General features: G+C 40.0%; 6 protein-coding genes across 8 annotated transcripts in view; 1 reads left to right on the top strand and 5 right to left on the bottom strand.

The window, feature by feature from the left end:
• The window catches only part of LOC124124741 (solute carrier family 22 member 15-like), a 5,752-nt gene extending 1,142 nt beyond the window's left edge, over positions 1 to 4,610 (bottom strand). Inside the window, exon 1 of the mRNA XM_048388779.1 lies at positions 4,250 to 4,610. Coding sequence (XP_048244736.1) covers positions 4,250 to 4,610 — 361 coding nt within the window. The remainder of the gene's footprint in view (positions 1 to 4,249) is intronic.
• A 12,726-nt stretch (positions 4,611 to 17,336) lies between these two features.
• On the bottom strand, positions 17,337 to 47,699 carry LOC124152122 (organic cation transporter protein-like). The gene is made up of 10 exons (XM_048388778.1): positions 47,612 to 47,699; positions 43,076 to 43,129; positions 31,723 to 32,023; positions 22,386 to 22,807; positions 21,511 to 21,750; positions 20,906 to 21,040; positions 19,310 to 19,392; positions 18,614 to 18,734; positions 18,355 to 18,427; positions 17,337 to 17,547 (listed from the first exon to the last, which is right to left on the bottom strand). The coding sequence occupies exons 3-10, from the start codon at positions 31,999 to 32,001 to the stop codon at positions 17,359 to 17,361; spliced, it is 1,542 nt and encodes a 513-aa protein (XP_048244735.1). The 5' UTR covers positions 32,002 to 32,023; positions 43,076 to 43,129; positions 47,612 to 47,699; the 3' UTR covers positions 17,337 to 17,358.
• LOC124126110 lies at positions 34,293 to 37,719 on the bottom strand. 3 transcript variants are annotated; one of them, XM_046489528.2, is made up of 4 exons: positions 37,250 to 37,719; positions 35,995 to 36,127; positions 35,541 to 35,688; positions 34,293 to 35,288 (listed from the first exon to the last, which is right to left on the bottom strand). In XM_046489528.2, the coding sequence occupies exons 1-4, from the start codon at positions 37,406 to 37,408 to the stop codon at positions 35,117 to 35,119; spliced, it is 612 nt and encodes a 203-aa protein (XP_046345484.2). In that variant the 5' UTR covers positions 37,409 to 37,719; the 3' UTR covers positions 34,293 to 35,116. The 3 variants fall into 3 exon arrangements, with proteins under 3 accessions (XP_046345484.2, XP_046345485.2, XP_046345486.2); XM_046489529.2 differs by having other exon boundaries at positions 37,253 to 37,719; XM_046489530.2 differs by having other exon boundaries at positions 37,262 to 37,719.
• Positions 38,688 to 40,193, top strand: LOC124124739 (putative nuclease HARBI1). Its single transcript, XM_048388777.1, has 3 exons — positions 38,688 to 38,839; positions 39,313 to 39,421; positions 39,993 to 40,193. Exons 1-3 carry the CDS (start codon positions 38,688 to 38,690, stop codon positions 40,191 to 40,193), a joined length of 462 nt encoding a protein of 153 aa, XP_048244734.1.
• On the bottom strand, positions 40,388 to 44,760 carry LOC125376796. Its single transcript, XM_048388776.1, has 4 exons — positions 44,754 to 44,760; positions 41,846 to 41,977; positions 41,418 to 41,565; positions 40,388 to 40,662 (listed from the first exon to the last, which is right to left on the bottom strand). Exons 1-4 carry the CDS (start codon positions 44,758 to 44,760, stop codon positions 40,464 to 40,466), a joined length of 486 nt encoding a protein of 161 aa, XP_048244733.1. The 3' UTR covers positions 40,388 to 40,463.
• A 7,911-nt stretch (positions 47,700 to 55,610) lies between the features above and the next one.
• On the bottom strand, positions 55,611 to 66,241 carry LOC124124732 (organic cation transporter protein-like). Its single transcript, XM_046487979.2, has 8 exons — positions 65,954 to 66,241; positions 64,917 to 65,338; positions 63,400 to 63,639; positions 60,270 to 60,404; positions 58,842 to 58,924; positions 58,119 to 58,239; positions 57,860 to 57,932; positions 55,611 to 57,056 (listed from the first exon to the last, which is right to left on the bottom strand). The coding sequence occupies exons 1-8, from the start codon at positions 66,230 to 66,232 to the stop codon at positions 56,853 to 56,855; spliced, it is 1,557 nt and encodes a 518-aa protein (XP_046343935.2). The 5' UTR covers positions 66,233 to 66,241; the 3' UTR covers positions 55,611 to 56,852.
• Positions 66,242 to 72,089: the final 5,848 nt, after the last annotated feature.

The following is a 72,089-nucleotide window of genomic DNA, read 5'->3' as shown; positions in this document are numbered from 1 at the left end:
AGCCTTAAGTCGTCCGACACCAAATGATGATTAACATGTTTGACATTTTGGAAACAATGGAAACAAATATATGAAGAAGGATAAATTATAAAGAAACAGGTAAACACTGATCAGAATTGTCGCAACCTGTGGACACATATTTCAAAAATAATTAACAGTAGCAGATAACTATGAGACGCAGTTTTGAAAATCGTGCCAGAAACATTGGGATGCTCTCGAAGGGTGATACTCAACGTCAGGTTTCAGTACATGTTAACATAAATGAGCTTGGGATTTGGTTACGAAAACCCGTGGTACTCCTGCACATACTCAAGGCCCTGGTCCTCCAAAGGATCGTCCACAACGGATAGGCAGGCTGGCTGCATTGTTGACCTTGGCATGCACAACAGGTTTCTAAAGTCTTGTCAGTGTCGCCTCGATTTCAACGTTGATCCATATCAAGGCTGCTTCTCCACTGTGTAGATATAAGTAGTTGTTGTACATTATTGTTGTACATTCAATTGTCACCTGTCAGCGTGGTATGTTTGCCGACTGTAATCACACTTCCATTCATCCTCCTGCTGACACAGTTCCTACAATCTTGCCAAGGATTCCGAATTTCGTGCTTCTTCTGTGTTAGGTGGATCATACAGGTTATGTTCATGATTATTCGCTCATGACTTGTTGCTCAAGTTATTGAATGCCTGTGTTTTCTTTCCATTATATAAGCATTCAATGATATTAGCATCACTGAAACCTATTCGCGGGCTTTTACATGTGATGTCATGCAACAATCGATCACGTATAATGTAAACATTGTGCTAATCGCTATTACAGACTTAATAATTGCACTAATACAGCACGTAAGACCGTGTGAAAAGAATAATACTATGTGTATAAATGTTATCTAGCATAATATAATATTATACCAAAACCACTATTTTATAGATCACTGACCTCGCGCTATATGTGTGACGTCAGTATATTACTTTTAACGAAACTCCATCTCGGACAACGAGAAGCCTGACCCTGCCACATCATTTGAAGGATGACGACTTGACTGCAACCACATCGGTTTTGGAATGCCACAGTGGCATGTTCTTAGATTCAATTTCACCGTCTTTTATAAACATACTGTTTGCCTAGGGGTGTTTAGCACGCGCAGCGCCCTGCCCTTTTTGAGGCCTGCTCTGACTTTTCTTACATTTGCCTTTTGTCCGTTTTCAAATAGGTTACAAGAGCAGAAATGTCCACAAGTGTAACATTTTTTTCCTAAATTATCTTTTGGCTCATGCTGCTTTATTCAAAAGCTTTCCATAAAAAGTTCCTTTTTGAGAAGCAGTTTCATTTGAAGACCAGATTTGTTCGGCAACTGATCCCGAAACCCCTACAGTGTCCGAAAATAGTTGAGATAGTTTTCAAAGGAAAATGCAGGCCACAAATTGACATTTGATTCCAAAAAGGATCTCCTCTCTGAGGATGCTGATGCCTGCTCACATTCAGCCATGCTCAAAACATTGACAAGCCTCAAACAACTGGGTAACTTGTATCAATGAATTGTTAAGCTGCTGAATGTCTTTGCTTCTATCATCCATGTCTACAGTGGAAGAGTGTTCTCAAGAGTGAAGCCAATTGTTACATAACACAGAAACAGACTAAGTGTGAAGAACTGCTACTAGCTCTTGATGATCAGACACTCATGAAGAGCAACCTCAACGTGGTGAGTGCTGGGTATTGCTAATCGCTCTTCCCCCATGATGACCCGGGGTAGAATATGTCCTCAGCACCCCATTGCTTGTCGTACGAGGCGACTAAATTGGGCAACTTGTTTGCCCTTGGTTGCGTCCCTGTTTCGTTGGAGGAAGGGAGTCTGGTAGTTGAGGGCACTGGTTCCAGGAACATCGTTCCTTTGCCCAACACACTACTTTGACCTTTACTTTGCCTAGACGGGTGGTAACATGGGCCCAGTTCTATCAATCAGCTGGTCATGCCAAGCCCTGTGCATTGATTGTATTTGCACAAATTGTAATTTTTACTTGTCTATACATTTTAGGTCTTGGCTAAAATTGTTTATAAAACACCATTTGATTTTGAACTACATGTATCATTTGCATTGCCTACAGTCCTGTGTCCAATCTGGTGGATTGATTAATTTTTAATTAGTCTGCTTGAGTGTACCATCTCAGTATCCTTGGTGCTACCAGCTGAAGATCCACTGGTATTTGGCATTGTCTTTATGATACTCTGTGGGCGGTGAGGAGCTGAGATGGTGAACCTTCTATTATTAACCATGGCTCAACCAAAAAAACACAAAGGAGCATTGCATGAATGTTTGTCCTCTAATGAAGACAATACATCAAACAGATTTTCTCATTGTTTGAGTAGATTTTTGGTGGCATCACTGATGGTGAACCACTAAAACTGAACCCGTTTACAACATTAAATGCAATTTATGATATCAATGGTGATGTGCAAACTGTTAAGAATATTTTGTCTGGCTTACTTCTCATAGAGTGTAAAACAGCAAAGCAATTTGCAATATGCTATTAGCCACAAAACAACTCGTCAATACCAAAGTTTCGGTTTCACCACACAAGTCTCTGAACAGTAGTGAAGGCATCATTAGATACAGGGACCATTGGCTCTCTGATATGAGTGTAACGAAAGTCAAACGTTTTACATCAAAGAGAAATGGTGAAACTGTAAAAACAAATACCGACTTACTTTCTTTTCCACAGCCCCAACACCCTTAATCAATCAAAGCTCGATATCGAAGTGGAACAATATATTCCTAATCCACATCACTGTTTCAAAACGTTTGGCCATGGTGCCCAGTCTTGTAGAAATCATACGACATGCTTTCGATGTGGTGCAGCTGCCCACGACGGTACGGATTGCATGACATCTCTAAAATGTGTCAATTGGTTTGGAGAGCATATGTGTACAACGACGTCCCATCTGGAAGCATGATTATGAGATTGCCAAACTCAAACTTCAACGCACTATAACATATCATGAAGCAAAACTTGTAGTAAAAGCAACCTCCCATCCAACAGCCGGTATGTCATACTCTGCAGTTGTTTCTTGCCCTTTAACCAAATCAGTAAAATCTGTTACATGTCAGAACGATATCACCTGAGTAAGTACAGAGACAGTAAATGCCTGTCAGAAAGTTGATTACTTGAAACAATCTGATCGAGTCCCCAAGGGTTTACGTGACCCTGTGCAGCTATACAATAAATTCCAGTTACTGGAAGACATGGATGTTTCCCCTCATCCCTGTGCGCACAACAGACACCTCGGACAGGGAAATCCCCTGTACTTCCACTTCCTATAACATGTATTATGCTGACTACCTAATTCATTGGAATTGCAGGGGTCTATGGATCAATCTTACTGAAATTCAATTATTGGTACAAGATTTTAAACCATCAGAAATTTGTCTTCAGGAGACATATCTAAAACAATCAATACATTTTACGTCCGTCAGTATAGTTTATATCATTCATATTCTCCTAAGGGTGTTAAAGCCACCGAAGGATCTTCCATCCTGGTGCGACATGATGTGATTCACAGTATTGTGTCTCTTAATACCAATCTCCAAGCTATTGCAGTACGACTCACTTTGCACGTTGCATTTACTCTGTGCTCTCTATATGAGTGAGTAGTAGTAGTCCTGGGTATGCCAATGGCTTAGACTATTTCCATGTAAATTGTTACAACAAACTTGTTATATTTTTTGCATTAAAGTTTTGTGAACTTTATTTTGTTGTGTCATTGCTTGGTCACAATAATATAATTTTCCGTAAATAAAACATAGGCCTGTTTACTGGCGGCGCTGTAAACGTTTTCAAGATGCTGCTGTGGTGCAATTTGGTGGCATTGACTTGTGCCATATATTCTAGTGTTTTCCCTGTGTTGTCTTGCCTTGCATGTGTTTGTAACGAGTGCCACCTGTAGTGCAAACATCTGGTGTCTTCCCTGTTTGATAGTGATTAATATACGCATGTTCATGAAGTATTCCGAGTTTGTGCAACGGACTTTGCTTTTTGCAGAGATATCATATGTATATGGGAGGAGTTTTGTCACTTTTATTTGCACAAGGGACTGAATCTCTGTTGGTAACCATTAGATAATTGCCTTTACTATATTATCAATATTTATGTTGCAAGACCTAAGAGAAACTTTAAGAATTTAAATATTGGCAATCACTATGTAAATGTTATTCTTTGAATTTCTCAGGCTTAATTTTGGGATACTTACAACCAACCCGAAAAGAAGGGCAGATGAAGGGCAGCCGCTATGATGTGTTGACGAGACCAGTCAGGCCTCAACCAGCTGGACAGGGCAAATGCACATACACCTGTTCCAAAGACAGGCAATGATGAGGCAATTGGTCGCCATTTTCTTCCTACGAACTCAATGAAATACGGGTAGTTTACCACCGTCAGAGAGCCAATCATCATCCCGATGAGAAAACGCAACGCTGTAAACATCTGCCAGTTGACGGAGAACGCTGCCATCAGGTTGAACCCACCATGTAGGACCAGACAGACGAAGTAAGTCCGCTTCCGACCGAGGACATCAGAAGCCTGTCCGCCTGTCAATGCCCCGAAAAACACTCCGGCCATTTGCACTGATGTGATAATGTTCTTGATATAATATTCTGGTCACATGTGAGATCCCACTGCAAGAGATAATTTGGAATTGTTGTAATTTGTAATGAGGATAATATGGCAGTTTTTAGTTGTTCAACTGTACCAAGGTACAAGCACCTATTTCGTTGTCATGTGTATCTTTGTGGTATACATTTACATAAACAGATGGTGTAAAGTTCATTTGATTATGTTGCTAGGCTGAGTATGGACGGGTGTACGCATTAGAACTAAATTGGCGGCCATAAGATATGAATGTCATCACTCAAAATGTAACAGTTATATCAGGCTGTTTATATTTGGTATGATAACCAATGGTACAAAACAATGATACGATAAACAAGACGAAAAGACGGGGCCGTACTTCAACTCTTCACAAGAGTCTCATGGTAACGGTTTGTCGGCTCACCCGATGACCCAACACATTTTCAAATGGTGACGTCAGGAAGTGATTACGGAGATGCAGTGATCTCAGATATAGGTCGTCATGGGGCGTTAGGACACACAGACTACTCATTCCTGTGGCAACAAGGTGCGGGGTACACAAGTGTGGGTTGCTCCCACGCCTTAGATGTTACACGGTTGCAATAAGTAAATTAAAAGGGACTGAATTATGGTTACCTACCTCGCTGACGACAGTGTTTTTATCCTGGCTGTACACAACCTGACAGGTTATGTTGTCCGAGGTGGGACAAAATTTGAATGTGACGTTGTTCATGTCAGAGGTCTCATCAACAGAGGGCGCTGTTGCCGGGACACACCACCGCAAACGACATCATCAACATCCCCCACGCCACCAACATCTTTGGACCGAATATGAAGACAACCATGAGAATCTGGAAGCGGGACATGCCCCCGACGGCCTCGATGATGTCGTCCGTGTGCATCCTTGTCACCGTAGCGTCTACACTGTTTGCAAAGGAACAACGGGGTAGTCATGTGTTGATTGAAAAAGGCGCAGCACGAGGTTAATGGTGTTGTAAAACCTTTACGTGCATTATTAGGTCAAATACGTTTTGGGAATTCAGAAACAATTTTGCAGTATTTTCGAAGCAATAAAAACAAATATTACTCACCTTTATACAACACACGGAGAAAATATACAGTTTTGTTAACAGTGAACCTCCAATCTGCAATCAAAACGTCAGAATAAGCCTTGAATCAAGAAATCATAACAAGATCAACAGGTTTTGTGTTGGACAAGCATAGTCAGAGTGAATCGTGATCACGTGTCTCCATCGCATACATACCTTAAAACTAATTTAACAACTGTCATAACCGTTTGCAACAGAGGCTAAAAATGACACAAATCTTGAAACGTGCTTGGCAATATGAGCTAATAGCTGTGCTCTTAACCTTCATTCAGACCTGCTGCGGTGTGTGAGAAGGTCAGCGTGTCATGATGACAGTGTTCTCTTGAGGCCCCCAAAGGATCAGATGTCCTTTATACATCGCTTTGAATTTAACAGTGTGTGCGTTGTCAAGACGGTTCTATCCACAGACAGACAGACAGAGGTGAAATAGGGTTTAACGTCGCGTTTATTGCACTTATATAGCGACGTGCATGTCAATAACTACTGCCTCTAGATTCTTAAATACAGCAATACCACTCACTTCATTGTACATTATGTTGTGATAGTGTTATAATATACTTGACCGCAAAAGAAACGTCACCATGGATAGATACATTAGAAACCTTATTTGTCCAAACACTGTAAACATACTTTGAGACATATTAAAAAGATGAAACTGATCATCAAGGTTGAAATTAAAGTGTGTGATGTTCTTAAAGTTAAACACTTAACTAATCTCTGAGAAAATGGCGTCACAAATCAGTTTCTCGTGTGTCCGCCATGTGCACCGATGAGTGAGTGAGTGAGTTAAGATTTACAGTCACATCGGCAGTATTTCAGCCACATCGTGACTACAACAATTTAAACATACATACGAAATATGTGTAAACTTTCTAAAATACCTTACAGCAAAGGACAGTAAAATAACTAAAGTGTCACAGACATATTTAAAACAAGTATGGGACGATAAAATGATATTACGATACATAACAATACATGATAAAAACGAGCTTGAGATCGCCAGCATCCAAAGGTAGGCCACCATACTAGGGACCGTGGGGACTTACAATACTTCTGCTTCCTTCACGGCTTCCCAGCAGGATTTACACCATGCCTTCAGCCACTGGCGAGTATAGTCAACTGTAGCTATCAATTAAAAATAACAAATATTCTACGATTAAAAATGGGGTAAACCCAAATGTACTTTGAATGATGTGGAACTTACGTACTCTTTCGGGGGGACAATGATTTTATGTGCACTGATGACTGCCGTGCAACGTCGATACACGGAATGGATGAGGCTGTTGATGAAGGCCAGAGGCACATGAGCCGACACTCTGAGGAACGCCTTGCGCAGTTCAGCTGCAGTTGTCGGCCTTGGTCGGAGGTCATTCAACCGTCTTTGAATCTCGTCCCACAGGTGCTCAATGGGATTTAAATCGGCGCTGAGGGCAGGCCACTGCATGGTTCTGATGCCATTCTGCAAGAGAAAGTCTCTTGTTGATCTCACAGTGTGGGCACGGGCGTTATCATGCTGAAACTCGTGGTTGCGGCGACGTGCCAGATGAGGTATGGTGTGTGGTCTCAAGACTTGATCAATGTACTGAGCTGCTGTGACACCATTGCCTCTCCCTAGACCGATGTTCTGGAAGACCACAGAGCCGACCCTCTGTCCAAGACCAATTCCACCCCACACAATGATGCTCGGATCAGCCCACGAGTCTCTCTCAACGACACAAGCATCCGAATAACGTTCCCCACGGCTTCGCCAGACTCTCTCTCTCTCTGCCATCTGCTGTTGAGATACTCGTCTGAGAAGAGGACTCTTCCCCACTGCTGGTGGCGTCAATGCTGGTGCTGTGATGCCCACTGAAGACGGTCCCGGCGATGACGTTGTGTCAGAATGGGTCCTCGGTGTGGCCTGTGACAGTGGAGGTGTCTGCTCGTCAATCGTCGACTTACGGTGTCCGCACTAATGTGTCGCTGGTATGTCCCCATGGTCTGTCGAGTGGTTTTGCAGCAGTAACAAAGCGATCTTGAAGATGCTGTCGCACAATCTGACGATCCTGACGTCGCGTGATTACCCTTGGTCTTCCACTACGTGGTCGGTCATCTGTAGTGCTGGTGGTCTGGTACCGTTGCTGGAGCCTTTATATGGTCCTTACGTGGACTTGAAATGCATTGGCTACTTGCCGGGTGGTTTGTCCAGCTTGCAATAGTCCAAGGGCTTGGTGTCGCTGATTTCTTGTCAGTCTTGGCATGTGGTAGCAATTCAATAACGAATAAATGTTATCCGATCTGGGTGGATTTTTATAAGGGCAAGAAATGGGGGAATGCATGTGCATTTCAACGGAACTCACGTACATCTGGTTACCATGGCCGTTGCCGTGATGCGTACTTTGTTTTCTAACATGAAATTTCATGTTTCCGGACAAGGAAATGTTAAATTTTAGAAACTTGGACAAAAAATGCCCGGCTATCTAAATGACAACTTTTCATGCAATGTTACTTGGGGTGACGTTTCTTTTGCAGCACAGTATATTTACAGTATATTACAGTCCTACCTACTTAGTTTGATTGAAGTGCATTTGATAATGTGTACAAGCAACATTGATCAATATCGAATGCACCCTATTATATTCCTAAATTATGGTAGCGTACAAACTGTGTACACGTCATAGTCATTGTATAGTTGAGGAAATACAAAATGTCAGATATGTGCATGCACCGCAAGAAACAGGTTGTTCTGGCTACTTTTTGCCATGCTACAGCTTTAATAATGTTCAATCATGCGAACAATAACATTTCATTTCACGTAATTCAGTTTACAGACAATGCATGTCTTCCAGGAAAAATGCCCTCTTTTGCACTTTGCGATTTGCAAAGGACATCAAGTAATGGCTATAACCCGTAACACGATGCTGGCATCATTAATCTTAATAAATTCCCTGTGTGTGTCACATCGTCTTGTGCAGCACTGTGATCACCCGGTGCCACGGGCCAAGATGGAGGAGCACTACCATGTAAGGGATTAGTAGAGAGTACAGATGATTGGTCAGTGTGATCAGAAGCAGGAGAAGGCACAGCTGTAGGAGCACGTGGTGAGTGGGGTATGTAAGAGCTGAATTATTAGTCAGTGAACATTAAACATTGTCAAGAACATTGCTGACACAGAACCATGACACACACAGAGATGCTTTCATTCAAGTAGGTTTCGCCCATTTTCGCCATCACTGAATCATGCAACGTTCAAGTGTTGGTTTTACCCCTCAACAGCCTTTTTCCTATGTCAAAATGGAATGACAGTCACCTGGTGACGGAGCTGAGTATCATTCATATCATTCCAAATTAAAAAAGCCTGAATACCAATTGTCATTTCAGTTCATCAACACCATATAAATAGAACTACTAGATCTTACGCAAAACAAAATGTCACTTTCATAACTAGACTCGGAAGAGTGACTTCTGCTTACAACAGTATTCCAGTTATATGACAACGCTTAATGTAGGAGGAAACCCCGAGGTGATGCAGGTCTGAGTCGTTTACCACAAGTTGACGAACCTAGAAAAATAATAGGGGCAAACCATGTTTCAAACCTAGGATCTTAAGTTCCTGGCGTGTCCAAGGAACACAACTCTGCACAACGAATTGCGTTTTTTGCCCCTTCTGTACGAAGGAGGTTATAGTTGATAAGAATGTCCGACGTCTTAGTCAGTAAATAGCCTCACGGAAGTGGTTCAAAGGACTTCATTGAACAATGGACATACCCCTGCAAATATGTATGGAGCGATCATGCCGCTAACTCGGGCTGCCGTATTAGCTGCTCTGTAACCCAAATTTCTGTAGAAAATGTAAACAAAACATTGAAAATACATTATCACAATTTTGGCAATTATCAAGGGCTGTATGATAGCTGAACTTTACCGTTACAAATCAACACCTGTTTTCGAAAAAATTGCAACACCAAAATCTGCGGAAGAGGCTACAGCAAATATACCAGCAGCTGTCCATTTTCTACCAAATCTAAAAAAACATAAGCATCAAGGTTGATGAGTGATCAAGAAACAGTTTTATCTTGTGATGATACCCATGGGAATTTAGATTTAGGTGTGTGAGAGAGTCGGGTTTAACACCACTTTGAACAGTATTCCAGTTATATCACGGCGTGTCAGCTTGATGTTGAAGGAAAGTCTGAATTGATGCATGTCTCATACGTTTACAATTTACTGAAACCCACAAACACAGAGAGGGTGCTGACAAACAACGAAAAATATCCAGGGCGAAACGGGATTCGAACCCATGATCATAGGGTTCTGGCGTGCCCAGGGGACGCAACTCTGCACAGCGAATTGTTGTGCCTTACACGACTGGAAACCCGTTGCTACGAGTCAGGTTCAGAATACATTGCCAACAATTTGTGTTTGTTTGACAAAGCGACTCATGGATCGGGTGGTCAGGCTCCTTAACTTGGTTAACAGGAAGTCTTCGCACCCGACCGTGTGGACCAAGTTCCATAATATCAGTCACTGAGTAATCTGGGCCAGGATCGATGTACCGGCCATATAGCTGGAATAAACTGAATATGGCGTTAAATAACATGGAAACAAATAAACCTGTAGATGAGATTACTTGTTGTTTGTGAAGAAAGACAACACAGTAGTTGGCACTTCCACCACTGCCAGAAGGAAGACGTTCAGATACAAGTGCACCGAACGATATCCCATAAACACAAGCGACAGTCACGCCCTGAAAAATATTTTAAAATTTTCACAACACTCAAGTTTAATGAATATGGTTTTCGTTAATCAAGACATGTCTACTTTTTATGAAGAGGATACACACACCTTGAATATTGAAAGTGTACTATCGAATGAATATACTGGTACTTATTGGGCCAAGTCTGTCACTGATGATATATCTAATGCCCCTATCAGCAGTGAGGAAATACAAGAGAAGATTCGTTGAAATGTAATAAAGCAGCTGGAACAGATTATATAATTAGAGAAATGTTTCAATTTTCAGATAATATTCTTATTCCATATTTACTTGTATTGTGCAATTCTCTACATGATAAAGGTTTTTACCTTCGAAATGGTCAAAAACAATCATTGTTCCATTGCATAAAAAGGGTGATAAGGATAATGTTGGGGGATATCTGTACTGAGCTGATTTGGAAAATTATATACCATGGTTCTTAATTGCAGATTAACGTTTTGGTCAGATGCAATGGGAAACATTTATGGTGAACAGGCAGGATTTAGAGCTGGATATTACACAATGGACAATATTTTCATTTTACAAGCTATAATTACAAAATATCTCACAGTAGGGGAGGAAAGTTATATGCATGTTTTGTGGATATTTGGTAAACATGGCTGGGCATCAAAGATTGAAAAATCATTCACAGCCATTTACAAATCAGTTAAAGCCCGTACGAACCAATAGCAATAACTTTAAAAGTATTTTTGATTGCCCTTTTGGAGTGCGTCAGGGTTGTGTACTTAGCCCATTCTTGTTCTCTTTTTTCATAAATGTACTTGTTCATGAAATTAACTCAAAATCTAAAAATGGCATCCAGTTTTATCCAGATCTAATAGAATTATTCCTTATACTTTTGGCTGACGATGGTGTCCATTTCTCTGATTCAGTAACTGGTCTTCAACATCAAATCAATATTTTGGAAACAAATTGTGACAAGTGGTCACTGTCTGTCAATCTAAATAAAAGTTCTTGTTTCTAAAAGCGGTGGGAAATTATCTTATATTGAGGTAGTTTCATCTTATACTTACCTTGGAATATTGTTTACTGGGACTTTGAGTTGGACTGTTAAAGCTAAGAAAGTTTTGATGTCGATCCTACAAAGATTGTTAAAATATGATAGTCTGCCCTGTAATTTATACTTTCAACTTTTTGATCCTGCATCCCAAATGTAATTTATACTTTCAATTTTTTTATCCTCCACCCCAAATGGTATATTGTACTTGGTGAATGTGGCAGATTCCAATTGTATAAATTTTCACTTAAGCGCTGTATAAATTATTGGTTAAAACTACCGACTCTTCCATCCACGCTATACCAGGTAAACGCATATAGCTATAACATGCCACTCTATCTCGATCAAAATGCCAGTCACTCACGCAGCAAAAATAGTTGGGCAACAAATATCAAAATCACACTTTGATATGCATGGATGGACCAGCGTGTTGGAAATGTCAAGATGTTGATGTCATTATTAATCCAGAGAGCTAAAGATTGTTTTGAGCAAATGTGAATAGAAAAAGAAAGAAATAGAAAATGTCAGACAGACTGACAAATTTCTTCGGTACTTCAGGCCTACGGAACATAATACAATGGAAATATACTGTATATATTTTGCATGCTGAGTAGATTTAATAATGATTCACCGTTTAACACTGTGTTTCAGTTCAATGTTCATGACTTGGGAGAGAAATTTACCGAAGCCTTTAACAATTTGTTCATTTTCAGCTGACATAAGTCTTATAAAATTCTCAATAGAGGGAGGGGTAACGAGACGCTGGGGAAAAGAGTTTCTTCTTGCTCTAGAATACTGGTCACAAATCATAAGAACATGGAATTCATCTTCTACATGGTTATGTCCCTTTGAAAAACAGAAAGTGCAGACACGTTCATTATATGGGGCGTTGTTGTGACGCCCAAGTTCAACAGCAAGTCTGAAATTATTACACCGGAACATGGCTATAAGTCAACGTTGGTAAGAAGTAATATCACAAGTAACATATGACTCCACATTTAGTAATGAGTTTAACTGTGACTAGTAATTGGATTTCCGTTGATGATGTCAGGGAAAAGTGCCAATATTTAGTGAGGCAGTCGTAAAATCTTCGTTTAAAATCTGTCATAAAATGTTGAATATTTCCAATGTCTTGGCTTAGCCAAACAAAACCAAATCCAAACTGGAAAAAAATCGTTCTAATATGTGATGCCCATGTAATGTTACCATTATCATCAAGATATTTTAGCCAAAATATAATTTTATAAATCTAGTTGGAGAACTGTAATTCCTATGTTGAAAATTAACAAACAACATATCTAATGCCCTTCTCGCGCCATCTTAAAACTAACAATCGATTATCCAGAAATCAGAGTTGCCCAAATTTTCTGAGTATTGTCCCTTTGTTGTGGCAGGATCTGTGGACCTGAGCTTCTATATCCAGATTAACTCTATTTACGGCCCTGGGTTTGTCAGCAACAAACCAACTAACTATACTAACCATACGAACTGTATGATGAGAGACTTCCAGCAGATGCTCCAGCCCCTGTAAATGTCAAGGTACATGTACTTGCTGCCAGACGCCCTCAGTTTCTGCTCCTCTTCTGCCACTTGTTTCAGCAGCTGCAGTGTGTTTGTGAGCTTCCCTCTTTTGTTGTATCCACTCATCTGATCCACGATCTTCTCAGCCTCATCAGTCCGCCCTTTTACAGCCAACAAGCGCAGACTCTCTGGGACAAAGCTGGCAGTGTCCAATAGTTAGGGAATAGGGATGTGAAAAGCATTAACAATGGCTTTGTATTTTATTTCCAAATTCGCTAATTTTGATGAACTTGAGATACCCCTAATTCAACAATGAAACACAGAGGGGCCCTTACAGGCTATGTTTATGAATGTGGTTTAGTTGCGTTCAAGGTTATTATACTTATACGGTGACATGCATGCACTAATTAATGGGCTTTTGGTGAGATTGTGACACCTTCACCTCTTCGGATGCCTCTTACAAGTAACATTAGCCTTTCACAGACGTGCAAGTGAAATATTAAAGAAAGAAGACAACTTCGTGCGTACGTGTGTTTTCGTGCGTGCCTGCGTGCATGTATGTGTGGCTGCTTGTTCAGGTCCAAACTAATGTTTTATCGTCCTAGTCCCCTAGCCCAATGCAGTGAGATACAATGCCAATGTTCAACATAGTTACTCCACTGAGGCAAATTATGCAAACTCCGAGCCGACTGATCCTTGTTTGTATCCCCTTTATGCTGAGCGCCAGGCAGGGTAACAACAACTACCATCGTTTAACTTCTTATGCTATGACGCTGCAGGCAGCTAATGACCTTCCGCTCTCTGTGTAGAAGCTCTATCCACTAGACCATGAAAGCGATCTAAACGGACTGCTCAAGAACTGCTTTGTGTAGCCTAGTTGTCATCATTTACTGGCCATTGTCATATAGGTGGTATTTTGCTGAATGTGGCTTTAAATGATCGGACTATATTGGTATGTCCTGAAGGTAGCATAGTCAGTTCAAAAAGTGTAAGCTCATGCAAAAATTCATTTGTTTTATAGTGTAGGACTATCATGTTGACATATTTGGATAATAATGATGAAACATTTCATGAAAGGCTTAGCAGTCAACCTTTCGTGGGTTGGATGGAGGCTCTGACAATTTCTCACTCTCGATTTGAGATACTAACAACCATCCCGTGAAGAAGCGCAGATGAAGGGCAGTCAATATGATGTGTTGATGAGACCAGTCAGGCCTCAACCAGCTCGACAGGGCAAATGCACATACACCTGTTAGCCAGACTGGAATTGCCGATGCAAGTGGTCGAAATTTTCTTCCAACGAACTCAAGGAGGTACGGGTAGCTTACAACCAGAAGAGAGCCAATCATCATTCCGATGAATAAACGCAACACTGTAAACATCTGCCAGTTGACGGAGAACGCTGCCACCAGTTTGAACCCACTTTGAAGGACCAGACAGACGAAGTTAGTCCACTTCCGACCGAGGACGTCAGCAGACTGTCCGCCAAGCAATGCCCCAACAAAGACTCCACCCATTTGTACTGATGTGACGAGAGGATTGAGCATTTTGCGGTTACAAATGAAACCCCACTGAAAGAAGAAATCATTGCATATCTGTTAGTTTAAGGTCGCACTCCACTCCAGGTTCAAACACGCCAGTCTTTAAATAATCGAGTATGGACGAGAAAAACCAGTGATAGCAATAGAGCATACTTCATGCGTTTTCATACAAAACACATTAAATACCAATTTTAAAATACCATTCTATGCAATCGGAACGAGCGACAGTCATTCCCAGATGCCGGATAAGAGAAGGCCCCTAGTCCACCCATGCTTGTCGAAACTGTGAATGGACGCCGTTTCAACAGTATCTTTGTTATATCATGGTGTGTCAGCTTTAAGTTGGAGGAAAGACCGAAGTGATGCTGGTCTCAGACATTTACCATTTGGTTAAATCCACAAACTTGTCAGAAAAGAGGTCGTAATCATTTGGTCATCATACTCTGTGACTCAGTTGATTTGTCATGTCATCGTACAAGGGCTGTGTGGGGCGTTGCTAATAATATCAATCATAATGCTGAGAGATGGCAAACGTAACTGTGATCTGAAGGATCTATATATAACTGAACATGCCTGAGGTTTTGATTACATAAATATTTCACTGTGGACACAACAATCCAATTGTCGAGACAGCCGAAGGTAGTTTGACATTGGTTTTCAGCATTGTTGTGTACCTCACGCCTTAAAATGTCTTTCCCTTTCATATTAAACTTTGACGTCCCTTATTAGGACAAATAAGTTTTAGGAATGCAGAATTCACACTTGTAATATTCTCCATGGCAAACTTTACTTAGGGATTAATATACAACTGTACATGCCTGACGTATTTATGGCATTGATTTATAACTGTGTGCACAGTCATTTGTGTAAATATAAACGTCTGCACCAGAGATCAACCAGTCTCGAATAACCGTCGAAAAATATTCGGTCTTAAAAGGCAAAATAGCTGAGGAAACTATTTGACACCAGGTGTTCGCGAAAAGGGTAAGCATTTTCGCCCTGGCGGTAGCATCCGCCGTTCACTCAATGTGCGTGAAGAAATATGCGTCAGAGGCGACACAGAAGAACTCCAACCAGCGGCCTGTAAAATTCTATCAAAATAAGAATTGATATTACGTCTAACTAAATACGGTACAGTTTACATTAATGGTAATATGTGCGTCTAAATAGCACCAACATGAAATACAAAGATCATGATCGCATTTATTTAGCCTTTGTGTAAACCGTATGTCCTTTATTAAGCGTCGGGCTGGTTATGGAAGTTTTGCAATAATGAAAGAAGCGGCAGGCCTTTTATTATGTAGGGGCCGGTTCAAAACACAAGTCCCCAATAAGAACCAACCAACGATAAGCCTTGGATCAAGCGATCAGAACAACAGCTGAATCTAAATCCATGGTTTTCGTGTTGGACAATCCCTATCTCTATCACTATCCCTCTAATGTCATGACACAAACTGTAAAAACATACTCCGTAATATCAGCTTATAGTTACCCTCTCAACTTTCACCTACCTGTTGTCAGACCTGCTGTGGTGTGTGAGAAGGTCAGCGTGCCTTGTCAACAGCGTTCTTCTCTGTCACTCCCTTCCCTGTCTCAAAGGGCTCACATACATAGCTTTGAATGTAACACAACAGTGTGTGTCAAAACGGTTCTATTTAGGTTAGATCGTTCAGCTGATGTTATGGGTGTTATGTGGCTCAAACTTCATATATACTAGTATAAGCATTATCAAGAACCCTTATCTGATTTGAATGGAGATTACATGTAGGTATTTTTTTTCAGCTACATTTGCATAACCAGATACTGTGTTTCTAATTATAACTATGAGCCTAAATATAAACACTTTGCAACAATGGTCTTTTTGTGACAGATTATCTTATTTTCTTTCAACAGTCTGAAGCATGAATATTTTATTAAAGCATTTTCTTGGGACAATGTATTTTTTCACTGAAATTCGAGGCTCATTCCGGAATATCAAACGGTCGGTCCCTAACATGCAAATGTTTATCTCATGTTTACAGTATCTGGCTCATATGTACTTATTCATGTTTCTTGTGGTTGTCCATCAATCGATATCACAGAGACAACACACCAATGATACCTGGCTAACATGTCACCGATGCGAATTATGAAAAAAACCAGATGTTTAATATTGCGGGAAACGACACACACCCTTGACGTACGATGACAAGTACAATCAAGATAGGCATCGAACCCATAAGCGACAAACATAAGATGCTGCAGCTGGGGACCAATGACCCCCTCCCCCGATATCAATGATATCAAATAAAAGCGACAAGACTCTTTCCATATTCATAAGATATCTCTGCTGAAAGAAGAGTAAATTGTACGATTCTGACTATTTCAGCTGCGTTAAGCACAAAAGATGGGACTTCAGTCTGGTCGTTCTGAAGATACTATGTCTCTGAACATGCACGTTAATGATATATGCCAATACCCCAAGAAACAGATTGTTCTGACAATGCATGTCTTCCAGGATAAATGCTCTGAAAACGGTTGGCGATTTGCAAAGGACATCAAGTAATGGCTTTAACCCGTATCACGATACTGGCACTGTTAACGCACAAGGATTTTTTATAAATCTCTGGTTTGTGTCACATCGTCTTGTTAAGCACTGTGATGACCAAACACGTGGCAAAGATCAAGTCGGTTTCACACATTTTTGTCATCGCTGAATCATGAAAAGTTCAAGTTTTAACCCTAAAACAAGATGTATTTTGCCATCAACAGATACACACACGAATAAATCTCCCCAGGCTTCAACGCCTGGCTTAATTTATTCAAGTCAAACTGGCTAAAGCTTGGTGTTTTCTATGTCCTCTGGGATCGCCACCATCATCACATCCCCGCGTGTGTTCACCTGACCCCCCATGGTGTCAGCCAGGGGCTGGTCCTTCGTGTCCTTCATTACGACAGATAACACTCCACAGACGGCCATGGTCGAACCAACAATGACGAAAGGCACCACGAGGTCACCATCTCCCTGTAAAAATTAAATTGAAGGTTTTCATCTGCAGTGGTGTTATGTTATGTCAAAATCTAACACACTAGTCGTTGATGATTTTTTTCATAATGTACCAGGCAATATTTGCATATTACATTAATGTCTCAAATTTAGTTGTGTTATGTCTAATAGACGGTGAGTGGACACATATTTGGAAGCGTATTGAATGCTCTAGTGGGATGTATGACAAATCAATGCAAAATTCTTTTTTTTGTTACGTTTTGTCCACACTGCTCTATGTGATAATAACTATATCCGTTGGCAAAGTTGAATGACAGTCACCTGATGACGGAGCTGAGTATCATTCATGTCATTCATAAAATAAAAAAAGCCTGAATACCAATAGTTATTTCAGTATCATCAACGCTATATGAATATAACAATTAGATCTTACACAAAACAAAATGTCACTTTCATAACTAGACTCGGGGGAGTGACTTCTGCTTACAACAGTATTCCAGTTATATCACAATGTGTCAGCTTAATATGGGAGGAATGCCCGAGGTGATGCAGGTGTTAGACGTTTACCACAAGTTGACTAACCTAGAAACATAATCGGGGCAAACCGAGATTAAAACCAAGGATCTTAGGTTCCTGGCGTGTCCAAGGGACACAACTCTGCACAGCGAATTGCGACACCTTAGAGTTATTTACCATCCATGCCACTTTTGCACAAAGGAAGATATTTCTATACAGTTGAAAAGAATGTCCGACATCTTACAGTCAGCAAATATCCCCACGGCATCGGCTCAATGAACTTTACTGAACAATAAACAATAAACATACCCCTGCAAAGACGTATGGAGCGATCATGCCACCAACTCGGGCTGCTGAATTAGCTGCTCCGTAACCCAAATTTCTGTAGGAAATGTAAACAAAACATTGAAAATACATTACCACAATTTTGGCAAATATTAAGGGCTGTATGATAGCTGAACGTTATTGGTTGTCACGTCAAAGTCCAATTATGTACTTCGTGAATAACGCTATTTATCAGCCACATACGATAGAGACATCATGTCCTGAATTATAACGTGTACTGTACCTTATGACAGTAGGGTACGTCTCACTTGCCAACAACCCGTAGGCAGCCCAAGCTCCACCAACACCGAGTTTGGTCACCAGAGCCAAGAGGTTAATGATGACTCCCTGTTCGTCTTTTGAGACTGAAACATACGTACGGTATTGATTAATTTGACAGAAAAGCTAATTCGAAAATTACCTCATAATCACAGTACTGATTCATGTGATAATACAGCTAAATTGAGCACCACTTCATATTCACGGTATTGATTAATTTGAGAGCACACAGCTAAATCGAAAATTACCTCATAATCACGGTACTGATAAATGTGACAGCACAGCTAACTGGCGCACCACTTCATATTCACGGTACTGCTGAATGATAGAGCACAGCTAAATCGCACATCACTATAAATTCACAGTATCAATCATGTTGAGAGCACAGCTAAATCAAGCACGACTGTTGATAACAAAGATAAATCAATTACCACTTCTTACTGAATTGTAGAGAAAGTACGTCATGAATGATGTTACAAATAAGGCGACAGTTAATAGTTCCAGTATGACGTCTACTGAAGTCAACAATGCACTGATGTGTAGGACTCAAAAGGTGAACTGCAGATCCTAAAATATATTTCACTGGCACATATCAATTTGTCATGCAGTTCAATTCATGACAGTAGGACGGACAAATGAACTTTGCCATTACAAACCGCACCTGTTTTCGCAATGATTGCAACACCAAAAGCAGCGGAAGTGGCAACAGCAAAGAAACCAATCCCTGTCCATTTTCTACCAAATCTACGAAACATAAGCAATGAGGTTGATGAGTGAACGAGTTCAAACGTAACGTCTTATCAACAATATTTCAAGCATGAGAAATGGGGTTAACCAAACAAACGGACATGATGTTAGTATTGTACGTGTACATGTATATGAATATATGAGCTGGATTCATTACAAAACATATAAGAATAGCCATACTGTCTGGAAGTAATATGAAGCACAAAACCACCGGCAGCACTGTTTACACAACTTTTGTCGTACACAATTGGGAGTAGAAGCTGCTAGAATGGGTGAAGACTGAAAAGAAACCCACATTCTTCTTTGAAAATGTGGATGTGGAGAGCAGGACATGCCTACCCTTTTCGCGGGACACCTGATGTCATAACTGATTTTCAGTTATCTATTCATATGATTTCGCCATTACATTGCCTTTTACTCCCAAAGGTATCTCTTTCGGTATCTATTCTAGACTAGTTATTCCCTGGCGTGCATGTACACTAAGGGACAACTCACTACTTCAGATAGATGCCGTTGTTGTTTCTTTCTAAACTCGACTTTGAAACCTTCTTTAAATATGATAGATGCGGTCATCTTCAGTTATGAAGATGTCATCATCTGGAAGCTTCAGAGGATGATACAGACAGTCGATTGATAACAAAGGTATTTACACCTGGAGTTGCATTTGAGTAACATGAGAAAACAAAATTGTTATTTTTTACTTTATGAATCCAACAGTACCAGGGTGTTGTCGATGTTTTTTTCAGACATACAAGTAGGACACGAGTAACACATTTTGACCTTCTTTACCCTACGTATTGGCTTAAGAAAATTAACCTGTGATTTCAAGCGGCCTTGTCCACGAGCTGAATTTAATTCTAATGCCACAACATGTGTCAATGCTATTGTCTTGAGACCAGGCCAACGATTTATAAAAACAATAAAAAGTACCCGCTGATCTCCTATTCACACAACATTGGGAGAAACAGTTTTATCTTGTGATGATACCCGTTGGAAGCCGGAGTGAGTGAGTGAGTTGGGTTTAATACTTCTTTGAACACTATTCAAGTTATATCACGGCGTGTCAGCTTGATGTAGAAGGAAAGCCTGCAGTGATGCAGGTCTCAGACGTTTATCACTTCGGTGAAACCCATCAGCACGGAGGTGGTGCTGACAAACCCAGAATATATCCAGAGCAAAACGGGATTCGAACCCACGATCATAGGTTTCTGGCGTGCCCAGGGGACGCAACTCTGCACAGCGATTGGCAGTGCCTTAGAAGACTTGGCTACCCATGGCCTCGAGTGAGCTTTAGAACACATTGCCAACAACAAAGCGACTCATGGATCGGCTGGTCAGTCTCCTTGACTTGGTTAAGAGGGTGTCTTCGCACCCAACAGTGTGGACCATTGTCCATAATATCAGTCACTGAATCATCCGGGCCAGGATCGATGTGCAGAGCATTGCCTGGAATAATACTGAATATGCGGTTAAATAACATGCGAACAAATACACCTAGAGATGAGATTACTTGTTGTTTGTGAAGAAAGTCAACACAGTAGTTGGCACTTCCACCACTGCCAGAAGGAAGATGTTCAGATACAGGTTGCCTGCGAGTCTCACTGCACCGAACGATATCCCATAGTACACCAGCGACATGCACATCCTGCAGGACAAATTATTGTGTAATTTCCTTTATAAAATGTCACCAACAAAACGACACCAGTTTGTCGATTTTTCAGAGATAAAATGCAGATCACAATCGGAAAGAAAGGCATTCCTCTTCATTTTTGAGTAATTTAACACATCTGTGAACAATATTTCCGTGATATTACGAGCGTCAGCTTTTTACGAGAGGAAAATTGCCCTCATCTTTGATGCTTATAGGCAAGGCATGTCGAAATTATTCGACTCATTGGCTTTTTCCATATCCTTCCCCTGTAAATAAACTGGTCTAACATAGAACCGCTTGGGTATTTTGTACAACAATGTGTCACACCATGCCAAGTATTTGTAAATTTTGGCATCTTTTCTTCACTTAACACATGTATTCCGTTTCATCGCTCCATCTCCATATACCAAGGTACACAGAATAGTATCTACCCCCTCTCATACCCGATCCACTTCTGTACTCACCAGATGAACTGTATGACGAGAGACTTCCAGCAGATGCTCCAGCCCCTGTAGATGTCAAGGTAGGTGTACCTGCTGCCAGACGCTCTCAGTTTCTGCTCTTCTTCTGCCACTTGTTTCAGCAGCTGCAGTGTGTTGGTGGGCTTCTGTCTTTTGTTGTATCGACTCATCTGATCCACGACTTTCTCAGCTTCATCAGTCCGCCCTTTTACAGCCAACCAGCGCATACTCTCTGGGACAAAGCTGGCAGCGTCGGTGGAATTAAATCAGTAAAACTAAAAAATGGTTGGTTAAAGCATTAGCTATATTTTCAAGATCTTATTTTGAACGAATATGGTTGAGAATGGTAGAGCGAAATCCTTCCTTTTCGAAAACCAAAAATGAAAATACCCAACCTTTAAGTCTAACACTAATGATGAATAATAATGGAAAAAAAATATATGAAGAAGGAAAACTGATATAGAAAAGAAATTGATGCATGAGTGACGAAAAGGATGTTCGATGACATTCCCAATTTTGACTTGTATCATATGTTCTCGTGTTTTACCCCATGTTTACTTCACATGCGTGTGCTTTTGATGAGAGCCACCGGTAGGGCAGGATCCCTTTATCTTTAAATGAACACATTGTGTCATTACTTTGTGATAGGGATTCAGGATGTATTCAGAGTCGTGGAATGTGGGAGGAGATGTATCCCGTTTATTTGCACGAGGAACCGAATCTCCTTTGGTGACTATTAGATAGTTGAACATATTTTGAATAATGCAGAACGTAAATGACACTTTTTGAATTTGAACATTGGCAATCACTATATATCGCCAATCATAATTTGAGTTCCAACTTTCTCAGGCTTAATTTCGGGATACCGGGATACTTACAACCATCCGGCGAAGAAGGGGAGATGAAGGGCAGCCAATATGATGTGTTGATGAGACCAGTCAGGCCTCAACCAGCTCGACAGGGCAAAGACACATACACCCGTTACCCAGACTGGCATTGCCGATGCAATTGGTCGCCATTTCCTTCCAATGAACTCCATGAAATACGGGTAGCTTACAACCAGAAGAGAGCCAATCGTCATCCCGATGAGAAAACGCAACACTGTAAACATCTGCCAGTTGACGGAGAATGCTGCCACCAGATTGAATCCACTTTGAAGGACCAGGCTGATGAAGTAAGTCCACTTCCGACCGAGGACGTCAGCAGACTGTCCGCCAAACAGTGCCCCAAAGAACACTCCGGCCATTTGAACTGATGTGATAATGGACTTGAGAATATTCTGGTCACATATGAGATCCCACTGCAAGAAAAAAAAGACATTTGATTTGTTGAAATGTTGATGAGATAAGATGAGATAGGATGGCAGTTATGAGTTGATCAACTGAACCTAGGTAATGTGTGGCTTTGTAGTATACATTTACATAAACATAAATTGTTAAGTTCATTTGATTATGCAGCTAGGCTTCAATAGCAATCAAATACTAGTAGCCAATTCCCTTCCACTGATTTACACGTCTGAATTAAATAAGGAGACCAGTGAGACCGCCTCATATGTTTCATATTTAGATCTATGCATAAAGATACAGAACTTTTGAGATACAATCGAGCATGCTTCTTCGACCAAGATTTCAAAGAGCTCATACGACTCTTGCTTAGAACTTCTTTGATCATGTTACAACAAAAGTTGTATGGTAGGCATGCGGACAACGTTTCCAAATTTCACACATCAGTGCCAACAATGATGTCCAATGCAATTCCCTATTTAGACTTGTACCATATTTTCCCATGTTTTGGGTTTGTTTTTTCAGGTGATCAATTGACTTGCCTTTGTATGTGTTTGTAACAGGTGCCAACAGTGGGGAAGGATACACTCGCCTTTTGAGATCACCTGATATCATCACTATTTGATTGTGATTCATAAACACACGCTCACGATAAGATCGGAATTGTACAATTCCTTTGCTTTATTCAGATATATCTATTGCATATGGAAAGGGTTTTGTCGCTTTATTGGTATAGGCAGCTGTACGGCTGATTTGACGGCTAGCTCAAAAGGCGAGAGTTATATCAGACAAAAAAACACAGAAAAAGGTTACACATGTCGTGTATATCCTCCAAGTGCCTTGGATGCAAACACTGCCTGTTGTGATCGAAGTCGAACACGTCGATCTAGAGCATCTACAAATATTTCACTTGGAACGATGAGTTATATACAATATGTTCTGTGTTATGACACTGGAATAGGGTACCCTGTTTCTATTCCTGTATGATCAACAAGATACTAAGTACTTCATCTCTGCAGTAGAGTATCTTAGTAACAGTTTCTCGTTTCTCCCGATGACCCAACGCATTTTTCGATGGTAATGTCAGGAAGTGAATACTGAGATGCAGTGTTCAAAGGTTTCCCCCTCGCCACACGGACGTGGGTTGCTCCAATCCATATCATTCAGTGGCTCGCTACACGAGTGTGGGTTGCATCCATAGCATACTATGGCTCGCTACACGAGTGTAGGTTGCTTCCATAGCATACTATGGCTCGCTACACGAATGTGGTTTGCATCCATATCATACTATGGCTCGCTACACGAGTGTGGGTTGCATCCATATCATACTATGGCTCGCTACACGAGTGTGAGTTGCATCCATATCATACTATGGCTCGCTACACGAGTGTGGGTTGCATCCATATCATACTATGGCTCGCTTTATGAGTGTGGGTTGCGTCCATATCATACTATGGCTCGCTACACAAATGTGGGTTGCACCCATACATATCTGAGTGCTGTCTGTCTCCAATTTACTGTCATTGGCCGAACCAGGCTGGCAGAAAAATTAAGTGAGTGAGTGAGTGAGTGAGTACTGTTTTACGCCGCTTTTAGCAATATGCCAACAATATTCCAGCAATATCACGGTGGGGGACACCAGTAATGGGCTTCACACATTGTACCCATGTCGGGAATCGAACCCGGGTCTTCGGCGTGGCGAGCGAACGCTTTAACCACTATGCTACCCAACCTCCCCAGAAGAATTAAGAACACAAGGAGTGATAGCAGTAAATCGTTTCACTATGAAGTCTAGAGACGGTGACATCATCCCGCCCAACACATATCTGTTTACCTTTGCACTTTCAACAATTCCTAAGTCTATTAAAGCTGGTTATCTGAACATTGGAGTGGAGGTGTATGTCCCTAATCCACTCCGGTGGTTCAAGTGCCAAAAGTTTGGTCACGGCTCAAAATATTGTAACCACTCTGTAATATGTCAACGTTGCGGCGGTGGACATGAGAACACAGATTGTGATGCAGAGATAAAATGTGCAAATTGTAAAGGACAACATCTGGCTTCTTCAAGGTTATGTCCTGTGTGGCAAACCCAATCACAAATTCTGAAGGTCAAACATGAAAAAAACATTTCATTTCAAGAGGCAAAGAAACTTGTTGAGAACAAATCTCCTCCAACATCACTAAATAAAACATATTCTGCAGCTGCTGCTCGTACTGTTACACAAACTTCATCAATCTCTATTCAGACAGAATTGTCCTGGGTTAAGTCAGATCAACCTGTCAGCATAACTTCTAAAACATCTTCCACCCAAACTGTGAATCTCTCTGAACCAGACAATACGGTGTCTGCTGCTGAAGTGCTTGTCACTAAAGAATCTAATGCTGTAGAACCAGACATTCAACCTTTGACCAGAAAAGAAAGGAAAAAAGTACTAAAAAACAGATAACCAGGAACTACTCATCTTCAGAGATAGTTGTCCAGAACTCCTTTGATGCTCTGGACATGGATGTAACCCCATCGTCACAGAGCAGTAGTAGAGTAGAGTCCTTCCTCCTCACGTGTACGTGAGTGTTAACCGATTGAGCCACCATGACTCAATCGTACACCTTAATTCAATGGAATTGTAGAGGATTTAGGAATAATTTTAATGATTTACAGCTTTTAATTCAAGATTTTAAACCATCAGCTTTGTGTTTACAAGAAACATATCTTAAGAACACAGATAAATGTGATGTCAGGAAATATAACATGTATAATCTCTTCTCCCCTCCAGGAGCAAAAGCCACTGGAGGTTCTGCAATCTTGGTGAGACAGGACATAATCCATAGAGAAATTCATCTTACCAACAATCTTCAAGCCGTTGCAGTCCGGCTAACATTTCACATCGCCTTCACACTTTGCTCTTTGTATATTCCACTATCTTCTCCCCTTCAGCAGGCTGATCTTCAGCCTTTATTTGACCAACTCCCTCAACCCTGTGTCATTATGGGTGACCTAAATGGACATAACCCTCTGTGGGGAAGTGATGATACCAACGCTAAGGGCACGGTCCTTGAAGATTTTATAACAAACAATAATTTGTGTATATTTAATGATGGTTCAAACTCGTACTTACATCCTGCAACAGGGACTTATTCAGCATTGGATCTGTTACTTACAGATGCCAATTTGCTGAACGAATTTGACTGGTCAGTTCATGATGACCTGTGTGGAAGTGACCATTTTCCCACATTACTAAAAACTATTCTTCCAACTTATGAGCCACCTTCAACAAGGTGGAATTTTAATAGAGCAAATTGGCCCTTATTTCATACTCGTTGTTTTGAAACACTAAAACCAGAAACTTTCCATAACATTCCAGGCCCTATACAGATGTTCTCAGAACAGTTAAAACACATAGCTGATGAAACCATTCCTAAGTCCTCTGTGAACCCGCACATTCCCAAACCATGGTTTAGCGACGATTGCAATCAGGCTTGAAAGCGTAGGAAAAAGGTAGAAAAGTTTTTCCGCCGACACCCTACGGTCCATAATTTGAATATTTTAAAAATAAATAGTGCAAAGGCAAGACGAACATTTAAACAAAATAAACGTCAGTCTTGGAGACATTATGTCTCTAGAATCAATTCCTGCACACCTATATCTAAACTGTGCGATATGATTTAAAGAAATAAAGGCAAGGGTTCTAAATCCAGCTTTAAACATATCAAAGATGGTAATAATATATTAATGGATAAATCCGACATAGCAAATAAATAAGGCGAAACTTTAGCCAAGCAGTCTTCATCATCCATTTATGATCCCAAATTTCAGAAATTTAAGCAACTGGAAAAGACTGCAACTGGAGCTGATAATATTCATTATCAGCTTTTAAACCATTTGCCTGAATCATGTCTCCAGACACGTTTAACTATATTTGATGATATTTGGACATCAGGGATTTTTCCTCCTTCGTGGCATGATGCAATTGTAGTCCCTATACCAAAACCTGGACGGGATCATACAGATCCATCAAATTACCGTCATGGTGGTCTACCTTCAGCTGCTGGCGATCTATAGCCTGTTTTTATCTTGTATTGTTATGTATAGTGCTATTCTCTTTTATATTTCCGTACTAGTTTTATATCTTTTTCTGTGATGAATCTAGTAATGTTACTGTTCTTCGTTGACAGGTTTTTATACAAGTTTCAATATATGTATTATGTTTAAATATTGATAGTCATGATATGGCTGAAATATTGCCGATGTGACTTAAAATTTAACTCACTCACTCATTCACACTAGCTGCGTTTGCAAAACTATGGAGCGTATGGTGAACAATCGATTAGTTTGGTGTTTGAAAAATAGAAGTACCATTGATCATCTTGTGCGTTTAGAATCATTCATACAAAATTCCATTTTAAAAAACCAACATGCTGTATATATCTTTTTCGATTTAGAAAAAAACTTATGATACAACTTGGAAGCATGGCATTTTAAAAGATCTTCATGATTTTGGATTGCGAGGTCGTTTGCCTTAGTTTATATCCAGTTTTTTAACTGACAGACAATGTCAAGTCCGTGTGGGTTCAACCCTGTCTGATCATTACAATCAGGATCAGGGTGTCCCACAAGGCAGTATTTTGTCTGTCACTTTATTCAGCATTAAAATTAACAGTATCTCCAAGGTATTGAAAGACTCCATTGATGGGTCACTCTTTGTAGATGACTTCAACATATCTTGTCGTGGCAAAAACATTCATACAAAAGAAAGGCAACTGCAGATTTGCCTAAATAAAACCCAAAAGTGGTCGCTTGAAAATGGCTTTAGATTTTCTAAAGCAAAGACAAATTGTATCCATTTTTGTCGAAATTATACGGTCCATAATTTGAATATTTTAAAAATAAATAGTGCAAAGGCAAGACGAACATTTAAACAGAATAAACGTCAGTCTTGAAGACATTATGTCTCTAGAATCAATTCCTGCACACCTATATCTAAACTGTGCCATATGATTTAAAGAAATAAAGGCAAGGGTTCTAAATCCAGCTTTAAACATATCAAAGATGGTAATAATATATTAATGGATAAATCCGACATAGCAAATAAATAAGGCGAAACTTTAGCCAAGCAGTCTTCATCATCCATTTATGATCCCAAATTTCAGAAATTTAAGCAACTGGAAAAGACTGCAACTGGAGCTGATAATATTCATTATCAGCTTTTAAACCATTTGCCTGAATCATGTCTCCAGACACGTTTAACTATATTTGATGATATTTGGACATCAGGGATTTTTCCTCCTTCGTGGCATGATGCAATTGTAGTCCCTATACCAAAACCTGGACGGGATCATACAGATCCATCAAATTACCGTCATGGTGGTCTACCTTCAGCTGCTGGCGATCTATAGCCTGTTTTTATCTTGTATTGTTATGTATAGTGCTATTCTCTTTTATATTTCCGTACTAGTTTTATATCTTTTTCTGTGATGAATCTAGTAATTTTACTGTTCTTCGTTGACAGGTTTTTATACAAGTTTCAATATATGTATTATGTTTAAATATTGATAGTCATGATATGGCTGAAATATTGCCGATGTGACTTAAAATTTAACTCACTCACTCATTCACACTAGCTGCGTTTGCAAAACTATGGAGCGTATGGTGAACAATCGATTAGTTTGGTGTTTGAAAAATAGAAGTACCATTGATCATCTTGTGCGTTTAGAATCATTCATACAAAATTCCATTTAAAAAAACCAACATGCTGTATATATCTTTTTCGATTTAGAAAAAAACTTATGATACAACTTGGAAGCATGGCATTTTAAAAGATCTTCATGATTTTGGATTGCGATGTCGTTTGCCTTAGTTTATATCCAGTTTTTTAACTGACAGACAATGTCAAGTCCGTGTGGGTTCAACCCTGTCTGATCATTACAATCAGGATCAGGGTGTCCCACAAGGCAGTATTTTGTCTGTCACTTTATTCAGCATTAAAATTAACAGTATCTCCAAGGTATTGAAAGACTCCATTGATGGGTCACTCTTTGTAGATGACTTCAACATATCTTGTCGTGGCAAAAACATTCATACAAAAGAAAGGCAACTGCAGATTTGCCTAAATAAAACCCAAAAGTGGTTGCTTGAAAATGGCTTTAGATTTTCTAAAGCAAAGACAAATTGTATCCATTTTTGTCGAAATTATAGACCGCATAAAGACACGAAACTATTGTTAAACGGTGCCCCCATCAAGGTTGTTGAGGAGACCAAGTTCTTGGGTCTTATTTATCGCCACTTGACGTTTGTACCTCATATTTAATTGCTTATAACTAAATGCTTGAAGGCTCTTGATCTACTTAATGTTGTTGCAAATACTAAGTGGGGTGGGCATCAGTCAACCTTACTTCGCCTGTACAGATCCCTTATTAGATTTAACCTAGATTATGGTTCAAATGTATATGGTGGAGCTGCTTAAAGTAATTTAGAGAAATTAGATAGCATACATCATCAAAGACTGCGGCTCTGTCTTGGGGCATTTAGAACCTCTCCTGTAGATAGTCTGCATGTGGAGGACGATGAGCCTTCACTTGCACAACGCCGACTAAAATTATCCCTTCAGTATATAACTAAATTGCGTACAAACCCATCAAATCCAGCTTATAACTGCGTCTTCCATCCTCTTAATGAGGATCTGTTTCACAACAAACCAAAACTTGTACCGCCACTTGGCATTTGGATCAAGTCTCACATTGCAGATGCAAATATTGACGTAGACTTAATATCCCCATGCCGTCTTTTGTCTACTCCCCCTTGGCAACTAGTGAGGCCTGAAGTAGACCTGTATCTCACTAATTATAAAAAAAAATCTGAAACAAATCAACTAATGTTATGCAAGAATATGATCAACTACGATCCTCATACAATACCTACAAATCTTTATTTACAGATGGATCCAAGGATGGTGACGCTGTTGCCAGCGCCACTGTCATTGGATCCAGGACTATATCAAACCGAATACCTGATAACTGTTCCATTTTTACGGCCGAAGAAAAGGCCATTTTCACAGCATTAGAATATTTCAATAACCAATCAAAACACAAACAATTCATTATATTTTCAGACTCACTCTCTTGCCTTCAAGCTATTACCAATCTATCTGGTACGCATCCGATTTTAATCACAATTATTGAATTGTATAATGATCTTGCTACTGGCCAATATGACATTGTTTTTTGTTGGTTACCAAGCCATGTTGGAATCATTGGTAACACAATTGCTGATGCCCGATGCAAAAGCAGCTCTCAACAAATCTGTGACACCACTTCTGATACCATACAGTGATTATAAACCTGTTATTAGATGTTACATAAGGGATCTCATGCAGAAGAAGTGGGACACCCAAGTAGGTATAAAAAAATTAAATGAAATTAAACCAATTATCGGTTATACCTACTTGGGCTATCAGTCCAGATTTGAAGAGGTCATTATGCGACGATGTATTGGCCATAGGAGATATACACACGAGTATTTGTTGAAAGGTGACGATCCTCCGTTTTGCAACTCTTGCGATGAAAGAATCACAGTCAAGCATGTCCTGCTTGACTGTATTAATTTTGCCACCACAAGGGATAACTATTTCAAAGTTTCATTCTTCAAGGATCTTTTTAATCTTAGTTCTCATTCAGACATCGTTTTTTTAAAGGAAATTGAATTATTGCATAAAATTTGAATGATATATTCTGTACATAATCAGTGTTTTTTTATAATTGGTTGAATAAAATTAATAACTGAGATTGCTTGTGGCTGTATCCTCAAAGGGAGTTAAAGTAGTGTAAAATTATTGTCCCCCTGAGAGGATATGTAAGACCATGTCTTTCAAAGTATATTCATTTCAGCCGCCTTTTTAATTGCAGTATATATGTTCCTTTAAATCGTGGCTAGATTTGTCAAAAATCGCCAACAGCTGAAAGGACTTGCTTCAAGAGTGTGGGGTGGATCTATGTCATACCGAGGCTCGCTTCATGACTGCGGGTTGCGTCCATATCATACTGTGGCTCGCTACGAAAGTGTGGCTTGTATCTATAGCATACCGAGGCTCGCTATGACTGTGGGTTGCATCTGTATCATACTGTGGCTCGCTACACGAGTGTAGGTTGAATCCATATCGTACTGTCGCTCGCCTCGCTACACGAGTGTAGGTTGCATCTATTTCATACTGTGGCTCGCTACACGAGTTTAGGTTGGATCCATATCCTACTATGGCTCGCTACACGAGTGTAAGTTGGACCCATATCAAACTGTGGCTCGCTCAGAAAGTTTGGGTTGCATCTATATCATACTATGGCTCGCTACATAAGTGTGGGTTTCATCCATATCATACTGTGGCTCGCCTCGCTACACGAGTGTAGGTTGCATCTATATCATACTGTGGCTCGCTACACGAGTGTAGGTTGCATCTATATCATACTGTGGCTCGCTACCACACCTCAAATGATACACGGTTGCAGTTTGACTGAATTAAGGCTACCTACCTCGCTGGCGACAGTATTTATATCCTGGATGTATACATAAGTCTGGGTTGCATCCATATCATACTATGGCTCGCTACATAAGTGTGGGTTGGGTCCATATCATACTATGGCTCGCTACATAAGTGTTGGTTCGATCCATATCATACTATGGCTCGCTACATAAGTGTGGGTTGGTTCCATATCATACTATGGCTCGTTACATAAGTGTTGGTTTGATCCCTATCATACTGTGGCTCGCTACATAAGTGTGGGTTGCATCCATATCATACTGTTGCTCGCTACATAAGTGTGGGTTGCATCCATTTCATACTGTGGCTCGCTATGCAAGTTTGGTTTGCATCCATATCATACTGTGGCTCACAACAACACCTCAGATGTTACACGGTTGCAGTTGGACTGAATTAAGGTTACCTACCTCGCTGGCGACAGTGTTTTTATCCTGGCTGTACACAATCTGACAGGTTATGTTGTCTGAGGTGGGACACAATTTCAATGTGACGTTGTTCATGTAGTCGGTCTCATCAACAGAGGGCGCTGTAGCTGGGACACACCACCAATCTGGAGTAGTCCCCGCAAACGACATCATCAACATCCCCCACGCCATCAGCATTTTTGGACCGAATATGAAGACAACCATGAGGATCTGGAAGCGGGACATGCCCTCGACGGCCTCGATGATGTCGTCCGTGTGCATCCTTGTTATCGTAGCGTCTCCACTGTTTGCAAAGGAACAACGGGGTAGTATTGTATTGATTAAAAAAGGTACATCACGGGGTTAATACTGTTGTCAAACGTTACTGTGATCTTAAGGCTCTAGTTATAACCGAACCTGCATGACGGTTTGGTGACATACATATTTAACTGTGTACACAGCAATCCAATTGTCAGGACAGACGAAGGTAGCTTGATATTGTTTTACTGCGTTGTTGTCTACTTCAAGCTTTGAAATGTCTTTCCCTTTCAAATTGATATTCACATCTATTTTGGAAAGAAAATCACATTTCACGGTAACTTGTGTAAATATATATAACGTCGACGCCAGAGAACAACCAGTCTCGAGTATCAGTGATGACACTAGGTTCGCGACAATGGAAAGTATGCCTAGCCCTACCAGTAGTACCCGTCACTCACACAATCTGCGTGAACACGTAAGTGTATGTTCATATGGCAGAACTCCTGCCATGCGACGGTGTCCTGTAAAACTCTAAATACCGGTACACTTTAGATATTTGGTCATATGTGAATCTAAATAGTCCCAATATCGAACACAAAGATCAGGGGCCGTATTTATCAAACAACTTAAGTCATAAATAAAACTTAAGTCAGTTAAAAAAACTTAGTTTTCTTGTTTTTTTACTTAAGTTTAGTGGAAAAACTTAAGTCATATTTATCAAAAGACTTAGACTTAAGTTTTGTCATTTTCTGACTTAACTATTAAGACTCACCTTGCTAGGCTTAAATCATGTATGTTTGACTTAAGTCATGTAAAATGGCTGCCAGACGCAATTCAAGAATATTTAATGAGAGAAGAGATATACTACATTCATTAGATGACAATGAACTGATACAGCGGTACAGATTTGATAGGAACAGTATTGTTTATATCTGTGATATCCTTGAGCAGGAGTTGAGTCCTATAACACAGCGGAGCTGTGCCGTGTCCTGCGTTACGAAGGTGCTTGTTACTTTGCGTTATCTTGCCACTGGCAAGTTTCAAATGTGTAACGGTGATGACCATGGTCTGAGCCAACCCACTATATCTCGGGTGATTTTCCAAACGCTTGACTCCCTCACAAGTCACCGTATCCTTCGTAGATTTGTTACCTTTCCTGTACAACCCCAAGAAATAAGACGCCATCAACAGCGCTTCTATCAGACTGCCAATTTCCCGGGTATTGTTGGGGTAATTGATGGCACCCACATTCAGATTCAGGCCCCATCAGTCAATGAGAAAGAATTTGTCAACAGGCATAATTACCATAGTGTAAATACACAAATAGTGTTTGACAGCGACGATCATATAATCGACATCGTTGCACGTTGGCCTGGCTCAACACACGACTCCCGCATTTTGACAACAAGTGGGTTATGTCAGATGTTTGAGGGGAACCGGCTACCAGTAAGTTGTCATCTGCTTGGAGACAGTGGCTACCCTTGTTGGAGATGGATCCTAACACCATTTTTGCGTCCTCTCCAAGGACCACAGACAAACTACAACGGGTATAAATATTACTTCGTTCAGTTCACTACGAGCACTCAGCAATAGAGTGACTTCCCCTGGTTAGGTAGAATACTATCTCAAACCTAAAAACGGAATGGAAGAGTTACACATATTTGCTGTAAAGTATTATTCAGTATCATTCCGTTTAATTCCTACTTAAGTGTCGTAAAATTATGTAAGTCGCAAATCAGGTAAAAAATATGTATGATTATGTATTCATCAGTAAGAAATATTAATCATTTTATCTCACTTCTCTTTTATGTATGAAAACATACTAGTATGAAGCATTGATTCTATGAAATATAACCACACACATAACAAGAAACAGCAATATTAAGGGGTTTGCAATATGTTGTCATTATAATGACCAATGGATTGAAAATGTTAGTTTCTATCGCTGAGAACATAGCAAAATGTGTTCTTCTTTTTCTTATACTCCCAATTTAAATTTTATATGATTATCTGCTAATAATGATTATTCATTGCAATTGTCAGATCACATAAGAAAACAAGGAGTTGTGTGGAGAGGGGAATTGGGCAGCTGAAACGTCGGTTTCATGTTTTACATGGGGAAATCAGACTTTCCCCACAGAAGGCGTGCAAGGTATAGAAATTAGAAAATGTTTTCATTTCTTTTTATTCAATTTCAGTAAAAAATGGAGAGTCTTCATAGACTTACACTTTAATGGAATTATTTCTTTTTCACATTATTATTGTCAGGACTAGATATACTGTAGGTTGATAAATAAACAAACACAATACGGTGAACATTAATTTTTTATTCAATGAAGACAGTAACATTTCATCAATATGACATTAAACTCACTCACTCACTCACTCACTGTCATGTGTTATTGTAAAAAAAGTCAACACAATTTCATAATCTGTATCTGTATTGATGTTCAATATTCATTTTCTTTTGACTTATTTTATATCTAGCTTAAGGGAAAAAATTAGGCAAATATATCTGAGATCAAACAGTACATAGTATAACATATTTGAAATACAGACCATACATTTCACTCTTTGTCAAATTCAACACATTCTAGAAATATTTGTCATTAGATTAAGGCCACATCAGTTCATGAAAGGGTATTGAATAGGCTTTTTAAACATTTTTCTAGGTAATAACTGCCTGTGCAGTGCTGCATAACCTCAGCAAAGACAGGAATGTGCCTATGCCAGTTGTACATGGAAACAGCCAATCCGGACAGCTAAGGGCACAGATGCAAGGTCTATCAGCCATTGCACCTGCAGCAACAGGGTTGAGATATCGGGAACAGTTTGCAATCACCTACTTTCCATGTAAGTTATTTCCTGCTACTATTACTATTACTCTAAGTATGCACTTAGTATTAATTTAAATTTTCCTAAGGGACAGCCCATTTGATATTCGGGGGCGGGTGGGAAAAATACATTGTTGCAAGGTGTTTTTCTAAAAACATTTAGCTCATATTTTTAAATAAAGCGATATCTGTGTCTGTAGCTGAAAATCTATCTAATCTTGATACAAAATATAATACTAGCCCCTACCCCCAAGCAAATATCAAATGGTCGGTCCCCACTTGCGTGACATGAGCTTTACAGTCTATTCTTCTACTTTGTAAATTTTCTTTGTTAGATACTCTTTTCTTAATTTTAAACATTCAATTTCTAATACAAGTTTTTCTTTGTTTAATGCTTCCATAGAAGTCTGATTCTGGCACTGGCAAGTCCTCTCTGGCACGTTGAACACATTGGCCATGTCCTCAACTTCACCGCTGAAAGAAATATATATACATTATTTGTGTATTCGGAGCCTTGTGTTTTGCTTTTATACAGAGACTTGTCAATAATTGCAAATTGACTGCCTGTTGCAGACACATTGGGAAAGAACTTTAAAGAAGTATACTTTAAATTTTGATTTCATAAATATATTTTGGGGAGTATGTAACAAAGCTGACAAACATGAAATACTAAGTGATGCAATAATGTTAGTACAATATCAACATCAACATTTATGTCATTTGTACCTCTCTCTTGATGTCATGACATCAAGCAGTTGTAGGGCCGTCGAATCACAGGAGTTGGATATTCCTGTCAAAGACATGTTGTCCCTCCCTATGGCCTCTACAACTGCATCTGTGACAGGACTTACAGGGATGGGAGGTGGACCGCCTCCTGTAAGTGCAAGAAGCAGTATAGGTTATAGTGTGAATGGTGTTATAGTATTTAGAAACATATTATCACAAAACCAACACAATATAGAGACAAGTACTCTTTTGACCTTCAAACATTGAGATAGGTTTGTGTTGGTATAATTATACTCTTAATATACAGCAACAAGTTACAATGTAGGTCTTAATAATAACTGTGAAGGGATGACAATATCCTTTTTCCACTTTCACATTAACTATATCATTTTAGGTCACCTTTTTTATCAAAACTATTTAATAACTAAACTAATGTATCCATAAGTATGTTTACCAGTGGCAATGGTTTGCTGCCTTAAATTAGAAAAGGCTTTCTTTGACTGGCTCTTCAGGTTTTTCCATTTCTTTTCAACCTCCTCCTTGGTCCTCCTGTGCATTAAGCTTGCATTAAGGGTGTCTGTAATCATCTGCAATATAAACATAACAACTCAAATGAAAAACACATCAAATTACATTAATAATTTTTGTCAGTATTAAATCATGCTATATGCACACTGTACATTGTACCCAGTTTTAAGACTTAATTTCTGTCCTTGTGGTATTACACTCAAATTGATTTCTGAAATAAAGTACTGATTGAAAAGAGATATCTTTATTTTTAAACATGAGACCAATTATTCATGATGTTTTAAGCCTTTTAATAGTTTTTATGTCCATTGAAATATAAAAATTGAAGTGAATTATGTATCGTGATACATAGTGTATCATGAACTGAGTATTGCGATATGTATCATATTTTGTATCCAAAGCCCAGTTTTAGCAAAGCTGTTTCGACCAAAAATTATATGGGACTGTGTTACTAAGAAAATAATATTATTCATATTTCAGTATATTGTCATATATGTTTTACATTAATATTGTAAACAAGAGTATATGTGCATTACATAATATAACATTTCATCAAGTTCATAATATGACTATGCAGCACTAGATCGAGGTTGTATGAGATCCATCACAATATATTTATTACTAATTAATGCATAGGAACACATTGATTGGTCTTGATATGGAAATGACATCTTGACCCTGTAATAAGTTATTGTTAAATTAGTTAAACTAACTTAATTGTATGCTTTTGACATGAAAGTGATAGTAATGTAACTTTAGGATACTAACATGAGGCCTAGGACTAATGTATACTTTAGAAGCTAATGCAAATGCCCCAAAAGGAGTACAAAATGACATAGATCTAGGCTACTGGTTTGGGTTCAAAATCACCTAAAATTTTGGGTAAAAGTTGTTAGGGGTACAGACAATAGGCCTACCCCGATGAAGAAACAAACCACAGTGCAACTTGAAAAAGACGAATATAATTGTTTGGGTCTCATTGTGTAAATATGACCAAAATATATCATTCCCGTGGTACTGGACTTACGAAGTGTGATGATGGAAGGTTGGAAAACGTCTTGGTTATTATTCGACCACATGCATTCCTTGATACGCATTACGGCCTTGTCTGCTACATATGTATGTAAAATTAATGATGTAAGCAGCTAAACCTCTCAAAAAAACAGTAAAAAAACACTCACTACCTCACGTACCTGCCACGCCTCCTGTCGCTTCAAGGAGGTGATGCCGGGGCCAAACTTTCCTTCAAGCACCACCTTGTTTGATGCCACCAGCTCTGCTAGTAGTAACGATTCTTCTTTGGTAAAGTTTGGCCGTCTCTTTTTCGCGTCTTCGGTCATGGCGTGGGCCTATCTTGGAGCTCGCAGCGGTGTTTATTATCGTCTGCGCTGTCCGGGAATTCCCCGATGACGTTTTTCTCTCTCTTAGTGAAAAGAGTTCCACTGGTAGGCTAAAAATAGCTGGGATAGTCCTTAGTGATCACGTGTTTGCATTCGGTGAAATCGACTTAGTTTCTCACGGCAGACTTAGCTAAGTTTTTTACTTAGACGCTTCGTGAATACCAACTTAAGTTTTTGACTTGGCTAAGTAATTTTTCAGAAACTTAAGGTTTTTTTAAAGCCAAAACTAAGTTGTTTGATAAATACGGCCCCAGGATCGCAGAGAATTAGCCTTTGAGTATACCGTATTTTCTTTATTAAGAGTCTGGACTAGGTAGCTTTGATTAATGAAATATGCGGCAGGTCATTTAGTCGGTTCAAACACAGCGCATTGTACACATAGACGGAGTCCCTATTAGTACTATCTTAACATGTAGACCTGGGGCGGTATTCATAAAAGAACTTAAGTCTGAAAAAAAACTTAAGTCTTGAAAAAAACAAAGTTTTTTACCTTTTCTGACTTAAGTTTTAAGATTTTACTTAAGTCATATTCATGAAGCGACTTAGGCTTAAGTTTTACCAATTTCTGACTTAAATCTTAAGACTGGGTAGGGATAGGCTTAACTACAAGGTGTTTGACTTAAGTCAGTAAACAAAATGGCTGCCGTACCACTAGGTCGTCGTTCGTTTCATCAAAGAAGACAAAGTCTTGTTGAATACAACGATGAGGAGTTGATACGGCGATACCGTTTAGATGGAAATGGCATTAGGTACGTAGCTAATTTAATAGCAGCTGACGTGGAGCCTGCAACCAACCGTAACCACGCACTTGACGAGATACAAAAGACGCTGATCCCATTAAGGTACTTTGCAACGGGAAAGTTTCAGTTGTGTAATGCAGATGATCAAGGTGTCACCCAGCCCACCATTTCCAGAGTTGTAAATCAGTGTATCACCAGTTTGTCATCTGAAAGGATTGTGAAACAGTTTGTCCGCTTCCCCCTGCAACTCGGGGACATTAGGCGTCACCAAACAAACTTTTATCATATTGCGAACTTTTCCGGAGTTGTCGGGGTGATCGATGGAACCCACGTACAAATCCAGGCACCAACAGTGAAAGGAAATTGAATTCGTAAACCGACATCACTATCACAGCATAAATACGCAGATCGCTTTTGACAGCGACGACAGAGTCATTGACGTTGTTGCTCGGTGGCCGGGATCGACACACGATTCACGCATGTTGACAAACAGCGGGCTCTACCAGCTTTTCGAGCGCAATGTTCTCCCCATCGGATGTCACTTCCTCGGTGACAGTGGTTATCCCTGCAAGAAGTGGCTGCTTACCCCTTTCCTAAGACCATTGCCGGGACCACAAACAAACTACAACAGGTATGTAAAGTTTCGTGTTACGTTGCCGATCGTATTTAACAACTTAGAGTGATGTCCCTTGTATATACCTCGATTACATATTTGCCCATTGCACAAACGCAATATTTGGTCTGGATAATCGAAGCAAATACAAAAACATTCTTAAAAAAATACGGAATATTATTCACACCATAACCATATGTTTTTATTTCAAAATCTATTATTATGTCTTTGTTAGTTGTTCTAAATGTGCAAGTAATTATGTGCTGTTTTGGTAAACATGCTGAATATTTGTGGTAATTAGGAATATTTTTTTTAAACATTACCAGTATGAATTTCCTACATAATCCAAAGTGTAAATTATTGTTTTCACATGATCAAAATTATTTCTTCAACAAGTGACATTTATCAATAAAAAGATAAATATATATTTCTTAAACCCTGTTGAAGATTAATGTTACAGGTTACACTCTGATATGTTATGTTTTTTTCAGGTCACACAAAAGAACCAGGAGCATAGTAGAAAGGGCCATTGGTCAACTGAAACGCAGATTTCCTGTTCTCCATGGGGAAATCAGGTTAAAACCTGAGAAGGCTTGTAAGGTAAAAATTATGATCAACAAATGTTAATTTGTGTGCACTATTTATTTGCCACACAAATAAGTTCAACAGAACAAAAATGTAACAAAGCTAAATGACAATAAATATATAAAATAACAATTCCTAGAGAGGAAAGCAATGATTGAAAAAAGCAACAAGATTTTATTGAGTTACATAATTATTTCAAACATGGTTGTTTGAATTTATGTTAACAAATGCCATTGAGAATATGAAAACAATGCAGTGGCTCATCGTCTATTAAAGTTTGTACATGGACATGAACTTGTTCAGATTGACTTGTATCTAAATCAAGTGAATATATATACAGTTTTATATTTAAGGCAATAACAGGGCAGTTGTAGATTGGTAATAACTAGGAGCAGATAAGGGAAAATTCATAAATATTTGAAGTATAGAATTGTTAATGTGCATGTGGAGATGATCAGGAAATGATGGGGTTGTATGAACTTATTCGTTATTTACATAAACATTTGTATGTTCAACTGAGGCCATGTAAAAGCCTAAATGTTAAGTGTAATGATGTTAATTTATCATTAATGATTTCATATTTTAGGTGATAATAGCATGTGCTGTCCTACACAACATATGCAAGGACAGACATATCCCAGTTTCAACCACTGATGGGCATGATGGACTTGGCAGGCTTGATGGGCAGAATGGAGCTCAAGCAGTGACTGCTCCACCAGTAGCTGCACTCAGATACCGGGAGCACTTTGCCAATACCAACTTTCCATGTAAGATTATTTTATTTTAATTTTCAACATTTCCTCATAATAAATCCAATTTGTATCAGCAGTACATTCTTTGCAAAGTATCTTTAGTTTTTAATCATCTTAATTATCCCTCACCGTCTTAAATATGCAATATTCTAAATGCAATGTACTCTTTCTGAAAAATGTTCCACAATGTTCTTTCTACAGAATCTGTTGTATCATAACATTTGGCTTAGTATGTATTGTGACATTTAATATTCAAATATATAAATAATTCTTTAGTGCCCAAACAACATGTATGATACTTTTAGCTAATTCAGTTTCGTGATTTTCAATTTAAGGTATTCCTTTTTCAAAGTGAGGCATTCAATTTCAAGCTTTAATTTTTGCTTCAACAGAGTTTCCACGGTTGGTGAAGTGAGGGACCCTGTGACATCTGGCTCCTTGGAATACATGTTGGCTCCTTCTGGTTGAGGATGTGGATCTGACATGGCGGTGTCATAAATCTCCCTGAAACAGAAAATATTAAAGTTTTAATTGTAATTTTCACATAAATGTTCTTTTCAATTTCAACAAGCCTGTTGTTTTGTGTTATTATAATGAGAACATTTACATTTATAATCATATCACAATTGTTTAAACAACAATTGACTTAATTTGTGCACAATTGAGGTGTTGATATTATATACAAAAATATACATTTATACTAAGTTTTCAAATAATAATTAGGTCCACAGCAAGTGGTTTTATAAGTTATTCATGGTGTAACATTTATACAAAATTTCATGTGCTTACAGAACAGCAAGTTATACATATTAGGATCCAGGGAAAATGCAAATACCAAATATTAGTAGTTTCAGTTAAAGCTTTTTAGATAGATGCTGGCCTAGCTAAGGTAACATGAACCTATCTCCCAGACATACTATTCAACAAAACAAAAGTTATGTATACATGGTTTTATAGATTTAAAGCTTTTAGATAAAAACTAGCCAAAGGTAACAAGATCCCATCTCCCAGACATAATATCAAATAAGACAAAAGATAGTGTTATAGATTGCCTTGAACTATTTTCTTTAAGCAAATCTCTCATCACCTATACTAGAATAACATTCAGAAAATACTTCAATTTGGACTCATTAAGGATAAGCCATATACAAGCTCGTCTATAGTGATACCATAAGCTCTTTCCAAGCACCCAGTATTTATGTCAGAACAGAACCATGATAATTTTCTAACCCGAAAGGTATCTCATATCATTGATGTACCTGTCAGTAGGTGGCATCAGATCCAGCACCTGCAGCATTGTCGTGTCAATTGAACCTGGCACACCAGTTAGGGTCACGTTGTCCTGGCCTAAGATATCAATGACTGCATTGGTCACTGGGCTGATTGGTGCTGGCGCTGGTCCACCTCCTGTATAAACATTTAATTACAAACTGTAATTTTTTATATCATTTAAAATTTTATTATATATGTTCGTTAATGGAAGGGTTAAGACAATGAAATTTCTAATCATCATCATTATCTAAATGTATTTTGGAAATAATATTCTTCATACAAAAATACACAGAACATTATGATTGATAATTGATCTATTGGTAATACCGTATTTATAATGACCATTGATAGAAGAGTTGTCATGCAATAACCCTGACTTGTATACAGTATGTATGAAGGGAAGAAAAGTACTTGCCAGTTCCTTTTGTCAGTTTCCCAAATTCGGAGTACTTGTGTTTTGCCTGGCTTTTCACGTTCTTCCATTTTTTTCCACCTCTTCCTTTGTTCTCTGGTGTGAACCAGAGGAATTGAGGGTAGCTGTAATAACCTGTAGAGTTAAGGGAAAGTAGTAAGTGTCTTACAATTGTGGAAATATGAAGATAATAAGGGGCCAAGCATTTTGTGAGGGTGCTGAGATTATATTAAAAAAGTAGTCTGATCCCAAATATATATAAAAAATATTTTTCTCAAGTTGATTTATTCAGCCGACAATTAGGATGTTAATATTTTGGATATCACTTCAAGATTTCATATTTAGCCCCAAGTCTGCTGCAAGGGCACTGTCAGTTAAAAAACTCAAATTGGAAATAACAAATGTCCCAGTTTATGATAGTAATAGAATATGTTATGGCTATATCAGAGGTGACTTAAATTCCACTGATAACAGGACCAATCACCAATAGTGATGATTTCATGCTCAGTGGTAGAATGTTGCATTAAATCTACATGCAGTGGTAAATTATGCATTTATAATCGCTTGATTGGCGCACTAATATATCTCGGATAAGTTAAATTAGTAGATGTTCACTGCTAAAATATAACTTTATAAAACTCATGTCTGGTGTAAATACTACATTTGTGTACAACGACTGCCTGAGTGACAGACAACGATATCTGCCTCTGACATGACGTTGGCAATGTGGACAAAGTTTCGCTGTGTGTGTCGTCTGCCGTAAATAGCAACCGGGAAATCCCACCGAAAAAGACGTTCAGACCTTTTTTTTTAAAGAGTTCCACCGGAAGTTTAAAAATAGCTGGGATTCCCCCTAGTGATCACGCGGGTACGTACTACGAAACTGACTTAGTTTTTCTTTTGAGACTTAACTACGTTTCGGACTTAGCATGTTTATGAATATCAAGTTAAGTCTCAGACTTAGCTAAGTCAGATTTCTAAAAATTAAGTTTAGACTTAAGAAAAATCTTAGTTTCTTTATGAATACCGCCCCTGGTCTAAATGTAAAACTAAAGTTGTGAGTGTGCATGATTTTCAGCCGCTTTTAGCAATATTCCTGAAATATCATTTTGAAGGCAATATATGACCATGGACAGATGGAAGGGTTCTTTAACCTTTCCTCATTCAACCAGAATTGTTTGATGAGCAATTTCGCGGTTATTTTATAACGCATTTAAAACAAACATTACTCACCTTTATACAGCACAGGGCATAAACGTCCAGTTTGGTGAAGAGTAAACTTGCAATCTGTAAACAAATGTCTTCTGTAAGGCAGTACCTGATGCAGGTAGCGCGGTTACAGATATTAGAGGGAAAGTAGGGGAGAAAGTTTTCAGTAAATGTTCTTGAAAACGAATAACTTGGACCGATCATCTGCAACACGTCCGAATATAAAAAGCTTTTTTTTTATTTCTGTATTCATCTCAGCAGGTACAGCATACCTATATGTATGCGTGTGTGTCGTGTCAGTAACATTGTTGTACATGGTATTCAAGAAATGTACATCTTTTCATACATATACATTTTAGCCTATAGGGTGAGGTGAAATGGGGTTTAACATCGCGTCCAAGATTATTGCACTTATATAGTGACGTGCATGTACGTGTATGTGTTTGTGTGGCTGCTTGTACTAGTCCGGACTGATGCCTATTTATTGTTCTAGCTCACTGAGATACCATGCTGCAGTTTAACATGAATACCCCACTCAGACACAGTATACTGACTCCGAGCCGACCAGTCCTTGTTTTAGCCCCTCAATCCCGAGCGCCAGACAGGGTATCAACAAGTACCATCTTTTAACGTATTTTGGTATGACGCCGTCAGTGATCGAACCCCGGACCTTCCGCTCTCCGGGCAGACGCTCTACCACTAGACCACGGAAGCGGTCTTAGCCTATAAAGTCAACGTACTGTATCAGTGTGTCTTTATACAGATTCGTTTTTAAACAAAGTATGGAAGGAAGACCAGAACCTGAAACAGTTTGCATGGTTACAATTTGTAAATAACATTACCTTTGCAGCATTGTAATTAACTAAATATCTCATGTTGTATGTGTTCAAAATGTGGCATTAATCTTTACCTACATTGTCTGTATATTACTTGTTTTGTTATTAAAGTTACAATATGCAATGGGTTGTTGTGTTTGCCTTGAAATCCAAACAAAACATTTTCTCTGTTCAAATCAATGGTTCTTTTCACAACGGATATTATCCAAATGTACAGTTTCTCCCAAATCTTTCTTACATGTAAACACTTATATAACCTATGGATTACAGTTTCAGGTTGATTTGTATAGAAAGTAAGCAAAGGAGAGTCAACATATCTAATTTTTTAGAAATATTTGTAAGTTGTAAGAATGTAGTGATTAATCTTAAACTGAAACCATCCAACATCCTCACTTTAAGAACATCTTCCTGCCATCACTAAATGTCTTATTTAGTATACTTTCCCATTTTTCAAAGCCATGAAACTTAACAAACTCCTGTGCTGATAAAGTCTTGTAAATTCTTTACTACCTATATTTTGGTTTGGCAGAGTTGATATACTGAGTGGCATGGTTGGTCGAGGAGATTGACCAATGTTTAAAAGAGATTGGGCTATTTCCTATTTGTATTCTACCATTAAACCATATAGATTGTCTCATAATATCTTGACCAATGTTTAAAAAAGATTGGGCTTTTGGGGATTCAGACATCATTTGTCTTTTCTCTTTATCCTGTTTTCCCTTTAAAATAAATTTAAAACATCTTTTCTGAAAAGTACTAATCACATCTTTTGGCGGGTTGGGTATGGAAGAAAAGACATGATTCAATTTTGACAATAAGAGGCTTTTTAGGACTATATTTCTACCTATTGGAGTCTAATTTCTTACCGCCCATAGGCTCAATTCTCTCTTATTTGGTTCAAACTTTATTTTATAATTATCCTCTACAATATTATCTAAATCAACATCAAAGTTTATTCCTAATAGTTTAAGCTTTGTATTAGTCCAGTCTAGATGCCAATCCTTACATAGTTTATATCTTGATCTCTTTTTTGAACCAATACAAATTAGTTTAGTTTTCTCTGCATTGACCTTAAGACCAGAAAATCTAGCAACTTTGTTCAATTTTTCCTATCTCAATTCCTTTTATTTTAGAATAATTTCTTATCATATTTTTTCCAAAATCTCCGCACATATTATATATATTAGATATATGACGACACTGGGTCACCTTGACGACAGCCTCTTAATATCATAAAAAGGGACTCGCAAATCCATTAACTACTACACAGGATGCTATCCATTTTTGAATTCTTGGTCCAAATTGAAAGAATTTTAGTGCATCAATAATAAAAGTATAATCCACTCAACCATATGTAAGTCTAGTCACCTGTCCAATATATCTCCATAGAACAAATCTCTTTTGGTCCTCATTGATTATAACAGGTAAGACAGTTTTAATTCTATTTTGTATCACTGCTGATGCAAGTTTTTATGATGTATTTAACAACGACATTGGGCGCAAATTCTGGCTTATCTTCTTTTGGTAAGCAAGTAATAAGCCCCTGTTTCTGTGTTATAGATAATGAATAATTTCTGTATCCATAATTTAGTGAATTTATTAAATATTTCCTAAGGTCATTCCAAAAGAATTTCAAACATTCTGTAGTAAATCCATCAGGTCCTGGGCTTTTTCTGTTTTTCAGTTTCTTCGGTTCATCTGAGGTTTCTTTGGCGGTTATTTCCCTTACTAAGCCTAACGGCATTTGGTTAGATAGTCTTGGAATGGCTCAGAAAAAAACTCTTCTAAATTTGATTATTTCACAATCTTCCTCTCTATACAGTCTTTTATAGAACTGTTTAGTTTCTGCAAGCAACTCATCCTGCATTTTATAACAGTTCCAACCTTTCTATTTAATTCTTTAATAAACTTATTTAAAACAAATCGGTATTCTACTGTTAAAGATTAACTTCTATGTTTTCCGCCGTGTTCTATCCATTTTGCCTTTGATCTAATAAAGCCCCCTTTTGTCCTTACGTTGTTTATTTATTTCAATTCATTTTAATCTCATCAATGTTTCCTTTAATTTCGTTCTTTTCTACTTCAATTTGTTTTAGTCTAGATAGGTTTCAAGCTCATAAAGATCTGAGAATAAAGTTTTTTCTTTCGTCTCATTTTTTCGTTTTCTCAGTTGATTAATGATAAATGGATTGTCCTCTTATGGCTAATAATAATATTTCCCATAACAATTGGTCATCAGTTAAATATTTCTTTTCTTCAGTAGACTTATCCTAATATGATGTAATGTGTTTTGTATTGTTTCTTTATTTGTTCCACATAACTCTTATCTCTTATCTGCCATTCACATACCAACACCTCGCACACGTCATGTGCGATATGGCAGTACACAAACGACAAAAGCCGGACACAGCATAGGCATGCGCACAGCAGTCCATATACCTCCACATTCGCATATTGTTTTTGCACTCGACATCAACATGTTGAGGTGCTTATTGTCTACCCGACCGCCTCCGTGGTCTAGTGGTAGAGCGTCCGCCCGGAGAGCGGAAGGTCCGGGGTTTAAAGATGGTACTTGTTGTTATCCTGTCTGGCGCTCGGCATTAAGGGACTAAAACAAGGACTTGTCGGATCGGAGACAGTATGCTGTGTCTGAGTGGGGTATTCATGTTACACTGCAGCATGGTATCTCAGTGGGCTAGCACAATAAATCGGCATCAGTCCGGACTAGTACAAGCAGCCACACACACACACACACACGTGCATGCACGTCGCTATATAAGTCAAATAATCTTGGACGCGACGTTAAACCCAATTTCACCTCACCTATTGTCCACCCGTGTATTGACCCAAATATTCTTGCTAATATACATACTTCTTTGAAAGTCATTTAGAGTACTAAGTAAGGATAAGAATTTATGGATCCTTAAATTCTTATACTTACTTAATATACATACTGCACCTACAGAGAAGGGTTTTATTATAAAATGAACAAACATAAACACTTGACAAATAAAATAGGATGATAATTTGGACTTACATCGCTGTTTTCATCCCTCACAGAACCATCTTTCCTATTTGACATACTGTTATACCAACACCTAGTGGTTAGATAGGTGTGTCAATATTATACATATCAATAAATTGTATACTCAAAGTTGTGTTAAATTTTATGAAACAGTGTGCTGGCGATCATGGCTAGGATTTAATTTCTACTTATCTAATGTGCTGTAATCTCTACAGAAAAATGTTCTTTTACTCCAGTAAAAAATCTATATCACTTTTACCACACAACAAACATAACAGAGCACTAGTATATCACAAGTATGTAGTATCTCACAGCCAGAATAATGGTAATATTCCACCTTATCAATCATCACCGTGAAAGAATACATAAACTCGGTTACATACCAAAGGTCAATGTATGTAAAACTGTTAGTTAAGCTGAACAAAGGGAGGTTGTAGGGGGAGGAAGAGGCAAAACAAGTAGTGGATCAAGCGATCCTTACAAAACCTGTATCTAAATGCCGGGTTTTGTGTTGGACAATCATTATCAGAATGCATCGTAATCTCGTGTCTCTGTGGCATACATACCTTAAGGCTAATTTAAAATCCGTAATGCAACGGTCTCACAACGTTTGCAATTAAACCCAATCTCATTTTAAAACAAATCTTAAAATGTACTCGGCAGTATCAGCTAATAACTGCGCCCTTAGCGTTCACCTACCTGCTGTCAGTGTGTGAGGAGGTCAGTGTGCCATGATAACAGCGATCTCCTCTCTTGTGTACTCCCCAGGCTCGAATGTTCTTTATATATGTACATGGCTTTGAATTTAACAGTGTGTGCGTTGTGTCAACACGGTTCTACCATTACATTGTCCTGCCCTTTCTGGAAGTCTTATTAGGCTTAAACGCTTAAACTAATATATACTCTTCAAAACATGAAACGCACAGATGGTGTGTTGTTCACTGAACCAGACTGCACAAAAAATCCAGTATATAAATTGGATATATGTTAATGGAAAATGTTGGTGGCCTTATATTCGACAAACGGTGCCCCAAAACGCAGCCATTGTCAATTTGCAATGACTCAAACGGCATTGTTTTCACACTTGTTAAACAATGTCATGGATGAATACAGTAATGCATAATGCACGTGCAAGTTATGGCATTCGTAACTCGTGGTAGTGGCTATAAAAAAGGCAGGCATAAGCCAATAATATGTCATTCAATTGTCAACATTTTTCAAGTTAAAAAAAAGCCTAGACTCAGCTCTACCGATCGGAACATCGCCATAGGACGTACCCAAGAGGGGAATCGCTGTCTTCTGTTGCACACCACTTCAACGTCCACCACAGAGCCATTTGCCGCCTTTGAAACCGATACCCACAGTTCAATTCCACTGAAGACCAGCCGACCAAGAGTTACTACCCTGCACAGGATCGCTACATTCGACTGTTCCACCTACTTCATCGTAATGCCACATCTTATGGCTAAGGAGACTGCAGCCGCATCCCCGGTTTGAGGAGGATATCGGACCAGACTGTCAGGAACCATCTTCGCGAATCCGACCAAGAAGACCGGTTGTCCCTGTTTGCAACCGATCCATCGACAGCGACGCTTGCGTTGGTGCCATACCTTACAGGAGAGGAGAGGAGTGTGGTTTAGCGATGAATCACGATTTCGTCTTCACTGGTGAGATGGAAGACAACGTGTTTATTGTCGTAGAAATGAGCGTTTTGCCCCACATTGTGTACGTAAATTCCACAATGTCGGTGGCGGCAGTGTCATGGTGTGGGGTGCCATATACTACACAACGAGATCTGACTTGGTTGTGGTTCAGGGACATTTGACAGCAAATTGCAACATGAATCAAATTCTTCAACCTCACCTCCTTCCAATCATTGACGGCCAGAGAGAGCTGTTTCAACAAGACAACGCTCCACCTCACACAGCTCGTGTCACGGTAAAATACCGCCATAATGCCAACATCAACGACTTGCCCTGGCCGTCGAGATCTCCAGATCTCTACCCAATCGAACACCTCTGGGATGAACTCGATCGACGTGTGCATCAACGTCAGAACATGCAGCAGGCACTCCCATAATTGGCCTACGCTTTACAAGCAGAATTCGTAACTTATCCATTCAGTGCCAAGGAGATGCATAGCCGTGACTGCACCCCGGGGCGGTCACAAGAGATACTGAGTTAAACTTAACCCTGTGGCCTTGTGTGACATGACAATGAACAGTTTTCAATGCCCTTGTACAACGACAACATGTGACTATCAAGCTACAAAATGTCATATTTGTATTTATGATATTAAAATAAATATATAAATATATCGACCTTATTAGGTACAATAAATTTACGCAACTTCTGTCTCCGCGTTACCTTTTTTGAACACACACACACACACACACACACACACACACACACACATACACACACACTGTGTCTCGTCCACACTCGAATGTTAAATAGTCGGTCCGAAAGACACACGCGTGTGGGTGTGCGTGCGTGTGTGTTCATATGTTCATCCTGGTACTAACCAATGCTGGCATACATTGATATCCCAATTGTACACAGGTTCTGTTCATGACCTTCGGTGAGTGGAGTGTAGGTCGGGTATAAATAACGATGGCCGGTTACTAACAATATTGACCAACGGTAACTGAGAAGGCGTGTGAAGGGTCGTGTTTGTTGAGAGGCCATTATACCCTGACCAAACGTACAACTCACAATGGCGGGGTGTCGGGGTGTGTGTGTGTAGGGGGGGGGGGGGGGGGGGGGGGGTCATTGCTCTCCAGCTGCAGCATCCTATGTTTGTCGCTTATGTGGTTCTATACCTAGCTTGATTGTACTTGTCATCGTACGTCAAGGGTGTGTGTCGCTTCTCGCAATATTAAATATCCGTTTTTTTCAGAATTCGCATCTTGATATGTTGGCAAGGTATTAGTGTGGTGCTGTCGCCGTGATATTGGTTGTTGAAAAAACACAAGAAACATGAAAAATTACATATTAGCCAGATACTGTAATCATGAGATAAACATTTGCATCTAAGGGACCGACCATTTGATATTCGGGGACTGGGCCTCGAATTTCAGCGATAAATTACATTGTCCCGAAAATTCTTTAATGAACTTACTATTTAACATTCGATTGGGGACACACTGGGCTGGGATTTTGTATGGAGACGAGATTAAAAACATAGCGCAAAATAAAAACACTCTGCAACAATGTATTTTCAGTCTGTAGCACAATGTTATTGTTTACCAGCACATTTTGGGACAATTTATATTTTTCAATACATTCCCAAGCCCTGCCACCCCGAATATCAAATGATCGGTCCCTTAGATGCAAAATGTTTATCTCATGTATCAAGTATCTGGCTAATATTTTGATGCCCAATGTATATTGAGTGAGTTTATAATGATAAGTTAAACTGCTATGTCGTTATTTTCTATTATTTTCAGAGTTAAACAATGTAGCATACTGTTATGTCTATATGTTGGATTAATTACAGCATCGTTTGGTATTAGCACATCATTAATCATGTTTTTTTGTTTAATTATTCAACATAAATTCATGAAGACCGGTTGTCCCTGTTTGCAACCGATCCATCGACAGCGACGCTTGCGTTGGTGCCATACCTTACAATCTTGGAATTTGAAAACCTGGAGAGGAGTGTGGTTTAGCGATGAATCACGATTTCGTCCTCACCGAGATGGAAGAGATGGAAGACAACGTGTTTATTGTCGTCGAAATGAGCGTTTTGCCCCACATTGTGTACGTAAATTCATGAGTATTTGCCAGAATGCAATCTTCTTCCAGGTTCGCAGCAGATAAGTGCAACTATAACCACTCGGTTATGTATTAATATTATTATAAGGATCTATATTAAGTCAAATAGTCTGTAATACATACGTGTATGATGCATGATGCTATTTATAGTAACTTTGACAAGGCAACAAGGTACGAGAATGTGCAGCAGCGCTTCAATGTCAGCCATCTTGTACATGTTTCGTAAACAATGACAAGCAATCCCACCTCCATCCCCTACTACCGTCTATGCCAATCCTTGTTTTACATTTATTTCATGTTTCTGGGTTCTCTCTGTTGTATTCGACCGCCTCCGTGGTCTACTGATAGAGCGTCCGCCCGGAGAGCGGAAGGTCCGGGGTTCGATCCCCGGCAATGTCATACCAAAAGACGTTTAAAGATGGTACTTGTTGTTACCCTGTCATGCGCTCGGCATTAAGGGGTTAAAGCAAGGACTGGTCGGCTCGGAGTCAGTTTACTGTGTCTGAGTGGGGTATTCATGTTAAACTGCGGCATGGTATCTCAGTGAGCTAGCACTATAAATCGGCATCAGTCCGGCCTAGTACAAGCAGCCACACATACACATACACGTGCATGCACGTCGCTATATAAGTGCAGTAATCTTGGACGCGACGTTAAACCCAATTTAACCTCGCCTCTGTTGTATTCACTTATTTGTATTAGCCGTCAGTATCGGGGAGCCTAGCCAAGTTCAGCCAACACCGTAGCCGATCCATCGCGATATTTCTCATGAGGTCTCAGGATGACAATGGCTTGACGTTCATGTCGACATCACCAGGCATGAACACGCCTATCAAGAAAGTGCAAAGTAGATCGGGACTGATCTGAAAACATGACACGTGACCAGCGACGATTATTCCATATTATTCTTTTGGAATGTAGTCAAATGGGTCCAGAGGGTCTCTGGTATCAAGTTAGGGGAATAATGCTCATAACGATTTAGGGCAAGGTATGAACCCCTAGAGTTGGAAAATGTGTGATAGCATTGCAGCGGTGGCAGCTTTTTAAGGTGTTATCACCCTTTTTTCAAAATGGCCGCCACAATACGCGTTACCACATATAAGTGGCCATATCTAAGCTCATAGAGCAGTTAGGAAGGTCATTCTGGTGTTTATGACTAGGTTTGAGGGGTCCAAGATTTCTTTTCTGCCTTTACCAAAACCATCGGAGCATGTTTTTATGTGAAAATCCAAAATGGCCGCCAGAATGTTTATTACCACATACAAGTGGCCATATCTAAGGTCATAGAGTAGTTAGGACAGTCATTTTGGCGTCTTTGACTTGGTTCGTTTGGTCCATACCTTGCCAAAAATCGCTATGAGCATTATTCCCCTAACTTCATACCAGTGGCCAAAATTTTGGACCGAGGCTGATGGCCTAATATAAAGATTTGTAAGGAGCGACAGAACACGTGGCCGTCGAGCATCGACGCCGTATCGCCAGTTCATACAGAAACACTGAATGAAATGAAGTAAATCACAACCGTAGGATCAGCAGAATCAATAAGATTGACGGAAAGAACGGTCCACAGAGATTAATCGACCTTTCTTTAAAGTGTCAAAATCAGGAATTGCACCCAGCACACGTGTGTTGCGCTGCTGCGTGAAGCACATATATACTATAGGATGTGTTTTTGCTGTTACGTTTTACAGACATAATGCTCTTCCATTATTAGATTGTTTATCGTCAACACCTATCTATGTTCTAGTACTTGGTATTAACATTGATATTTTACGGTCCTCTGCTTTTGTGAAGAGAATAATAAGATCATATTTTTAGGAATATCATCGTAATCGAGCTGCACTCATGTGTGGCCAGCATCTCGGAAACTGCTTTAATAAATGCAGTGATGATGTACATGAATTGTTGTTACCGTACCAATGTTATTACATGCGATGGTAATGTACAGTAATGTTCAAAGAATATGGCACATTGATTGACCATCATACTGACCTCACCGACCAATCCCAGACCCATCCCCCTCCCTCATTGCATGATGGATAATCACAACACACAGCAGTCTAGTCACCTTGATTTTTTTCCGAGTGGGGATTCCTGGTTAGAGTTGATACCCAGCAACCTATGCCTGAACGTCAGGGGCGAAATAATGGATCGAGTGTTCAGGCTTGATGACGTGGTTGGTGGCCTGTCATCGTGTCCCGACGACAAGGATGGTTGCTCATGATATCAATCACTGCATCATCTGGCCCAGACTCGATTATGTACCCACTGTCGTATAGCAGGGATATTTTTGAGTGTGGCGTTTAACAACACACGTTTTGAATTAGCATGGAGAGCAACAGTGGCTTGGTGCTTTTTTATCGCCTAGTTGATGTGATGCCCTGGGGGCGTATAAAGATGTTTTCATTAACCTTGCCAGGTGAATGCGACGTGAGTCATATGCTTCGCAACTCGTACTTCACAAGGGACAGGCTGCATAATGTACACAGACAATGACATAGCGAGAAGGTCATCTTGACCCATGTAATGTTGGACAAGTACATATTTTAAGTTAAGATTATATAATTCTTTAATTAGAAGTTTACACGATATACGGCTTTTCCGCGAAATTGACGTTCATGATTGTTCACGAATATCCTCGCTGCGGCCTATCCTAAACTATCGTAGTATCGACTCGATCCGTTCCTAGGTTGACATTGACCGTCTCCAGCAATCTATGAATTTACCTTCGTGTCTGTTTGACGCATCCTTATCCACCTTTCAATGATCGGCCAGTTGATCAATGATGACTGACACATGTAACCGCCACAGGTTCATTAACAACTTCGGAAATCTCTCCCGTCACGTTTTTCGTGTCGGCCATTTTGACGTCTTGATCTTGATGTAAATGTATCACGATGCGCTGTCATTGTGACTGACTTACTGAGGTAGTTCTTTACACACCTTTGTCATCTAATCAGGATATGATTTGAACACATGTGCTGCGTAAGATGTTTCTGAAGAGCAAGTTGTGCATCCATACGCCCATGTCACCTCTCTTTTTTAGGAACTATTTTACACCGCGATATAGCTGGTTGTTGTATGGATGTCAGTGTTAACATGAAGTCACACGTACTAAATAAAAATTGTGTTTAGATCTTGGCCTACATCCTTTGAGGTAAGAAATTGTGATAAAAAATTATAAGAATTGACTTTCACTTTGTGTGAGTTCATCGCAAGCTCCGACGTTCATACATTTTGGCCCTCACTCTATGAAGGTTGATACTCCAATGAACTCACACAAAGTGAAGGTCAATTCTTAAGTAAATGTCAAATGTCGCTTTTATTTATGTAAAGTGTGTGTGTATAGTGTTAGAGTGCCCGAGACTAGTTCCCATGTAAAGACTCACACTGTAGATACATGCAGGGATACACACTGTGTACGTACATGCAGGGATACACACTGTGTACGTACATAGAGGGTGACACACCGTCTACATACATACAGGACGACACACTGTCGACATTCCTGCATAACAACACACTGTGTACATACATACAGGAAGACACACTGTCGACATTCCTGCATGACGACACACTGTGTACATACATACAGGACGACCCACTGTGTACATACATACAGGACGACACACTGTGTACATACATACAGGACGACACACTGTGTACATACATACAGGACGACACACTGTGTACATACATACAGGAAGACACACTGTCGACATTCCTGCATGACGACACACTTTGTACATACATACAGGACGACACACTGTCGACACTCCTGCATGACGACACACTGTGTACATACATACAGGACGACACACTGTACATACATACAGGACGACACACTGTGTACATACATGCAGGACGACACACTGTGTACATACATACAGGACGACACACTGTCGATATTCCTGCATGACGACACACTGTGTACATACATACAGGACGACACACTGTGTACATACATACAGGACGACACACTGTGTACATACATACAGGACGACACACTGTACATACATAGAGGACGACACACTGTGTACATACATACAGGACGACACATTGTGTACATACATACAGGACGACACACTGTACATACACAGAGGACGACACACTGTACATACATACAGGACGACACATTGTGTACATACATACAGGACGACACACTGTGTACATACTTACAGGACGACACACTGTGTACATACATACAGGACGACACACTGTACATACATAGAGGACGACACACTGTACATACATACATGACGACACACTGTGTACATACATACAGGACGACACACTGTGTACGTACATACAGGACGACACACTGTGTACATACATACAGCACGACACACTGTGTACATACATACAGGATGACACATTGTGTACATACATACAGGACGACACACTGTGTACATACATACAGGATGACACACTGTGTACATACATACAGGACGACACACTGTGTACATACATACAGGACGACACACTGTAGATACATACAGGACGACACATTGTAGATACATACAGGACGACACACTGTAGATACATACAGGACTAGACACTGTGTAGAGGTATGCATGACGATATACAATCGTTCGGTAACAAGTTCCCATCTCGATTTTTTTTGTAGCTCAGGTGGTACGTGCTTGGTGCAAGGGGCCAAGTCGTTCGTGCGATCTTCGTTATAAAACACAACGATCTCACACACTTCATTGTACATGGTGTTATTATAGTGTTCTAATATCTCATCGCCTCATTGAATTAGATTAGGTCGAACCGTCCTACCTTCCTAGCTCGATGTGAGTGCATTCGATAATGTGTACAAGCAACATTGATAAATATCGAATGCACACTATTATACTCACATAAATTGCACAGTTACAGGGTGTGGTGGCGTACAGACTGTGTACGTCATAGGCATTGTATAGACTTGTGTACGTCATAGGCATTGTATAGACTTGTGTACGTCATAGGCATTGTATAGTCTGTGTGTTTATCATAGACATCGTACAGTTACGATGGATGGAATATGAGGAAATACAAAGTGTCAAATATGTGCATGCACCTCCAGACACAGGTTGTTCTGGCAACATGTTGCCATGCTTCAGCTTTAATAATGCTCAATCATGCGAAGCATAACATTTCGATTCACGCAAATCAGTTTACAGACAATGCTAGTCTTCCGGAAAAATCCCTGCTCTTTTGCGTTTAGAACGGTTGGCGACTTGCAAAGGTCATAAAATAATCACTATTACCCGTAACACGATGGTAGCATCATTAACGAATATGGAAATCTTAATAAATCCCCGGTGTGTGTCACATCGTGTTGTGCAGCACTGTGGTGACCCGGTGCCACGGGCCACGATGAAGCACCATTGGGCATCATACAATGTAAGGGCTAAATGTGAGTACTCATGATTAGTCAATACAGTCAGGCGCAGGAGAAGACACAGCTGCAGAAGCACATGGCGAGAGGGGTGTGTCAGGTTGGAGTAGAGAGTACGAATGATTAGTCAGTGTTGTCAGGAGCAGGAGAAGACACATCTGTAGGAGACATGGCGAGAGGGGTGTGTCAGGTTGGAGTAGAGAGTACGAATGATAAGTCGGTGTTGTCAGGAGCAGGAGAAGACACATCTGTAGGAGACATGGCGAGAGGGGTATGTCACGTTGGAGTAGAGAGTACTAATGATTAGTCGGTGTTGTCAGGAGCAGGAGAAGACACAGCTGTAGGAGAACATGGTGAGAGGTGTGTGTCACGTTGGAGAAGAGAGTACTAATGATTAGTCAGTGTGGTCAGGAGCAGGAGAAGACACAGCTACAGGAGACATGGTGAGAGGTGTGTGTCACGTTGGAGAAGAGAGTACTATTGATTAGTCAGTGTGGTCAGGAGCAGGAGAAGACACAGCTACAGGAGGCATGGTGAGAGGGGTGTGTAAGGGCTGAATAGAGTGTACTAATGATAAGTCAGTGTGTCCAGGTACATTACTGACACAGAACGATGACACACAAAGAGATGCTTTCAATCAAGGTTTCGCCTATTTTTGCCATCCTTGAATTAATCATGCAACGTTCCAGTGTTTGTTTTCGCCTCAACAAGATGCCTTGTGCCATCAACAGATACACACACGAATAAGTCTCCACAGCCTTCAACTCCTGGAATTATTCATTCAAGACAAACTGGCTAAAGCTTCCTGAGTTTCTATGTCCATATGGATCGCCACCATGGTCACATCCCCGCGTGTGTTCTTCTGATTCCCCACGGTGTCTGCCAGAGGCTGGTCCTTCGTGTCCTTCATTACGACAGATAACACTCCACAGACGGCCATGGTCGAACCAACGATGACGAAAGGCTCCACGAGGTCACCATCGCCCTGTCAAATGATATTGAACGTTTTCATCTGCAGTGGTGTTATGTTATGTCAAAATCTAACACACTCCTCGTTGATGATTTGATTCATAATGTGCCAAAGTACCTGGCAATATTTGTTTATTACATTACATTAATGTCTCAAATTTAGTTTTTAAGGTCTGATAGACGGTGAGTGGGCACATATATGTAAGCGTATTAAATGCTCCAGTGGTATGTATGACAAATCAATGACGAATTCTTTGTTGTTCTCTTTGTTGTTACATTTTGTCCACACTGCTCTAAGTGGTTATAAATATATCCTATTGCAAAGTTGAATCACCGTCACCTGATGACGGAGCTGAGTATCATTGATATCATTCAAAATTTTAAAAAGCCTGAATACCAATAGTTATTTCAGTATATAAATACGACAACAAGATCTTACATAAAAGTGTCACTTTCGTAATAGACTCGGAGGAGTGACTTCTGCTTACAACAGTATTCCAGTTATATGATAACGTGTCAGCTTAATGTGGGAGGAAAGCCCAAGGAGGTGCAGATCTTAGCTGCTTACCACATGTAGACAAACCTAAAAACATAATCAGGGCAAACCGAGATTCAAACCGAGGACCTTAGGTTCCTGGCATGTCCAGGCAACTCAACTCTGCAGAGCTAATTCCTGCTCCTTAGAGTTATTTACCACCCATGCCACTTTTGCACGAAGGAAGATATTTCTATACAGTTAATAAGAATGTACGACGTCTTACAGTCAGCAAATAGGCTCACGGAAGTGGCTCAATGAACTTCATTGAACAATAAACATACCCCTGCAAAGACGTATGGAGCGATCATGCCGCCAACTCGGGCTGCTGTATTAGCTGCTCCAAAACCCAAATTTCTGTAGAAAATGTAAACAAAACATTGAAAATACATTACCACAATTTTGACAAATATTAAGGGCTGTATGATAGCTGAACGTTCTTGGTTGTCACGTCAAAGTCCAATTATGTACTTCGTGAATGTGGCTATTTATCAGCCACATACGATAGAGACATCATGTGCTTAATTATTACGTGTACTGTACCTTATGACAGTAGGGTACGTCTCATTTGACCACAACCCATAGACAGCCCAAGCTCCACCAACACCGAGTTTGGTCACCAGAGCCAAGACGTTAATGAGGACTCCCTGTTCGTCTTTTGAAACTGAAACATACGTACGGTATTCATTATTTTGACAGCATAGCTAAATAGAGAATTACTTCATAATCACGGTACTGATTAATGTGATAGCACAGCTAAATCGATCACCACTTCATGTTCACGGTATTGATTTATTTGAGAGCACACAGCTAAATCGAACATAACTTCATATTTACGGTATTGAAAAATGTGACAGCACAACTAACTGGCACGCCACTTCATATTCACGAAACTGATTAATGTTCGTGCACAGCTAAATCGTACATCACTTCAAATTCACAGTATTAATCATATTGAGAGCACAGCTAAATCAAACACGACTTCACATTCACGGCATTGACCATGTTGATAACAAAGATAAATCGATTACCACTTCTGACTGAATTGTAGAGAAGAACGTCATGAATGATGTTACAAATAAGGCGACAGTTACTTGTTCCAGTATGACATCTACTGGAGTCAACAATGCACTGATGTGTAGGACTCAAGAGGCGAACTACAGATCCTTTCCTAAATCATATTTCACTAGCACATATTAATTTGTCATGCAGTTCAATTCATGAGAGTAGGACGGACAAATGAACTTTGCCGTTACAAATCCACACCTGTTTTTGCAATGATTGCAACACCAAAAGCAGCGGAAGTGGCAACAGCAAAGAAACCAACCGCTGTCCATTTTCTACCAAATCTACGAAACATAAGCAATGAGGTTAATGAGTGAACGAGTTCAAACGTAACGTCTTATCAACAATATTTCAAGCATGAGAAATGAGGTTTACCTAACAAACGGACATGATGTTAGTATTGTACGTGTACATGTATATGAATATATGAGCTGGATTCATTACAAAACATACAAGAATAGCCATACTGTCTGGAAGTAATGTGAAGCCACCGACAGCACTGTTTACACAACCTTTGTCGTACACAATTTAGAGCCGAAGCTGCCAGAAGGGGAGAAGACTGAAAAGAAACCCACATTCTTCTTTGAAAATGTGGATGTGTTGGGCAGGAAGTGCGTTCCATTTTCGCGGGACACCTGATGTCATAACTGATTTTTAGTTATCTATTCATATAATTTCGCCGTTACATTGCCTTTTACTCCCAAAGGTATCTGTTTCGGTGTTTAATCGTGACAGGTTATTCTCTGGCAATTGCGTTATATATGTACTCTAAGGGACAACTCACTTCTTCAGATAGATGCCGTAAAGATTTGTCGAGAATAAACGTCGTAGTATAAACAATAAGGATGTTACAAACCACACTTTATCTCCTAGAAAATGGTAGCTGATAGAATCATTAAGTCCACTTGTTTCTTTTTCAACTCGACTTTGAAACCTTCTTTAAATATGAAAGATGCGTCCATTTTCAGTTATGAAGATGTCAACATCTGTCCACGAGGTGAATTTAATTCTAATTCCACAACATGTGTCAATGCTATTGTCTTGAGACCAGTCTAACGATTTATAAAAACAATAAAAAGTACCCGCTGATCTCTTATTCGTACAACATGAGATGTTTCAACGTTGGGAGAAACAGTTTTATCTTGTGATTATACCCGTTGGAAGACAGAGTGAGTGAGTGAGTTGTGTTCCACACTGCTTTTAACAGTATGCAAGTTATATCACGGCGTGTCAGCTTGATGTGGAAGCAAAGCCTGCATTGATTCAGGTGTCAGACGTTTATCACTTCGCTGAAACCCACCAGCACGGAGATGGTGCTGACAAACCCAGAAACATATCCAGGGCGAACCGGGATTCGAACCCACGATCATAGGTTTTTGGCGTGCCCAGGGGACGCAACTCTGTACAGCGATTTGCAGTGCTTTAGAAGACTGGGCAACCCATGGCCTCGAGTCAGCTTTAGAACACATTGCCAACAACTTGTGTTTGTCTGACAAAGCGACTCATGGATCTGCTGGTCAGGCTTCTGCTGGTCCTGGGCCAGGATCGATGTACAGGCCATATAGCTGGAATAATACTGAATATGCCGTTAAATAACATGCAAACAAATACACCTAGAGATGAGATTACTTGTTGTTTGTGAAGAAAGTCAACACAGTAGTTGGCACTTCCACCACTCCCAGAAGGAAAATGTTCAGATACAGATTGCCTGCGAGTCTCCCTGCACCGAACGAAATCCCATAGTACATCAGCGACAGACACGCCCTGAAAAACATTATTATTTTCATATCCCTGAAGTTTAATAAATATTGTTTTCGTTAATCAAGACGACCAAAATATGCTTTTGATATGGTCGGAGAACTGTAGTTCCTGTGTTGAGAAATAACAAACAACAAATCGAATGCTTCTTCTCGATCCATCTAAAGAACAATCGTAGCCCTAAAATTAAGGGTGAAGTTATTGTAAGGAAATCGTAGGCTATCGTAGAATATTTTCGAAACTATCGTAGCCCAAAGATATCTTAAGTTAGTTGAAAGTACATGTTGTTGGCTTTTTCCACCTTTATCCAAGATGGCGGCATACTTTGCCTAAGATATTTTTCACACAAATAATCTACTTTCCGTTCAAACCTTGACATTTCATTTTGTGAAAACTGTGTGATTCAAATTGACACTTCGAAAACACGAAGAACGCATCAAAGATTTCAGAAATGTTGTTGATTGTAACAGCAATCCACATAACTATGGAGTCGATAGCTTACAATATATTTCTATCTGAGTCCATGCTGAAGAAGTGTGAAACAACATGCCTTTTGGATAATTTGGGAAGGATAACAATGGAAGGTGTCGGCAGGCTATAGTAATGACCTTGACCTTATTGATAACCCAGGTGCAGCTAATCTTAGTTGATACTCCAACTGAGAGTGGTTTGCCTTTGTATTCGCGACAGTTTTTATAAAGCGCAGAGTTCCGCTTTTATATTTTCTGGACCTTATATGTGACAATGTTATAGTCTTTATTTTCACATTTTATAAAATTATATCAATCTCCGTAGGTGAGAAGTGCAAAACCATAAGCGTTTCTCACCAATTTTTACATCTAAAATAGTGTGGGACGAGCGGTTTCAATTATTTAAAATAACTATACAGTGTAGTATTTATTGATTTAGCAAGGAAATACATGTGATCAAATATATGTGTAATATATTTGTAAAAAGAGAATATTCAATGTTTTTTGTAATGTAATGTAATTGTATTTTGTTTCGTTTTAAAAACAACGCCATATATATGATAAAACGAGATTAAATATCGTCTATTGAACAATTGCATTCCTTAAAAACAGGTGATTAACAACAAAGATGTATTCCATTAAATATAGCAAATTATTTATATTTTGACAGTAGAGGTTAAGTACATATTTTTGTATCTTATTTTCTTGAATTGTGATTTGAAAAATCAAAAATGTGTTCCCATGCTGTTGTCAAAATGTAACATTTGACCATTGTCCAAAATTCAATTTCCAATATATTTTCGCAGAAAATGTTTATTGAATGAAATTTACTGATCAATATATAAAATACATTTTCAACACAATAATCTCTGAATTCAATGGACCGATTTTAAAATAATATTGATTTGATGTTGGCCAATTTTAAATGTACATGTACACTTACCTGTTTTATTCTTACAATAAAAATAAATACTTGAGACCATTCAGAAAAAAATCATTATGAAGGATAGGGTCACCGGACAAATATTATTAAATAACCCTAAGGAATGCTGTCAAACAAGCCAAACGTCATTGAACTTCGTTCGGGAATAGATTTCACACATTTACAATGTAGATATTTCGCTCCTCAGCTAGATTTAAATGAAATCAGATAAATCATTTTTTTATCTCGGCTTAATTTAAAAGGATAGTAAAGGACTACATTATATGTATGTTCATGATAGATTGTGGCTGTTCCATAAGACAACACAACTTGACCATTCCTAAAATGATTGTGAATAAAAATTTGTTTCACTTTCAAATTTGGAAAAAAAACAATCTCAATACAAATAATTTGATATTGTTTTTGAGACCTTGTTTTTTTCGTGAAATACATTGGAAAAATAAATAACAAACAAACTTAAGTTTCATTGTCATTATAGCTCGCTCGTGGGTGCGCTGCTTCCTGAACAGTTTTGAGTGTTTCCAGGTATAATGTTGGTGTTTTCTCTTTAAAAAATTTGACGCTTGACATAAACACACAAAAACATGCAGTATTGTCTAACTGATCCAGTATACATTACGTATAGTCAGACTTGAACACGCATCTTGAATGCTGAACGCCTGCTGTTAGATCAAAGGTCTCGTCAATGTCATTTAGAATAACGTCCCTTACTTTCGTCAGTGACTTGACGCGATGTGTTTATATAAAGTTCTGCGCGCTCGCGAGAGGACCAATGGAGTGAGTGAGAAAGTGAGGTTTTACGCCGCTTCTAGCAATATCACGGCGGGGGACACCAGGAATTGGCTTCACACATTGTACCCATGTCGGGAATCGTCCTCGGCGTGACGAGCTAATGCTTTAACCACTAGGCTACCCGACCGCCCCATTGGAAGGGAAAATAGTGAAGTATCTTTGGGCACATTATTTAAATTCTAATTGCGATTAACTTCTTTTAGAGGCATTTGTAGTAAAACAATACTTATTGATTATAACATTTATTTGGCTTGAAAATTGTCTTTGCATTGAACACGAAAGCTATTTATGTTCGGATGGTCATGACATTTTTTTTTATCATAAGAACAAAATGTCTACATGTAGGACATAGTTAGGATTGTACGGAATGTCACTGAAACAGTTGAGTGTTAAACAGTGTGACCTAACAATATCATCATGAATTCCGTCTCACTTCGCCATGTTGTTATTGCTAGCGGCTTGGAAATGCCCTAGGCGTCATTTAGAAACACCCCGCTTTTTCAATCTCTAACACAAATGAGTTCTCTGTCAGAGTTACGATAGGTATCGTAGCTCTTAACGATCTGCGACAGATTTACGATAGTTTTCAAACACTATCGTATCTTAAACTTAAGATATCTAATCTTTGAACGTAAGTTGTTAAGATTTATCTCAGCTAAGATCGTTTCAAAAATCTAGGCCCTGAAGTCTGAGTTGTCCTAATTATCTGTGTAATGTACCTTGTTGTGACAGGATCCGTTGATCAGAGCTTCGAATCACAGATTAACTCTTTTTAAAACCCACTCACTATACTTACCATACGAACTGTATGATGAGAGACTTCCAGCAGATGCTCCAGCCCCTGTAGATGTCAAGGTACGTGTACTTGCTGCCAGACGCCCTCAGTTTCTGCTCCTCTTCTGCCACTTGTTTCAGCAGCTGCAGTGTGTTGGTGGGCTTCTCTCTCTTGTTGTATCGACTCATCTGGTCCACGACCTTCTCAGCCTCATCAGTCCGCCCTTTTACAGCCAACCAGTGCAGACTCTCTGGGACAAAGCTGGCAGCGTCCAAAATAGATAGGTAAGAGTCAGGTGGAACACGTTAACAATGGCTTTGCATTCTATTTCCAAATTCGCAAATTTTGATGAACTTGGGATACCTGTAATGCATATTAAATGAATCTGCAAGATAAATATATTAGACCCAGTGGTGATTCAGAGAAAGGGGCCCTTGCAGGCTATGTTTATCAATGTTTTTTAGTCACGCTCAATGTTGTTGTACTTATACAGTGACATGCATGTACGTATGGCACTGATGAACTTTTTGCGAGATGTAGACACCGTCACCTGACCTACAGATGCTTCCGCTTGTACTAGTGCGAAGAAATGCCGGTATTATCGTCCTAGGCCTAATGAGATACCATGCCAAAGTTTGACACAATTACCCCACTCTGGCAAAGTATACCATCTCACAGCCGAATAGTCCTTGTTATTAATCCCCTAAATGCTGACCCCCAGACAGGGAAAGAACAAGTACCGTCGTTTGACTTCGTATGCTATGACGCTGCAGTGGATCGGGCCACTGACCTTCCGCTCTCTGTGCAGACGCTCTATCCAGTTGACCACGGAGGCGATCTGAACGGATCAGGTGGTCAGGTTTGGCGACCTGTTGATTGACTGCTATCTACGCACAATGTGGTGAGGTGAAATTGGGTTGAACATCGCGTCCAAGATTATTGCACTTATATAGCGACGTGCATGCACGTGTGTGTGTGTGTGTGGCTGCCTGTACTAGTCCGGTCTGATGCCGATTTATAGTGCTAGCCCACTGGGATACCAGGCCGTAATTTAGCATGAATACCCCATTCAGACACAGTATACCTATTCCAAGTCGACCAGTCCTTGTTTTAGCTCCTTAATGCAGAGCGCCAGACAGGATAACAACAAGTACAACAAATCTTCCAACGTCGAACCCCGGACCATCTGCTCTCCGGGCGGACGGTCTACCACTACACCACAGAGCGGTTCATATCTTTGCCCAATAACTGCTAAGTCCACTCCAGATGTAATTATTTACTGGCCACTGTCATATAGCTGGTATATTGCTGAATGGGGTTTAAAATATTCAGACTATATTGTTGTTTTGAAGGGAGTATAGTTAGTTAAAAAAGTGCAAGTTCATGCAAAACTTCTTTTTCAATAGTGTATGATTATCCTGTTGACATATTTTGGATGCTAATGATGCAGCATTTGCTTAAAGGCTTAGGAGTCAACCATTCGTGGGTTGGAGGTTGGAGGCTCTGACAGTGTCTCACTCTCGACTTGAGATACTTACAACCAACCCGCAAAGAAGGGCAGATGAAGGGCCGCCAATATGATGTGTTGATGAGACCAGTCAGGCCTCAACCAGCTGGACAGGGCAAATGCACATAAACCAGTTACCCAGACTGGAATTGCAGATGCAAGTGATCGCCATTTCTTTCCAACGAACTCAATGAAATACGGGTAGCACACCACCAGAAGAGAGCCTGTCATCATCCCGATGAGAAAACGCAACACCGTAAACATCTGCCAGTTGACGGAGAATGCTGCCACTAGATTGAATCCACCTTGAAGGACCAGACAGACGAAGTAAGTCCACTTCCGACCGAGGACGTCAGCAGACTGTCCGCCAAGCAAGGCCCCAACAAAGACTCCAGCCATTTGTACTGATGTGACGAGAGGATTGCCCTCTTTGCGGTCACAAATCAAACCCCACTGAAAGAAGAAATCAATGCATATCTGTTAGTTTGACGTCGCACTCAACACGTCGCGCCAGTCTTTGAATAATCGAGTATGGACGAGACAAATCAGCGAAAGCAGCAGAGCACACCATATGCGTTTTCATATAGAAGCATCATTTTACAATACCATTCTATGCAATCTGAACGAGCGACAACGATTTCCGGATTTCCTATTAGAGAAGGTCCCCAGTCAACCCATGCTTGTCGCAACTGTGAATGGGTGACGCCGTTTCAACAGTATTTTTGTTATATCATTGCGTGTCAGCTAAAAGAGGGAGGAAAGTTCGAAGTGATGCAGGTCTCAGACGTTTACCAATTTGATTAAATCCACAAGCTTATCAGGAAAGAGGTAACAATCATTTGGTCGTCATGTGGGTGACTCAGTTGATTTGTCATGGCAACGTACCAGAAGGTGTTGGGCGTTGTTCATAATATCAATCATTGGTTTGTCTTTCTCCAGATTCTATTCAATGCATGAAGCTGTCATATAGCTGTAATATTGCTTAGTGTTATTTTAAACTACAATCAAAGTGAACACTCCTTATTTTCTAACACAAGTTTGAATGGAGGCTGAATTAAGGTTACCTACCTCACTGACGATAGTGTTTTTATCCTGGCTGTACACAACCTGACAGGTGATGTTGTCCGAGGTAGGACATAATTTCAATGTGACGTTGTTCATGTAGTCGGTCTCATCAACAGAGGGCGCTGTAGCTGGGAGACACCACCAATCTGGAGTAGTCCCAGCAAACGACATCATCAACATCCCCCACGCCATAAGCATCCTTGGACAGAATATGAAGACTACCATGAGGATCTGGAAGCGGGACATGCCCCCGACAGCCTCAATGATGGCGTCCGTGTGCATCCTTGTCACAGTAGCGTCTTCACTGTTTGTAAAGGAACAACGGGGTAATCATGTATTGATATAAAAGCACAGCATGAGGTTAATAGTGTTGTAAGATCTTGATGTTCATTATTAGGACAAATACGTTTTTGGAATTCAGAATTCATACTTTTAATATTCTACATGGCAAACGTTAATGTGATCTTAGGATCTTGACGGCATTGCTATTTAACTGTGTGTACAGAAATTTGTGTAAATATAAACGTCTACGCTACGCCAGAGATCAACCAGTCTCGAATAACCACCGAAACATATTCGGTCGTAAAAGGAAAAATAGCTTAGAAAACTATATGACACCAGGTTTTCGCGAAAAAGGGTAAGCATGTTCTGTCCTAGCGGTAGCACCCGCCATTCACTCAATGTGCGTGAAGAAGTATTTGTATGTTTATTTCTAAAAGCTACACAACAGAACTCCTAACAGCAGCCTATAAAATTCTAGGCAAAATTAGAATTGATATTAAGTCTAACTAAATACGGTACAGTTAACATTCATGGTTATATGTGTGTCTAAATAGTACCAATATGAAACACAAAGATAATGATCGCATTTAATTAGCGTTTGGGTAAACCGTATGTCCATTATTAAGAGTCGGGGCTTGTGGTAGAAGTTTTGCAATAATGAAAGAAGCGGCAGGCCTTTCATAATATAAGGGCTGGTTCAAACACAGGAATGCTATACCAAGGCCGAGTCCCCAATAAGAACCATCCTAAGATAAGCCTTAGATTAAGCGATCAGAACAACACCTGAATCTAAATTCCCGGTTTTGTGTTGGACAATCCATATCACAGAAGAATGAATCGTAAGTTCATGACAAAATCGGATTTGGACACAAATCGTAAAACATTCACTGTAATATCAGCTTACAGTTCTCCTCTAAACGATCAACTACCTGTTGTCAGACCTGCTGTGGTGTGTGAGAAGGTCAGCGTGCCTTGTCAACAGCGTTCTTCTCTGTCACGCCCTCCCCTGGCTCAGATGGCTTTGAATGTAACACAACAGTGTGTGTCAAAATGGTTCTATCTTTAGATCGTTCAGCTGATGTTATGGGTGTTATGAGGCTCATACTTAGGTATAATCATTATCGAGAACCCTTATCTGAATTGAATGGAGACTACGTGCAGGTATTTTCTTTTCAGCTGCGGTTGCATAACCAGATACTGTTTTTTTCTGATTAAAACTATGATCCTAAAAATAAACACTTTGCAACATTGGTCTTTTTGTCGCAGATTGTCTAATTTTCTTTCAACAGTCTGAAGCATAAATATTTTATTTAGCATTTTCTGTAGTGCAATTTATTTTTGTCAATCTTATTTGATTATTTTGGGATTTGTTATTGTTTACTGTGACTGCTATGGTCTTTGTGCTCTGTTTGTTTTGTTGTGGGAGTGGTTTGAGGTGTGGAAAGAGGTAGAAATGGCCTTGGGTGCCCCTAGGAGTGTGCGTTTGGAGGTTGGAGGTTAAAAAAAGATGTTTTTTTCACCCTAGTTTGGCTCGTTTTGGGTCATTTTGAGCTAAACTTGTCTTAGCTAAGGTTAGAGTCGAAAATCGAACTAACGGATATACTAAGGGCAAACCCTAGGGGGTTAGGGGGTTAGCTAGGGTTAGCTCCATTTTGATCTTTTTGATGATTCCGTGGATTTTTGGAGGTCGCGCGGCAGGGTCGGGACGTTGCAGAGCGTTGGTGGTGTTTTTGATGTCAGCAGTTCCCCGTTGTCGTGCGCGCGCGTGCGTTTTGTAGCGTTTTTTGAGCGTTTTGTTAGCACCGCAATCAGGGTTAGATAGTGCAATTCATTTTTGTCAATGTTTTTTAATTATTTGGGGATTTGTTATTGTTGACTGTGATTGCTATGGTCTTTGTGCTCTGTTTGTTTTGTTGTGGGAGTGGTTTGTGGTGTAGAAAGAGGAAGAAATGGCCTTGGGTGGCCCTAGGAGGATGTTGGAGTTTGAAAAAAGACGTTTTTTTCACCGTGGTTTGGCTCGTTTTGGGTCATTTTGATCTAAACTGTACTTAGCAAGGTTTAGAGTCAAAAATCGAGCTATTGGGTATGGTTAGGGCTATGCCTAATGGGCTAGGGGTTAACTAGGGTTAGCTCGAATTTTGCTTTTTTTTTGATGTTTCAGTGGATTTTTGGTAGTCGCGCGGCAGGGTCCAGACCTTGCAGAGCGTTGGTGGTGTTTTTGATGTCAGCAGTTCCCCGGTGCTGTGCGCGCGCGTGTATTTTGTGGCGTTTTTTGAGCGTTATGTTTGCGCCGCAACAAGGGTTAGATAGTGCAATTCATTTTTGGCCATCTTATTTAATTATTTTGGGATTTGTTATTGTTTATTGTGATTGTTATGGTCTTTGTGCTCTGTTTGTTTTGTTGTGGGAATGGTTTGTGTTCTGTTGTACTTGGTTTTGTTTGGTACTCTTTTGTGTCATTTTAGGGCACGCCACCACAGGTGAATTTATCTCGTAAGAACGAGGTGTGGAAAGAGGTAGAGTGCGTGGGTGGGTGGGTGGGTGGGGTCGTGGTCTCTGTGTGTGAAAGAGTGTGTGTGTGTATGTGTCAGAGAATGTGTCAGTGTGTGTGTGTGTTTGTGTCCCTGTTTGCTTGTGTGTCTCTGTGCCTGTGTGTGTGGTGTGTCTGTGTGTGTGAGAGTGCATGCATGTGGCAGAGAGTGTGTCAGTGTGTGTCTGTGTGTGTTGGGGGGGGGGGGGGGGGGGGGGGGAGGGGCTGTGTGTGTGAGAGAGAGAGTTTGAGTGTGTATGTGTTTGTGAGATAGAATGTGTGCCTGTGTGTGTCTGTGTGTGTTTGCGTATGTGTTTGTGTGAAATAGTGCGTCAGTATATGTGTCTGTGTCTGTGTTTGTGTCTAGGTGTTTGTGTATGTATACTATCTCAGATAACATCGACTGACATCCCTAGTTACAGAGATCTAAAATAGGCATTAATAATGCTGTACTGTGTAACATTAGTTTAGTTTCATGTCCTTAGCCAGTCATGGAGACAGCTGCATCTGCTTATACATTACACATTATACATTATTTTCAATTACTATCATACAAAAGCTATGCATAATTTATGTATGCTCGTATATTTGTTCCGGTTTAAGTAATCAGATTATCAGTGTTAACTGGGTTTGGGATCATATACCACGTTTTCAATCATTGCTATGTTCTAGTTTCATGACACCCATGTCACAGGTGCGCAGGTTTATTGCATACAGCGACGTTTCTCTGTTGATTATTTCACCGTTATAAAGCTGGAGGACAACGACCAAGTGATGAGACATGGAATAAGCAACAAATTAACATTGACAATAATAGATAGTAGATATCAAACAGCCATTTAAACTTGCAAACAATGATAGTCTTGCATGGGTTCTACTAGATATATTTGTTTCAGGGTCTGTAGGACAGACTAGGGTGCTACCGGTAGGACAGACTAGGGTGCTACCGGTAGGACAGACTAGGGTGCTACCGGTAGGACAGACTAGGGTGCTACCGGTAGGACAGACTAGAGTACTATGGTAGGACAGGCTAGGGTACTATGGTAGGACAGACTAGGGTGCTACCGGTAGGGCAGACTAGGGTGCTACCGGAAGGGCAGACTAGGGTGCTACCGGTAGGGCAGACTAGGGTGCTACCGGTAGGACAGACAAGGGAGCTACCGGTAGGACAGACTAGGGTGCTACCGGTAGGGCAGACTAGGATGCTACCGGTAGGACAGACTAGGGTGCTACCGGTAGGACAGACTAGGGTGCTACCGGTAGGACAGACTAGGGTGCTTTGGTAGGATAGACTAGGGTGCTATGGTAGGACAGACTAGGGTGCTTTGGTAGGATAGACTAGGGTGCTACCGGTAGGACAGACTAGGGTGCTACCGGTAGGGCAGACTAGGGTGCTACCGGTAGGACAGACTAGGGTGCTACCGGTAGGACAGACTAGGGTGCTACCGGTAGGGCAGACTAGGATGCTACCGGTAGGACAGACTAGGGTGCTACCGGTAGGACAGACTAGGGTGCTACCGGTAGGACAGACTAGGGTGCTACCGGTAGGGCAGACTAGGATGCTACCGGTAGGGCAGACTAGGGTGCTACCGGAAGGGCAGACTAGGGTGCTACCGGTAGGACAGACTAGGGTGCTACCGGTAGGACAGACTAGGGTGCTACCGGTAGGACAGACTAGGGTGCTTTGGTAGGATAGACTAGGGTGCTATGGTAGGACAGACTAGGGTGCTTTGGTAGGATAGACTAGGGTGCTATGGTAGGACAGACTAGGGTGCTACCGGTACGACAGACTAGGGTGCTACCGGTACGACAGACTAGGGTGCTACCGGTAGGACAGACTAGGGTGCTACCGGTAGGGCAGACTAGGGTGCTACCGGTAGGACAGACTAGGGTGCTACCGGTAGGACAGACTAGGGTGCTACCGGTAGGGCAGACTAGGGTGCTACCGGTAGGGCAAGACTTGTTAACCTTTTTCGCGAGCACATTGTGTCATCACTGAGTTTCATATATTATTATTTTTTGCCTGCTACGCATGGTGGATTCTGTTTCGGTGAATAATCCATCCTGCTTGTATCTTGAGTTAGCGTTTTATTTTTCCTATACAGCACGTGATAAAATGATCTTTGAAAAATCCCACTCTTTACGATGTTGACGATACAATAAAAGCTGATACGTCCTCCACAGTTAAATTAATTTGTATTAGATCGAGAAATATATATTTACATATTTATTGTTAGAGCAAATTAAACATAGTTTTATAAAGTGCACGAGCTGTATTTTAGAATTGATACCATTGTGAAGTGTTTATGTTTCATGAGAACATGTCAATTTTGTATGGACGTTATCTGAACTTTATGTTTGATACATATTTACTTCACAAAATGTGTGAATCTGGACGGGTAAACAAGTACAGACTTATTATATTTTTTTTAATTTGAACTTTACATGATAAACGGTTTTTTTCCTCCATTGGACGAAAGGTCGCTTACATGACTGCTAAAGTGACGTTCATAACAGCATGAACGACACAATTTCACGTTCATACGATTTTCCCTAACGGACTTCTTCCTGGGGCAACCCGATGGAATTCCCTAGCACGAATACATACATAAGTGTTCTGATGATTTATACCCTTTAATCTTGAACTCAGCGTTTTAGTATACACTCGGGGCACGGGTGTCCCAGTCGTCTAAGGCGATTCGCTGTGCAGAGTTGCATCCCTTCGACACGCCAGGAACCTGTAACACAATTCGATTTCCGGTTCGCCCCAATTATGTTTCTAGGTTTGTCAGCACCATACCCGTGCTCGCGGACTTCACCGAAGTGATAAACGTCTGAGACCTGCATCACTTCGGGCTTTCCTCCTACATTAGGCTGACACGCCATGCTTTTAATGGAATCGTGTTAAAAGCGGCGTTAAACCCAACTCACTCACTCTTAGCCGCAATCATACATTTCAGCAGTCAGATCAACGTAGGTAAATATATAATGTAATTACAATTAAATTTGAACAGATCCTACAATGTGTCTGTAGTTGAATACAATAAGTTGTTAATCATAACTTGATCGTTCTTTCCCATTCGACCGTCTCTGTGGTCTAGTGGTAGAGTGTCCGCCCGGAGAGCGGAAGGTCCCGGGTTCGATCCCCGGCCGCGTCATACCAAAAGACGTTAAAAAATGGTACTTGTTGTTATCCTGTCTGGCGCTCGGCATTAAGGGGCTAAAACAAGGACTGGTCGGCTCAGAGTCAGTATACTGTGTCTGAATGGGGTATTCATGTTAAACTGCGGCATGGTACCTCAGTGAGCTAGCACAATAAATCGGCTA

The sequence above is a fragment of the Haliotis rufescens genome, unplaced genomic scaffold (assembly GCF_023055435.1).
Source record: "Haliotis rufescens isolate VD_foot unplaced genomic scaffold, xgHalRufe1.0.p SCAF_79, whole genome shotgun sequence".
NCBI lineage: Eukaryota > Metazoa > Mollusca > Gastropoda > Lepetellida > Haliotidae > Haliotis > Haliotis rufescens.
Note: the sequence above shows the minus strand (reverse complement) of the source record. Positions and strands in the feature narration are given on the sequence as shown.

Bases quoted from the DNA above. Each gene is read 5' to 3' on its own strand.
- LOC124126110 (XM_046489528.2), bottom strand. From the start codon at position 37,408: ATGACCGAAGACGCGAAAAAGAGACGGCCAAACTTTACCAAAGAAGAA. The intron at 36,128-37,249 runs GTGAGTGTTTTT...TTTATATTGCAG, and splicing joins CGTGGCAGGTACGTGAGGTA to ATGATTACAGACACCCTTAA. The intron at 35,689-35,994 runs GTAAACATACTT...TTGCACTTACAG, and splicing joins GCAGCAAACCATTGCCACTG to GAGGCGGTCCACCTCCCATC.
- LOC124124739 (XM_048388777.1), top strand. From the start codon at position 38,688: ATGTTGACAAACAGCGGGCTCTACCAGCTTTTCGAGCGCAATGTTCTC. The intron at 38,840-39,312 runs GTATGTAAAGTT...TGTTTTTTTCAG, and splicing joins CCACAAACAAACTACAACAG to GTCACACAAAAGAACCAGGA. The intron at 39,422-39,992 runs GTAAAAATTATG...TTCATATTTTAG, and splicing joins AACCTGAGAAGGCTTGTAAG to GTGATAATAGCATGTGCTGT.
- LOC125376796 (XM_048388776.1), bottom strand. The intron at 41,566-41,845 runs GCAAGTACTTTT...ATGTTTATACAG, and splicing joins GAAACTGACAAAAGGAACTG to GAGGTGGACCAGCGCCAGCA. The intron at 40,663-41,417 runs GTACATCAATGA...TTTCTGTTTCAG, and splicing joins CTGATGCCACCTACTGACAG to GGAGATTTATGACACCGCCA.
- LOC124124732 (XM_046487979.2), bottom strand. From the start codon at position 66,232: ATGCACACGGACGCCATCATTGAGGCTGTCGGGGGCATGTCCCGCTTC. The intron at 60,405-63,399 runs GTAAGTATAGTG...AATGTTTTTCAG, and splicing joins CTCATCATACAGTTCGTATG to GGCGTGTCTGTCGCTGATGT. The intron at 57,057-57,859 runs GTATGTTTATTG...ATCATTTGACAG, and splicing joins CTCCATACGTCTTTGCAGGG to GGCGATGGTGACCTCGTGGA.
- LOC124152122 (XM_048388778.1), bottom strand. From the start codon at position 32,001: ATGCACACGGACGACATCATCGAGGCCGTCGAGGGCATGTCCCGCTTC. The intron at 21,041-21,510 runs GTGAGTACAGAA...TTTGTCCTGCAG, and splicing joins CTCGTCATACAGTTCATCTG to GATGTGCATGTCGCTGGTGT. The intron at 18,428-18,613 runs GTACAGTACACG...CATTTCCTACAG, and splicing joins ACGTACCCTACTGTCATAAG to AAATTTGGGTTACGGAGCAG.